The sequence below is a fragment of the Herpailurus yagouaroundi genome, unplaced genomic scaffold, assembly GCF_014898765.1.
Source record: "Herpailurus yagouaroundi ecotype Mexico unplaced genomic scaffold, PumYag 186, whole genome shotgun sequence".
Taxonomy (NCBI): Eukaryota; Metazoa; Chordata; class Mammalia; order Carnivora; family Felidae; genus Herpailurus; species Herpailurus yagouaroundi.
Window position 1 is genome coordinate 32,509,897 of NW_024412417.1, and position 71,502 is coordinate 32,581,398.

At 44.2% G+C, this 71,502-nt stretch overlaps 1 protein-coding gene and 2 long non-coding RNA genes across 6 annotated transcripts; 2 read left to right on the top strand and 1 right to left on the bottom strand.

Annotated features, from left to right (window-relative positions):
- Positions 1 to 5,704: 5,704 nt before the first annotated feature.
- Positions 5,705 to 27,044, top strand: LOC121042946 (uncharacterized). Its single transcript, XR_005796554.1, has 2 exons — positions 5,705 to 7,315; positions 25,954 to 27,044. It is a non-coding gene; the product is annotated as an uncharacterized LOC121042946 (long non-coding RNA).
- ANXA13 (annexin A13) lies at positions 7,568 to 59,814 on the bottom strand. Of its 2 annotated transcripts, XM_040494365.1 has the most exons (12): positions 59,709 to 59,814; positions 58,233 to 58,355; positions 35,849 to 35,924; positions 27,904 to 27,998; positions 23,944 to 24,114; positions 21,604 to 21,637; positions 21,175 to 21,254; positions 20,505 to 20,573; positions 19,748 to 19,849; positions 14,758 to 14,833; positions 11,324 to 11,436; positions 7,568 to 8,154 (listed from the first exon to the last, which is right to left on the bottom strand). In XM_040494365.1, the coding sequence occupies exons 1-12, from the start codon at positions 59,721 to 59,723 to the stop codon at positions 8,035 to 8,037; spliced, it is 1,074 nt and encodes a 357-aa protein (XP_040350299.1). In that variant the 5' UTR covers positions 59,724 to 59,814; the 3' UTR covers positions 7,568 to 8,034. The 2 variants fall into 2 exon arrangements, with proteins under 2 accessions (XP_040350299.1, XP_040350300.1); XM_040494366.1 differs by lacking the exon at positions 58,233 to 58,355 and having other exon boundaries at positions 59,709 to 59,762.
- LOC121042945 (uncharacterized) lies at positions 30,843 to 57,465 on the top strand. Of its 3 annotated transcripts, XR_005796552.1 has the most exons (7): positions 30,843 to 32,606; positions 33,784 to 33,964; positions 34,433 to 34,577; positions 35,474 to 35,607; positions 35,863 to 35,945; positions 55,615 to 55,704; positions 56,787 to 57,465. It is a non-coding gene; the product is annotated as an uncharacterized LOC121042945 (long non-coding RNA). The 3 variants fall into 3 exon arrangements; XR_005796551.1 differs by lacking the exon at positions 34,433 to 34,577 and having other exon boundaries at positions 30,851 to 32,606; XR_005796553.1 differs by lacking the exons at positions 34,433 to 34,577; positions 55,615 to 55,704; positions 56,787 to 57,465 and adding an exon at positions 40,815 to 41,448 and having other exon boundaries at positions 30,855 to 32,606.
- Positions 59,815 to 71,502: the final 11,688 nt, after the last annotated feature.

A 71,502-nucleotide genomic window follows, 5' to 3' on the forward strand; every position in this document is an offset into this window, starting at 1 on the left:
CTGGGGACAGTGTGGGAGAGAGCTATCGTTAGGGAAAGCAGTGCCAGCTGTGGGGTGGGAAATAGCCCGGAGGAGGATGTGATGGGAGGTAGTGGGGGGTGTCTGTCATGTTAGTCCAGGTGGGAAAGGGTGGGAGGCATGAATCTATTTGGCATCCACACCTTGGATTTGCCTCATCGTGCAAGAGACTGCTTCGTGATTCCATTTCAGGGTTGGCTACCCCAGCACAGATGGGGTGACTTGGTTAGACAACCAAACAGCAGGAGTGTAGGGAGCTCTTGGCATGGGTCCATGTCTGTGCTAAGGGCTTCTGATACTTTATTTCATTTAATGTGCACCAAGATCCTATAAGGTGGGTATGGCTCCTCCACTTATTTGTAAATGTAGTTATCATGCTGTTGTTTTTCATAAGCTCAAAATGACTGAATAAGTGACCTCTAAAAACATCTCTTGTTAGCAGGGAGAGCTTCTCTGTTTGTCCTGGAGGTGGTATTGTTCTCATGTATGAAGGCTTTTTTGCTTTTGGTCCTTAAGTGTGGGAGGTTCTGAACTATCACCATGCCCATTTAAAGATGAAGAAGCTGGGTCTCAGGAGAGCAAAGTGGTTTTCCAAAGTGACATGGCCTATGAGTGGAGCTGCCTGAAGCCTCTCCCTGGTCTTTCCTTCTCCTATTAATCACTGTGTGGAGGGTTAGGTATTGGGATATGTGGGAGGTGATGACAGTGACTTAGAGGTCTTTGACCTAAAAAAAAGCCTGTGTGATCATCATAGACAAATCAGTGTTTCAGAAGGAGGAAAAGATGTGTGCACCTTTTGCAAGATGGACCTTCAGAGTTGTCATTGATTCTTTTTATTTTAATCGCAACACACCTTTATTTAGTCTTTCCAAAGCTTTCAATTTAATGTTTATAGAAACAAGAAGTCCTTTTTTTTTTTTTTTACTATCTAATTAAATTATGTAATTACCATAGTGAGAACAATAGATATGAACAAATTTGGGAACAAATACAGGGCACTCTTGCCAAATGCATGATCTACCATAAGACAAAGGACTTCCTACTCAATCCTGTGCCAGCCACCAGCCTTCAGAGTCTCCAGGACATCCACAAAATAAATTCCATAGAGAGCATGGGGCACGTTGGTTAATCTGGCAAATAGGTTAAATGAGATGCAGTTAAAAGAGCTGCAACTGGTAGAAATATATATACAGTGCATATTTTTTTGTGCAGACATGTGAATGAAATACTTTTATGGAAGTGATTATGCTTTTCTTTTATCTTCTGGCTCAACCTTTTGCAAAGTCTGGTTCCAGTTTCAACTGGTCCGGTAGGATTTCAAAAACAATAGCTTTGATTTTGTTTTCAGTTCAATAATAATAAAAAAAAATCAATACTTGGGTTGGGTTCAGAGTTCAGTCAATTCGTGTGTCCATTTTGGTTTGTGAGTCATATTATCCTGGCCCACATTACAGTGAGGAATGATTCAGAATCAGTGCTTTTTGTCTTCTAGCTAAGAGTCTAAAAATGCCTCAGGCCTTTTTTGTCGTAAGACATCCTTGTTCTAAGCAATCCTGAAGTGACACTTATTGGGGACCAAAAATCATTAACAGGAAGAGAATGGCATAAGAACCCGCTATTTCTTTTTTTTTTTTTCAACGTTTATTTATTTTTGGGACAGAGAGAGACAGAGCATGAACGGGGGAGGGGCAGAGAGAGAGGGAGACACAGAATCGGAAACAGGCTCCAGGCTCCGAGCCATCAGCCCAGAGCCTGACGCGGGGCTCGAACTCACGGACCGTGAGATCGTGACCTGGCTGAAGTCGGACGCTCAACCGACTGCGCCACCCAGGCGCCCCAAGAACCCGCTATTTCTTGATTTTGACACTGAAGGTGGTTGTCTTGCTCTCCATTTCCCCTTCATGGTATCAGTATTGGTTGAACACATTTTGGATTCATTGAAAGTTTGTTACCTTAGGAACAGAACACATCGGTATTTCTGACTTAGTCACAAAAGAGTCACGGAGCATTCTCTTCAAAACCTAAGGACAATTCCATGGGTGCCTGGTAGTGGAGGAGGTCAGAGGACCACTCAGCCAAGGTCTACCCTTTCTTCCCAGACCTGGGCCAAACTTGGCCATTCAGAATGGAAATACAACCAGCGGCACATGCAGGGGCACTGTATGGTTTGCTTTGATTCTCCCCATGGATCCTTTCTCTAGGAGCTTCCCTCACACTATCTTGCCTCCTTGTGCTGTTCTTAAGGTGTCAAAATCCCCTTTTTTAGTGTGAACTATATGGTCATGGATGGAAATTGACATAGTATGAACTTGTATGTAATTTAGTATAGATACAGATGGATCTATGTCTGTGTCTAAATCTATATCTATGTCATATGTCTATATATATGGTACAAATATAGATATGTGTGTATACACATTTATATTTCCTAGCTCTGTCCACTGAGCGGGCTTAGAAGTAATGACACCCCAGTAGCAATGAGCACACCTAGTGCTCAGATCTTGGTTTCTAAAACCATTCTCCCATAAACAGAACCAGAGCTCCTTGGAGAAATAGCAGATTCTAGGGCTGGGAAAGGGAATATGCAAGATGAATGTGGAGCACCTAGCAGTGCCAAAAGTTCAAGAAGTACTAAAAAAGCAAAGTGAGGGGGTATGTCAAAGGGACACAGGAACCAACTGAAAGAACTCCCAATAGAAAAAGCTGGAACATTTTGAGTAACAAAATAAACAATATAGTATTGGATTTGTACCCAAAGTACAAAATAAATATTCCTAAGCCTATACTGATATAAATAAATTATTGAATAAATAAATAAAGGGAGAGAACAGACAAACCTCCTGAACAGAAGAATCCCAAATAATTTATGTAGATACTTCTCACTCAAAGAGGTGGAGCATAGTTTCCTACCCCTTAAGTGTGGGCCATCACAGTGACTTTCTTTTAATGAGCACAGTGGAGATACCTGACAAACTGCCTGAGCCAGATGGTCAACGTCAATGTCAACAGTGATAAGTCACGTTGATAGCAGGTACCTTTGATATGATGTGGTAGGAATGGCACTTTCCCTCTGTGATCTTCCTCCCCAAATCCCCAGTCTATTCATGAGAAAAAAAAACCAGACAAACCGAAACTGAGGAACATTCTGCCTGCCCAGTACTCGCCCTAAACTGTCAAGCTCAACAAAAACAAGGGAAGTCTGGGGAACTGTCGCAGTCTAGAGGAGCTTAAGGGGCATGAAGACTAAATGCAATGTGATAGTCTCATGGCAATCTAGTACAGAAAAATGACATTAGGTAAAAACTACAGAAATGTGAATAAAGCTTCATTCAATTATAATGTATCCATGTTAGTTCATCAGTCATGACAAATGTTCCATATTAATGTTAGCACTATGAGACACTGGGTGTGGGGTATATGGGAACTCTGTAATATACTCACACCTTTTTCTGTAAGTCTAAAATGTACAGAAATAAAAATAAAATAAAAAGTTTATTTTGAGAAATCGCCCCAACCCCTGTTGCCACTTCTCTTCTTTCTCCTGACCCTATGTTTCCCAACATATTAGTCTGCATCCTGTGCCTTGGTCATGCAATAAATTGCAGTGACACTAACAGGCAGCCTTCACATATCTCTGAATTCAATGTGGTAGCTCTTGCTTGTTGGCATGAAGAGTTCTGGTTTTCCAGCACCCTTGTTTCTTGGCTTATCTAGTTTCTCGGGGCTTATCTGAGGCATTTTTATTGGCTATAATATGTCTGAGAAATAGTTTGTTTGCAGCTTAGTGGAGACTTGTGCATTGTCTCTTGCTGCTGGAGGAGACAGACTGCATTCCTAGGTCAGGGACACATTGCCCTCCACGTGAGGATGGCAGAATCTTCCAGGGCTGTCACATCTAATTCTGATGACGCTGACATCTTCCTGAAGGCAGCCTGGGTAGCCCTCTTCTGCTTCCTTGTGCTTCTTCACCATCTATCTCCTTGAATGTGATAAAACCTCTGTTTCATCTTCTGGAGCATTATTCCCATCTCCTTTTTCCTCTTAATCTTTGCTTTCAAGTATTCTCCTAAGAATAGATGTGCGACGGGGGCGCCTGGGTGACTCAGTTGGTTGGGTGTCCGACTCAGGTCGTGATCTCACAGTTTGTGGGTTCGAGCCCCGCGTCGGGCTCTGTGCTGACAGCTCAGAGCCTGGAGCCTGCTTCGATTCTGTGTCTCCCTCTCTCTCTGCCCCTCGCCTGCTCACACTCTGTCTCCCTCTCTCTCAAAAATAAACATTAAGAAAATGTTTAAAAATATTAAAAAAAAAGAATAGATTTGCGAGGATTGATTATATGGCTGTATAAGGTACCAAGAGGGGCAGAACTTAAAGTGTTTAGAATTAGAAGCTGATAACAAGGCATTCTGTCTAGGGAAGATCTCTTGAATATCCCCTCTTAGGTAAAAGGGGTTACTTACCGTTCCAGGACCACTCCATATGGTAGCTCTGTGCAAATTAGCAGGAAGTACCCTCTCTAGGCAGCAGCTAGCTACCTCTCTAGTTTCAGCCCTGCAGGCAAAATCTGATGGGGAAATTAGGACTGGATTTCAGGTCCCAAACGTCTCCTCAGCTAGTCAGCCTTGTGCAGTAGACAACATAAACAACTATTCATTATGACCCTGAATGTATGGTAGGTAATAATCCATTGCAGGGAAGAGTGTTCAGGATAACCACTTCTTATGTGAGTACCTGGAATCAGGGTTCAAATTGTCTTGGGAGTCCTCTGGAAGAAAGGGGTTAAGACCCATGCCAAGTGGAGTGCTGGACTTGGCTCTTATTGGTTCATGAGGTTTAATTATTAACTTTTCAGGAGTTTTATGAGTTAGTTATTAAGCCTAGTGATTATTAAAAATTTAAGTATACAAACTTACAATTAAATTATATTGATACAAATGTAGTGAAAACCCAAAATTTATTACTTCCTAATTATTTGCTATATTTTACTATCATCTATGCTCTTGAAGTTATTTACATCTATCGTATCTGTATGGCGGAGATAGTACATACTGGTGTGCTACCGCTCATCTCCTGACTCTGTTCAGTGACATCATGTCAATAGCTTGAAATTGACCGTGGTGGCCACAGAAATAAGCAAATGCTATAAATCAGCTCCCACTCCCCCAGAAAAGGGAAAAGCAGAGAGATGGGCTGGGACCCACAAATGTTAGGGGTGGGCCTACAGGACGAGAACCACTTGGGACTCCCAGAGATCCTGAGAGGAACTGGGAGGCTGGATCTCCCATGTTGGTTGGTCGGGGACTTCCTTTGCTCCTCAAAGGAACATTAGCTTCTGCAGTGGTTCACTCAAGCAAGCGCCCCCAAGGTCTATGTTACCATGTCCGGGTGACTCAGGCTGGGTGAGCAGTGTTATGGAGCCCAATGGGGACTGGAACAGAATTTCATGGGGAAAAGTATGGCAGGTTACCACATGAACCCATGGGACCTGCTCCCTTCTGATGCAGCTCCACAGGTGGTGTTCAGACTCCTCCCCATCTATCCAAATATCTGGGGAGGAGCTGTGGCTCAGGAGAAGGGTGAGGCGTGGGGGACAGTGTCACTCAGTGGGAAGGTGACAAGGTAATGTTGCTCTCACCCTCTCTCTCTTCTAACTTTGTCCTTTCTTTCTCCCCTGAACCCCCTCCACAGGCAAGCCCTGCCTTTTGACAGCTCTGGGAACAGGGGTCTTGGGTAACGGTGAGGTGGGACTTGCGCAGGGCAAGGGTGTGTGGAGAGGAGAAGCAGGAAATTCCTGGTCTGCCATGGGGTGGGGCATTCCTGGGACAGACCAGCTCAGACTTCTCCTGAGGCAGCCCCCAGCCAAGCACACAGAAATGGTCTTCTGCTGTGAACAGTGAGCAGCTTTCAGCAGCTACAGAAAGAGCTACCCAGTGCCTTGCTCAGCAAAATTTTGGAGAGAGCACTTGTGGACCTGAGCTAGTGTGGCAAAGGGCTCAGGCATTAGAGTCAGAAGAACGCAGGTTTGAATTCCGGCATTTCCTGTGCAAGAACTTAAGCAAGTAAATGACATTTCCCCTCAGCCTTGCTCAGCCTGTTTCCTCGCCTGTGAAATACCTTCCTCTCCTCTGCGTGTGAGTGATGGCCTTCAACAATCTCCAACAGTGGCTGTTTTTAATAGATCTCCTTTCACTCTGTTGGTTTGTTTTTCTATCCTTACCGTGAGTTCAGTACCCAAGAACTGGTTGTCTTGTTTCTGTTTTTAAAAGCAGCTTTGGCAACAAATAAGTAAACATGAGTATGTTCTATCACTGAGCTTGGCTCTAGAAAACCTTTTTATGTGTTAAAGCTCATAATGACAACAATGACTGCTAGACTGATAAAGCAGCATGTGGAGGACACAGATGTTATCATGACTTCTTAATGTGTCAGTCCCCATTTTATAGCCACTAGAAAGGCACACCATGATATATACTTTTATACTGAGAGTTTGGGCTATCTGCTATATGTTGATTGCACCAGTCAATGGCTAAGGCCCCAAACTGATCATGTTTCTCACTCCTTAAACATCTCCAGTGACCCCCCCATTGCCCAAAGGACCGGGCCCACGCTTGGCAGGCAAAACCATTGCTAATGTGATCCAAACAAACTTTTCAGCAGCTTCGTGGCCTGCCTCCCCAACCCTCTCCCTCCTTTCACCGCATCTATGCCCAGGAGAATGGATTTCACCACTTCCTGAACATATCCTGCTCCCTCATGCTTCTGAGCCTCTGCTTTTACCCTTCTTATTTTGTTTCTCTGGAGAACATTCTTCCACATTCTTCAACATCCAGCATTAATACATCTCTGTGAATTATTCCCCAATTCCTTCAGGCAGACCTGTGTGTACCGTCTTTTTGCTAATGGGAAGAGAGCTTTACCTGCCTATATTAACTTACAGCATTCTGTTGAATACAGAGGCATCGGTCTACATTACTGGCCTGGGAATGAACTCTCCAGTTTCTTCAACTGATACATGGGAGTAATAGTAACCTTATAGGGCTGTTGAGAGGATTAGACATGAAAGTGTGCTACTGAGCAGTGCCAGACACAAATAATCGCCCAATGAATGATAACTGTAATTATTGGATCAAAGTGTCCATGTTCTCTTGACAGACCCCTCTACATCTAGTAACTCATGGCTGTGAGACAAACATCTTGAACAGAGATTCTATTGGTGTGGAACCAATCCATTTGAGAGTCAGACCATTGACCTTGATCCTGTTGGCACCATGCCCAGCCTAATTGTATTTGAAGATCAGAGGTAAGGCTCAAGTGGGTCAAATGTCTAGAGAAATAAGAAGAACCATTTATACAAGGTAGCCATGAATCTTACCCCTAGTTACATTCCACACGGGCACCTCAATTGTTTCCTTACTGCTAGCCTTGATTGTTATCTTTGGTGGTTATTAATTAAAGTTGTTATATGCCTTTCCCACATATGTTTGAATTTCACAAGTCATATACTTCCAGGACAAGAGCCAAAACGAATCAACCCAGTCTTTGGAAAAGCAGCTGATGGGGGCATAATCCACTTTAATTAACATTGAGCATTTGAGATTGAACGCACAGAAGGAACACTGATGAATTGGTTAATTTTGTCTTCCCTGTACCTTAACCATTCAGTCTTTACCCGCCTCTATTTGATACATACTCTTCTGAATGTTTTGTTACAAGTATAGTGTTTTCATCAACTGCGAATTTCATTTGTGCTCAGAAAGCATTCAGGTTGCCACGCTAAAGGAAAGCTGAGAGGCAGCTCAGATACTTGCTAAGCCAGCATTCAGGGTGACCTGCACAAGTGTCTTGAGGCTGCTGCCCTTCACCTAAACAGCTTGGCCTGGCCACAGTATTCGAGCTGGCAAGAAAATAAGCCAGAACTCTTCAGTACTTTTTGTGCTGGAGTCACATTTGCACATATGGTTTGAAATGGGCTCTTGACAAAGGTGGCTCCTCCCCGTCCTTCCACTGCTCTGGCTTGCTTCAGTGCAAGAGGGCCACCAGCAGTTTCTGGAAGTCCCCAGACGTGTCTGAGCAGACCATGTCAGACAGAGACTTCTGATACTTCTCTTGGAACTTTGCCTTTATCCCCTGAAGGTCCACCTGTAGGAGAAATGACGACAGCAGTGAGGACAAGGACATCTATAGGGTGTTCACTATGAATGCAGGTGGGCACTGTTCTGAATACATTACCCTCACTTGCTCCTGTATGCCTCAACACAACCCTTGGAGGTAGGGGCTATCCCTGTTATGACTATTATTTTATGGATGGGAAAGGAAAGCCGAGTCCAGCTCCGGTTACAGAGGTGAATATATATATATATACATATATATATATATATGTATATATATATATCCCAGTATAAATTTATTTATGGACACAAAAACTTGAGTTTCAGATGATTTTTATGTATTACAAAATATTTTTCCCTTGAGTTTTTTACAGTCATTTAAAAACGAATCATTCGGGGCGCCTGGGTGGCGCAGTCGGTTAAGCGTCCGACTTCAGCTCAGGTCACGATCTCGCAGTCCGGGAGTTCGAGCCCCGCGTCGGGCTCTGGGCTGATGGCTCAGAGCCTGGAGCCTGCTTCCGATTCTGTGTCTCCCTCTCTCTCTCTGCCCCTCCCCCGTTCATGCTCTGTCTCTCTCTGTCCCCAAAATAAATAAACGTTGAAAAAACAAAAAAAAATTAAAAACAAAACAAAACAAAACAAAACAAAAAAAAAAAAACGAATCATTCTTAGGTAGCAAGCCTATATAAAAACAGGCACACCTGCAGGTCACAATTTGCTGACTCTTGGTATAGGGTTAAGAAACGTATCAACACAGAGATTTGAAATGAAGCTTTTTTTTTTTTCCTTCTTGTACCCTGATCAGCAAGGCCATTAATGCCAATCAATACAATTCAAATCGATACCAATTTGTAGGACTTATTTTCGACCTAATTCATTGAAAGCTTGAAAAACCTGGGTGCTGGAAATGGGCAGAGGACTCAGAAGGAAAACAAATAAGAAGACTGTTCCACTCCAGATATTCTTAGAACCTAGTGAGGGAGACAATACTGGCAACAGAAAAGATGTAAGCACAGAGAGAACACAGTGTGTCTCGTAAAAGAAGCAGAGAGCTCTCTTCAACCAGGAGTTGTGTTCTTTTTATAATTTTTAAAACTTTAGACTCTATCGTGCATTCCAGACAGATCCACAACCCGTCATTCAGCCTTCTGGTTCTTTTTCCTCCTGCCCCAGTTGGAGGGATGAACTAAGAAAGAAGATGAGAGCAGAAGGCAGGGGAACGAAGGATTGTGCCAAGCGGATGCTGAGCAGGAGGGAGACTCCGGCAGGATGTTGCCTGTGCCCCCTCCCCGTCCCCCGACTTGTCCGCTACTTGGCTGGGGGAGGGGGCAGGACGGTGTCAGTCAGTGTGGGGGTGGGATGGGGCACACCGGGGTTCTGTTCTAGTATTATGGGGCTTTGGAGAGATGAGGGTATGGCCAATATATCTGGCTGGGCCTGAAGCATTCCAAGGAGATGCTTAGTCTCCTAAACTATCCCAGGACATGTGGCCAATACTAAGATGGGACAGAGCTCTGGTGGGCCCTCCAGAATGTTCCAACCCTCTGGGGTCTTTCAGAACCCCCACCCTGCTCCGTGTTGCGCATGCTTCTATGAGCCTCAGAATCTCTTGAGACTTTGGCAGGAGCATGGGGGGATGGAGATGGTTTGCTAAGAGACAGAGAGACAGAGACCGTGGACATCTGGAGAGACAGTGGAGGAGAGAACTCAGGAGAGTGGCGGAGAGATGGGGAAGGGAAGGAAGGGAGAGCAAGAGAAACAGACAGTAAGCCAGAAGAAAACTATGAACAGTGGAGGGGGAGGAGAAATTCCTGGAACAGAAATAAAAACGAAAGAACGGTCTTGTTGCTAAGTTATATTTAAAAATGGTGTCAGATGTTAAGTATTATTTGTCAAAGCCATGGGCCAGGATTTGGGTTGGGATCTGTCCCCCTTCATTTAACAATTTTTTTTTTTTTTTTTTTTGAGGGAAGATGTCTGTGGTTTTTCAAGTGCTCAGTTACACTTCATTCTCCAAGGCTTCTCCCACTGCGGTCGAGATGCCATTTCCCCTTCACTTGTCTCCTCCTTCCCTCTGTGACCCGTGTGCCAGAGCATTGGTGCTGAATCTCGACAGCTGCTCACAGGCCGTGGGTGCTCATCTCCCTCTTTCTTACAGTCATGCATTCCCAAAGGTGGGCGATATCGCTCCCAACAGGGCAAAAATGCATTCTTAGAGGGTGAAAAGAACCTTAATCTTTTTATGTCAAAACGCGCGCGTGCACACACACACACACACACACACAGGCGCGCACACGCGCGCACATACATACAGAACAGAATCTATAGATGTGTTTACTGAACACAATATATACATACAGAATATGACAGAATATGTGTAAACGGAACATAAACAGATACAAAGTCCCTCTGTGGTGTTCATGTTTTGGGCGAGTGGCAATTAGGAAAAAACTGGGCCCCAAAAGGCTCCTTAGTGGGACGATTACTACTAATAATTTTAAAAAAGGTTGAGGGACGCCTGGGTGGCTCAGTCGGTTAAGCGTCAGACTTCCGCTCAGGTCGTGATGTTGCGATTCGTGAGTTTGAGCCCCGCATCGGGCTCTGTGCTGACAGCTCGGAACCTGAGGCCTGTTTCAGGATCTCTCTCTCTCTCTCTCTCTCTCTCTCTCTCTGCCCCTCCCCTGCTCGTGCTTTGTCTCTCTCTCTCAAAAGTAAATAAACATGAAAAAATTTTTTTAAAAAGGTTGAGAAATACTGTCTTGTACTGATGTGTCTTTTGTGCAAAGCTGTGCTTCTGTGGTGTGTTTAATTAAAGGCCTGGCTGGGGAGCAAGGCAGTCATTTGCTCATTGTCTCTGCTGCTGGGTGACCTCGTCCGTCCCCATCCTTGCAGTGTCTCTGGTCCGTCTTCCTTACAGTGGAGCCGAGTGTGGGCTGCACTCCCCCAGGTCCCCGTGCACAGGCCCCGAGCTCTCTGGAGCCACACATGGCAAAAATAGAAGCAACTATCATTATTGTATTTTTATAAAAAGAAACAGATTGAAGCATGGCACAAGGTCTTCCACAAAGTCTGGGAAGGCGAGGGCTGTCTCTGTTTCACTTTTTCTGTAAATAAACCCTTAAGAAAAACTTTGTTGATGACATCAGCGGTGGCCAAAAGAGAAGTGGTGGCCCACGTGCTGGGAGTGGAGTGTGTCTTACCTCAGCCCTGGTCACGATGATGTGAATTAGTGTCTCCTCATCGGTGCCTGCACCCTTCATGGACTTGTACAGACGGTCAGCAAAATAGCCCTCCTGGTCCCGGGCACACCTCACTGGGCAGGACGAGGGACAAGAGAAGGTGAGGCTTTTACATGTTGTTGAAGAACATGGAGACCCTCCGAAGGAACAGAGCTGCCCCCCCCCCGTATCACCTGGCTGTCCTTGGAGCTGACTCAGTTGTGAGACAGGTGTTTGAAAGGAGCAGACTTCACACTCTAGTGGGATCTGGAAGATTCCCCTGGGTCAGGGCACCTGGGCTCTTCAACCAAGAACTGAGTCAAAACCCCTCTGCTGGTCCCTGAAGACCCTTCAGGGGAGGAGGAACGCTTTCCCTGCCAAATTCATGGTTCTTACCAGCAGGAGTAACTTTTCTTATCTGAATGAAATCTCTGATGCTGGCGTTGGGTTCAGAGGGGAAATACAGATTGGCTGGGGACTCTGCTGTAATAAAACTTCAGAATCTCGAAGACTCACTCAGCTGGACTGCCGCCAGGATGTGCTAAACATCTTTCCCACCCTTTGTTTTTCCTCACTGGGTTTGCTCGGTGAGTTTCATCTTGGAATCTTTTCCAAGTGCCCCACAGTCTGAGCTCTCCATCTGGGATGCGGCCTCATGAAATGTTTGATGCTGTCTACAGGCCACCTTCCTGTGTTCTTGCTAGCTGCTCTTTTCTGGTCCTCCCCTTGCCTGCCAGCTTTGATCTCATCCACAGATTAGTGAAGCACAGTGCCTCTCTACTCCTGGGGAGAAATCATTGTTCCTCTCCCCTCCTCCCATGCTTAGGGGGGCCCATCAGGACAAACACTTTGGGGAAACGAACCATTTACTCTTTAGGTGTTGGCATTTACCTAGAACACTCAACATTTTTGATGTTAGTGATTGATAGCAAGTAATACATTGAGCGTAAGTGTGGGACGTGCATCCTTGATATGTCCTGGGATGGGAACTCTTGTTTTTATGTAATTGCCAATATGATTGATGCTTCTGAGAATTGGAAGGGAACAGGATTAGGGAAGTAGCATCTAGGTGGGGGGTCTGTCTCTTTTATAGGCCATGTGGAAGCCACCAGAGTTTCAGGAGAACAGAAAAGCCCAGCCCCAGGTGTCTGACCTCTGTATCCTGAGAACAATCCAAAAAGCTGCTGGATTAGTGGTGGTTGGTGGGGGGAGCCTGTCAATTTGGGGAGTGGCATACTTGAGACTCACTTAAGACCCCCCTCCCAGGCAGGACACGTTGATGCTGAAATGCCTAATGTCCGTGTGTTCCAACCCTTCATAGGTGTCTTCTCCCCTGGCATTCCTTCTTCCTGATGTTCTGGGAAGAGATTTCTCAGCTTTTCTATTGTATGCAATCTGTGCCTGGTGAATAAGGTCTGTTGTTAGCTGCCGAAGGAATCCCTCAAGAGTCTGGATGGGGCTAGCCAGGGAAAATGTGGGCATATACCCTGTGGTATCTGGAAGGCAGGATAGCCAGCCATCATGAGGAGAAGACAATCCCTTGGGGAGCTTGTAAAAGTGCGGCTTCTGGGCTCCATTCTTGGAGATTCTAATAGGGAGCCTGAGATAGGGCCCAGGAATCTGTATTTTCACACACCTCTCTATAGGTGATTCTGGTGCAGGTGGGCCCTGGAGCCCACTGGAAAAGTGCTGCCCCAGAGCATGCAAGTGGTAGGAGTCATTTGGCCTCAAATTTAACCGTAAACCGGCATCTTTATGAGTCAGGTATGAGTGGGGGTGGGAAGTGTCTCGAAAATACAACCGTAAAGTCATGCTCTACAGCTTGTGTGGTTTATACTTAAGGTCGTTTCTAATCACTTTGAAGTTTCCTACCACCGGAGCATACCTAAGTCCTGCATTTTATGTTCCCCGTCTCCAGGGATGTGGCTTTTCCTTCCTCTGTACCCTCCTCACTCTGGTTGTTTTTGTTTTTATCTTTACTGTAACCTAATCTGCTGATTTGTTTGTTTCCACCATGGACTTGAAACTTCCTAAGAGCAAGAACTGGACCTATTTACCTCTGATCCCTTCACCAAGCGCAACCCCCAGCCCGGGTAGGTGCTAACTAAATGTTAAACAATTGAATGGTTTTGCTACTGTTAATAATATTGATAGTGGTTTATCATCATTGGTATAATCTTCTGACTGAACTCTGGTATTTTCCTGATTCTTTGCACTGCCAGCACAGAAAGGAAGAATTTGGAACCTTTGAGTCAGGCTGTTAGTGGATCTCTCCATTTACTTAAGAGACATCTTTTAAGCCCCAAGGACAGTTGTCCATGTATGTCCAGTTGGGGTCAGGAGTGACACTAGGGATGTTTAGGCCTCTCTACATCATGGTAGAGGTCAAATTAGTAGAGGCCCTGCTAATTTGAATGCAAAATGAGGACGGACTAAAAAAAATCAATTGCTGACATTGTTTAAAAAAATTTTTTAAAGCCCCCACAAAAAGGAAAACAAAAAGTTTGGCAGATAGAGCACATTTTTTAACTTCCAGGACTACTTTTTCAATTCTTCCTCTTCCGGGGACCCGTCTTTCCGTTTCTTGTGCTATTTGAGATGGTGCCCTCGACTCCTCGCCACAGGAGAGTGTGGACAATGGACAATGGCTTCATTCCGGGGCTTGCAGAAAGGAAGAAAGGAGCCTGCCAGACACAGCCCCATGCCCGTCTCTCCACTCTTTCCTGCCTATGGGCAACACCTGGAGAGAAGGTGCTGGTGTGCTCGCTTGGCACAATAAAGATCTGGTCTCCCTCCCCACTCTTTCTCAAGAGACCTCATTCATTCTAAATGTTGAAGGGAATCAAGTGGAAAAGAACACCCTCGAGCCATCAGGCATATGCAAAAACTTGTTCATAGGTTGGAAACCTGGCTGAACCACATATGGCTCCCTGAGACTAGACAATGCTGCAGCCTGTTGACAGATGCTCTTCTCGTCGACCCACGATCTTAATGAGACTGTAGTGGATGCCATGATGCATCGCCCAGAGGCCCTCTTTGGGACCAATGCACTCATTCCATCTGCGGCCTACTGGCTGCTCACAGCTGAGTCCCTCCCCAGGAATGGCCCTCCAAGGCCCTGCCTTACCCACCATTGCAAATGCTCCGGGGTTGCGGCCAGCATCCACCGGTTGCTTGGTGTGTGGTTTAAACACCTTGCCCCCTTGCCTCCTGGCTCCAGGGCTCCATGGGGGACCAGCAAAGCCCCCGCCCCCCGTTAACAGCTGCGTCATGCTTACTCTCTCCCTTACCCAATGCTGCTGAGGTGTGTTGTTCCCGAACTATTCCCTAAAGTCTTCCCACATGCAAACCTCCGACTCTGAGCCTGATTCCAGGGAGCCCACCCTAAGTCAGGGACTCTGCTAGGTTTACTTTACCAAGAGTTAAGTAGGCCTTCTGCACGTCTCCCGACGTTTCTGCTTCAATGGCCTCTTCGATGTCTTTGTTGATGAGCTGGAAGGACAATCAAAGGCCAGCCATTATCACAGGTCTTGCTCTTGGCTTTGGCACTCCTGGGGTCACTTGTCTACAAAAAGCACTAAACTCTTCCAGATTTGGTCATGTGACTTTAAGGAACCTATCCTGCTCCGTGCCTTACATTTGAGTGGGGGCTCTTATGGCTGATGACTTTTGACCCCTAATGGATTTGGTCCCTTCCTTGGATCAGGACAATTCCCTTGGCCTCAGTTTCCTCACCTGTAAAATTGGGAGTGGAAGAACAATGAATATATATTGTAAAATAATTCTTTACATCTCTATAATAGTTTAGTTTCCAATATGTTCTTAAAATTCTTTTCATTTCCAATTCTCTAGGAGGTTGTGGTTATTAATCATCTTACCCACACTTTTCTCATCTCCCATGTCCTGGGACTGGGGACTCAGCCAGTCACAGTTTGGGTGACATAAGTAGTACAGGCTGTGAAGTTCACAGCAAGGACTTGGTCCAACGTTTTTGATAGAATGGGGCTGCGTGGGCTGGAAGCCAGGGGGCTGACCATGTCAAAACGTCACTTTCCTTCACTCTGGGGGTGATTCTAAATGATCCTATATTCACCACCGGCTCACATATCACTCTGCACAGCATTACACGCTGGGTTTCTTTCCAAATATTTACAGAAGCTGAAGTTCAGAGTGTATTGTGACAATGCTTAATGCAAGTACCACCTGGGCCAAACTCAGGGCAGGCAAATAAAAGAAAGGAGAACTCTTTGTTGGGTTTGGGGAAGTGCAGTTAAGCATTAAGAATACAGAAACTTCTTTCTTAGAAGTTATTTTTTGAGGCTATGACACAACGGTGGTTCCATAAATAGTTGGGGCCTTTGAGGACACACCAGCCAGAGTGTATGTAGTTTATTCTGAAAACACTAGTAAACAAAATAGCCTTTGTGATGGACGCAAAATTGATGTGGGGGGGGGGGAGAGAGGTCGAGATGTAATGAGGTTTCTCGGTCTCCTTGTCGTGGTTTGACACCTAGAGGTCTGGTGTGGGTAAGGGACGTAGACGGTGGGGATTGGCTGGGGGCTTTCAGTTCTGTCCCTTCCTTAGTTGCTCCTGGCCTCTCTTGGGTTTGATGTGGGAGCTGGCGTTTCGAAAGGGACTGGTACCACTTTCCCATGAACAGCATTCTTGTTCTGTAGGCTGAGATTGCATTTCAAGAGGACATCTTGTTCACACGGGTCTGCATTTACTAAAAAAATAATCCTCACTTTAAACCGCTTTCTGTTTCTATTGTTAGTGCTGGGACAGCATTGCCAGGTTTCTGCTTTCTTAGTCTTTTTGCCACACAACTCCAGGGGGCACTGTTCACATTGCCCCCTCTTCTCTATCAACCTCCTGCCCACATTCCCCTCCTGGTAGCTACCAAGGCACCTCCCGGGGCTCCAGAGAACACAAATGGAAAACAATCGACTGGCCCAAGTGAATCTCCTTTGCAAATGGCAGGCTTTTCACTTCAGTTCCCGGAACACTTAATTCTTAGGGGGCTCTTTAGACAGACCAGGTTTTCTGATCTTAGTACAAAAAACATCATTGGGGTAGATTCCACACAAGCCTCAAAGGCCTCTCGTTACCAGGTAGCGTTGACCGTAGGGAGATTACTAGAAGAATAGGGGAGACATTTCTTTCTTTCAAAACCTATTCACCCATAGTGACAGCATTCTCATAGCAGAATCCTATGCCCTCTGGGTTTGGCCACGGAAGGTACAGGACTAGAGGCTCTGGAACAAGCTCAGGAACACATAGAGGACAGGAGAGAAGTGGTGACTGACGTGGTGGGGACACAGTGTGCCTGCGCTGTGGGTATGTGTACCTACAATTCATACTAAGCCCTGCGTAGGGAACTTCCTTCAGCTTTATAGCTGCACAAGCCTTTCATGTTTGGTCACCTTTGGGATGGTGATATTCCTGCCTGGTGTAGCAGGGCCGCAAACGCAGTTTCTTGGTGAGGATTTCTGGGAGCGTTAGTAGTTAAGACTCAAGCTTAGAGGGCAAAACCCTAACGTTTTCATGCCAAAAATAAAAATTCATCTCTATGCCAGGGCAAGCTACGCAACGTAATAGACTCCCATGATCTCATGCTAGCGGTTTATTGCTTTTAGCCAGAGACCCTTGTGAAAACTTATGAACTAGGGTCATGAGATCAGGGTGAACTCACAAAAATCAGTGATAAGAATCAAAACAGATGGTGTTCTGGGGAAGTTTTGGGAATAGAGGAACAGGTAGTATTTAGAGCTAGTTTCATGTAAAGAATCACTAAATCAGTAAATTATTTTATTGTCCATTTGGGCTTTGTTGGTTCACATAAGGAGACAACTAACAGTTGCTGGTGTTTACTGGACGCCTATGGCATGCCAGCACTTTATTTTTAGCACTTTATTTCTATTAATTCATTAATCTTTACTAACCCTATGAAGTCAGTACCATCGTTATCCCTGTTTGACAGTTGGGGAAACCGAGGTCCGGAATCCTTAATGACTTGCTCTGGCTCATAGAGCTAGTGGTCTAGAGCAGACCTTTGTGATTTTAACAGGCACCAGAATCAGCGGAAAGACTTGTTGAAACATACACTCTAGGACTCTCTGATTCAGTAGGTCCAGGGTGGGGAGCTGAGCATTCCCTCTCTCTTTTTTTTTAAGTTTATTTATTTTGAGGGAGAGACAGCAGGGGAGGGGCAGAGTGAGAGGCTGAAAGAGAGAATCCCAAACAGACTCTGCACTGTTAGCATGGAGCCTAATGCGGGGGTCGAACCTACCAACCGTGACATCATGACCTGAGCCGAAATCAAGAGTTGGACTCTTAACCAACTGAACCACCCAGGTGCCTCTCTCTCTCTCTCTCTCTCTCTCTCTCTCTCTCTCTCTCTTTAAATAAGAGAATTCTCATTTTTAACATGTTCGCAAGTGATACTGATGCTGCTATTTGGGGATTAATTTTGAGAACAATTGGCCTGGAGAATATCCTTGTAGGTCGTTAGCAGTTCATGTATACACACACACACACACGCACACACGCACACACGCATGCTAACATGTATGTGTGTTTCCACAGTGATCACCAATGGCAGCCATCCCCAGAAACTCCATCCATGGCCCCAGCCACGTGGGAAGAGGGTGTAGGTCATGGAGAAGTCTTCCAGCTTAGAGTCTACCCCGTTCCAGGAGCAGAGGCCAGAGGAACGCAGGGTCAGCTGGCTTTGATCATGACTCTGGGCATGATTTGAAAGCAAAAGGCCCTCCAGGCTTATATACAGTAATGATAAAATTCCCAAGCTTTATTGTCTTTTCATCTGCTGGCAACACATAGGAAATGCTATTTCGAGTGAGGAGTGGCCAGCTCCCGCCGAGGTAGAAGCTCGGGCTGGGGAATCTTGCTGTTCTCATCCACTTTCTGCTACCGGCTTGCTGTGTGGTCCTGATAAGTTACAGATGGCGCCTTACTCATAACAGACTTTCCTTGTCCAGCAGTTGTAGGTAACAATGGCTGCTTAGCCGACATTACCGTTACAGGATTGTTGTGAAATTGGAATGAGATACAGGGCACAGAAGTGCTTTGAATAGTTAAAAGCACTCTACAATTATAAAATAGGAGACCAAAAAAATCTGATACTCCACAAAAGGCTTCTTGCAATGAAAGATTGATTTTCAAGGAAGGACTCACCACTAAATGCTTTGAAGTAACTAATTCATCTTGTTGGCTTAAGATTATCATCAGATAAAAAATAATTGTAAACAGCAATTTATACACATCGTTTCAGGAGTATCTCTGAGGTATATCTCATCTGTCTTGGGAGTGGTAGGCACTCTGTTAACCCAACTATAAACTGGAATAATAGTAAGAGAGAACATTTGTGTGCTTACCACACGCCAGGTACTATTCTGAGCCTTTTACATTTATTATTTAACTTTTTTTTAATGTTTATTTTTGAGAGAAAGACAGAGAGAGACAGAGCATGAGTAGGGGAGGGGTGGAGAGAGAGGGGGAGACACAGAATCCTAAGCAGGCTCCAGTCTCCGAGCTGTCAGCACAGAGCCCGACGCGGGGCCCCGAGCTCATCATGAACAGTGAAATCATGACCTGAGCGCAAGTCAGACGCTTAACCGACTGAGCCATTGGGGCTCCTCTGTATTATTTAACTCTTGAAAGAAGCCCAAGAGGGTGTGACGATGAAGATTATTGTCCCATTTTACAAATGAGGACAGAGAGTCTGCCAGTGATAGGACATGGATTTGAACCTGGATGTTGACTCTAGGGCTTTGCTCTTCACCTTGACACTCCTCTGCTTTCCTAGCCTCTGCTGTTAAGCAGGGGTTCCCAACCTTGGCACTACATTTGGAGCTGGATAAGCCTTTGTTGTGGGGCTGTCCTGTGCATTGTAGGATGTATAATAGCCTTGACCTACTAGGTGCTCTTAGCGTTGCCTCCCCAACACCCAAGGTGACAACCCAAATGTTTCCAGACATTACCAATTATTCCTTGAGGTGGGGAAGAAGCAAAATCATCTCTGATTAAGAGCTGCTGTTGTTGGGGCGCCTGGGTGGCGCAGTCGGTTAAGCGTCCGACCTCAGCCAGGTCACGATCTCGCGGTCCGTGAGTTCGAGCCCCGCGTCGGGCTCTGGGCTGATGGCTCAGAGCCTGGAGCCTGTCTCCGATTCTGTGTCTCCCTCTCTCTCTGCCCCTCCCCCGTTCATGCTCTGTCTCTCTCTGTCCCAAAAATAAATAAACGTTAAAATAAAAAAATAAAATAAAAAAAAAAAAAAAAAGAGCTGCTGTTGTAAAACACCCCCACAGTTCCTTATCCCTGATCTGGACTTCTTTTGGAAATAGTAGTTTTGGTGTGAACTCCATTGCCCTGGTGCTTGTTTACTTACAATCTGGTAGGCTTGAAAGGTGGCCCGTAATTGCTTGTGGCTCCTCTTGGCCAAGACTTCATTGAAGGCAAGCTCATCAGTGCCCCAGCGGTCCTCCCCTGCCTGCAGAACAAATGCAAACATTTTGGAAAAGCCTTTTGCTTAAAAGACTGAATATACTGTTCTATGACCAGGCCTTGCTTACAGGCAGTTCGAAAATATGCACTGAATAGAAGTCAAATTGATCAACTAAGCACTATACCTGAGAGTTTACTTCACACATCTATTTATAATATTTATACCTTCCTTGTTCCAAAATGGACCTGAAGCAGTAAACTCTGAAATGCAAGAATAGGAACAATTCTTTTTTTTTTCTTTAATTTTTATTTATTTTTGAGAGAGAGAGAGGGAGAGAGAGAGAGACAGACTGTGAGCCAGAGAGGGGCAGAGAGAGAGAGGGAGACAGAACCCGGAGCAGGCTCCAGGCTCTGAGTTGTCAGCCCAGAGCCCGATGCGGGGCTCGAACCCACAAACCGTGAGATCATGACCTGAGCCGAAGTCGGACGCTTAACCGACTGAGCCACCCAGGCGCCCCAAGAAAAGGAACAATTCTTACAGGTTCACAAAGACTGTATATATTGAAAATATTTTCAAGATCATACTTCTTTCTCAAGAAACTCCCATTTGCATGAAACAGAGGAATATTTGCTGAAAATAGTGCTAAGAAACTTTAAAAAGGACAAAGAATTGGCAGGGACTGGTGCATCTGTGCACTTACATCATACAGATCCTTGGCATCCCGACCAGCTAGATCTCTGTCCACCTCATCTCCTTCATCACGATTAGCCTAGAAAAATTGACACGTTGTTATTAACTTGAGTTCCCACTTGACCACAGAAAACAAAAAGAGAAAGTCCTGGAAAGCTGGGGGTGATTGCAGAAGGGTGGTCTGGAGGAGATGGAACCTGGCAAAGTGGCAGTGTTGCTCTTTGCTGCCATCTTTAGGCACAACTGATAAGCAGGGTCGCTTCTGAAACAACACTGGAGTTTTTCTCTAGAAATCAGGGTGGCTCACAAACCCCACTGACCTCTAAGCAGGCTGAAAGCAACCTCGTGATGTTCCCTGGAGTGACTCCATTGGAAAGCTAATAGTGATCCTTTCAAAATATCTTACTTCACCTCTCGGGGGTTCCCAGTGCTGAAGAACCCTGAAACTTGGTCATGGAAGGTTCTGAATTCTAACCTGAGCCCTGTGTGGCCAGCAGAATCCTGAGTGGTCCGACCCTTATATGACCCCTTCCCTTGAGTGCGGCTAAGACCTGTGAATATAAGCTGTCACTCCCACGATGTTATGTTAATATAAAAAGGAGATTTTACAGGTGCAATTAAGGTCTGTAATTAGTTGCGTTGATCAAAGGAGATATTCCCCTTGGTGGGCCTGATCTTACCTGTAGCAGGGACACCAGAATTTTCTTTAGGGTTCCACTTGTATCAGCTTTGACATCTGATTCAAGGCTCCTGTCAAACACTTTCGAAGAAGAAAAAGGGAGGAGAGAAAGCAGATGATTTCATTTCCCAGAAGTATTTTGAAAGGAACATTCTTTTTTTTTTTTTTTAATTTTTTTTTTCAACGTTTATTTATTTTTGGGACAGAGAGAGACAGAGCATGAACGGGGGAGGGGCAGAGAGAGAGGGAGACACAGAATCGGAAAGCAGGCTCCAGGCTCCGAGCCATCAGCCCAGAGCCCGACGCGGGGCTCGAACTCACGGACCGCGATATCGTGACCTGGCTGAGGTCGGACGCTTAACCGACTGCGCCACCCAGGCGCCCCGAAAGGAACATTCTTTATCCAAAGTCAGAACAAAAGGTCACTTACACCTTTGGTAGGCTTCTTTAATGGCCACGATCTCCTAGGAAGGGTAATAAAACAAAAATCAATACTCCGAGGTGGGGTTGATCAGTAGGAGACACAGAGATACACAAGGAAATGGCCAGAACCTGTCTCCAGGCACAGGATGCCTCCGTGACTTCCTCCAAAGAGAGCCATCCTATGGCTCAGGGCCTAGGCCTGGGGCAGGTCCCTGGAGGTGTGAAGAAGCCCCTGGGTGCAAACATCTCAAACCACACACCAAACACATGCATACATTCTCCTTAGTTAAAAGCAAAACTACCCCAGCTCAGCTAATGTCTTTGCTGCCTCCTCACTCCGTCTCACGCTCCCATCTCTACTCAGGTGGCTAGTGTCACACAGTGGGTATCTTCCCAAGCATTTGTCCTTGCATTTGTATACAGATAGGTGTGCTACTGAAAACATATAGAATTGTTTTGTGTATGTGTTTCCAAAGTGGAATACTGTATGTGTTGTTCTTGGACTTATTTTTTCACTCAGTAATGTGTCTTGGGGATCCAGCTACGCTTATCCGTAGTCACCTAGTGTTTTTTAGGTGGATACAAAACGTCCCAGCCTACAGCAAGCCACGGTTTATTTAGTGAGCCTCGGATGGATGTACATTCAGGTTGCTTCCAATTTTTTCCCTACTGGACACAAGGCTTCATGCAGTAATCCATGTGCTGCGTGCAGGGCTGCAAGTTTCTCTCTGGGGTGTGTACTGGGAAGATGTGCTTTGTGTTTCAATGACTCAGGCTAAGTGGCCCCGTCAGGAGCTGCCTCAGTTTACATTTAGGCCAGCAGTGTCTAGGAGCAGGTGTTCCCCAGATGTTCACTGGCAAACTGTTTAAGAGTTAGCAGCAGGCCAGGGAAAAGGCAGTGGGGACAGTGGGACGGGGGGAGCCTGGGGGGCCGGAGGATGTAGGAGTTGGTGGGAGCTGATCATTTGTGTCCATGAAGCTCTTTCTTTTCTTCTCCTTCTAACCCACTTCCAGGATGTGCCTGAACCCAAGACCTGCTCTCTCCCTACTTTTCTTTTTATTGTCAGATCGATTTGATTGTGGGGGAGAAAAAGAGCTTGTTTGTTGTTTGAGAGCAGGGCTTGAAAGAAACTAGGCTGAGGGGGAACCACATGTGGTCAAGTGAGATTAGAAAAATAATGATCAGAACCTTCTTGCCAAGGCAGCCTGCCGACTACCCTAATATTGGACGCCTCCTGGCTGGGACTGTGGAGCCTCTGGAAGGTGGGGGACCTCGACCGGGAACACCGTATAACTGCAGGACCGGACTGATACCATCCTCCTTCGCTGACCCTTCCTGAACAAAAACTCCTTGAAATGGAGGGTTTTTATTATCTTGTGGAAAGAAAAGAAGTCCAGGGATGCTGAGGAAAGGGGTTCAGGGGTTTGGAGAAATGTGCTGGACCCCACAGACTGAGCAGAAGGAACCAACCCAAGGTCATCTACATGCAAGGCTTTTAAAGTATTGTTTTAGCATCAGAGATCTGTTGAAGTTTTTCCTTGCTGTTGGCTCCAAACACTGCTTCTGTTTCCTACCTGGAGGCCTCAAGGATGTTGGGGACTTTCTGGCTTTTTCCTTGCTGGACTTCCCCCATTCTACATGATGAGTGGTTGCAGCAGAGAGTTGGGTCTCCAAATAATGATTTGTGGACCCTCTCTACTCGTGACGAATTCCTTGGCCCTCATGGCTTCTGGAACCAAAGATGAAGGAGCTTCGACTAAAGCCTTAACAAAGGCTCTTTTCAGCTCCTGAAATGGCAGCATGTGCCCAGGGACAGGGGGAGAGGTCTGCTGATAGAAGTAGATGGAAACCTCCAGGAAGGTGCTGGCAGCCACGAGAGGTGTTCACGGGGATCCCCTCTGCACCGACTGCTTCCCTGCCTCTTTATGGTCCTTTTTGTACTCTATGCTAGATGACAGCCATGGACAAGGCAGCTGCACAAACACGCTTAGCCCATTTATTGCATTATTTGTGCCGAAGACCTGCAAAGTCAGGCTGGGTGGAGGAAAGCAGAATCTTGCCTCCTGCATATAAAACTATGCATTCCTTTCAGAAATACAAAATCTGCGTTGACACAGCTGTTCTGGAAGGATCTATTCTGTCAAGCCAGAGGCGGAAACACGAAGACTGACAGCTGGAAGATTGGAAGAGGGATCTCTCCTGCACGTGCCAAACAGACATGTTTCTGTCCAGACACTTGGACAATGGAATGTGAGGTGCAGTTTTCCTTCTGGTGCTGCAACCCTCTCTGCTGGGCATCTGGATGCTCCTTCAGGGGCTGGGGCTGAGGGCTTGGCTGGCACTCACCTTATTGGTTCTTGTGCACAGGACCTCGATGATCACTGCCTCATCTGTGCCCAGACCCTTCATGGCCTTTTGCAGCTGGCGGGCATCATACTCGCTGGGGCGGTCCAGGAGGGCCAAGGCTGTCTTCTCAAAGCTTCCACTCAGTTCGCTCTTGAACACCTCCTCCAGGTCCTGGAGGAAGATAGCGGGAGCCCTGACTGGGGAATGGCCCAAAGCAGAGGACAAGCTTCCCGCTGCATGGCCTCAGGGTCAACAGGAAGATTGCCAAGGACACATGGGGAAGGGGAGTGAGCTGGGCAGAGCTCTAGTGACATGAGTGACCTGCTGTGGAGGACAGTCGTCACTGTGACTTCCTCTGGGACTGGCAGAGAGGCAGAGAAGATCCCTTGCTCAGGGTTGGAAACCCCAAAGATGAATCACAATAACAAACAGCATTTGCTGGATAGTTTAGGGTTCAGAGAGCCTTCTCGCTGAACTCCAGAATAGCCCTGGCAGGAGAGGGGAGAGGTATTGGCATCATTTCTATTTACTGACCTCAAAAAAATGAAGGACTCCCCCCCCAAACACTTGCGCGACTAGAAAGGCCTGTAACATGAGTTTGTTGTCTCTGGAGGATCAGATCATTTGTCATCCAAATTTAAATGGTTCTTGTTTTGTTTTAGAGAGAGAGTGAGTGGAGGAGAGGGCAGAAGGAGAATCTCAAGCAGGCTCCACGCTCAGCATGGAGCCCAACGTAGGGCTTGATCCCACACCCTGGGATCATGACCTGAGCCAAAATCAAGAGTGAGACGCTCAACTGACTGAGCCACCCAGGCCCCCCTGAGGTGGTTTTGAGAGTGAATGGGGGAAATAATAAACTAGCAGTAATTACAGCGGCATAACACGAATAAACGAGGGCCACCCTGGGCAAACCAGATGTGTAGTCACTTCGGTTAACTTGTTAAATCTGGACAGGGACACACGTGGGAAAGCACTCAGGTAGGGAGAAGAAATGAAATACATTAAGGAAGAAATGAAGTATATGAAATGCCCACTGGCGTCTGTTTTTAGCAAGTGTCCATCTTCAAGGATGTTTTTTGGGAGGTGCGGTCTTATAGGTGAACTGCCTGCTCCTACCTGTGTATCTCTGACATGATGGGTTAGTGACAAAAGGGACAAAAATTGGTGTTCAGTCTAACTAGTGTCGCCAATGTCCCAACTTCAGTGAAGGACCTTGAAGAGGGAACCTCGTGTCCAGATGTGGGTCAGACTGGGGACTCATGGAGCAGTTAGCAGCTTAGGAACTCAAATTACATCACGGAGTAGGTGTGGCCACTCAGCAGTGTGGCATGATGGGTAATGACATGATCACAGCAGCTGTGTGACCTTGGAAATGTACTTTAACCAATTGTCAGTTTCCTTCTCTGAACAATGGGGGTCTGATGGACTCACCTCTTTTTTTTTTAATGTTTATTTTTTGAGAGAGAGAGAGAGAAAGACAGAGCACGAGCAGGGGAGGGGCAGAGAGGGACGGAGACACAGAATCCAAAGCAGGCTCCAGGCTCTGAGCTGTCAGCACAGAGCCCAACTCTGGGCTTCAACTGACAAACCTTGAGATCATGACCTGAGGGGAAGTCCAACGCTCAACCGACTGAGCCACCCAGGCACCCCAATAGACTCAACTCAGGGTTGTTGGGAGAATTAACTGAGACAATCCATGTAAAGCCCAAGCCTGGAACACTTTAAATGTTCAGTAAGTGGGTATTACTATTATTCCACCCTGAAAGGAACTTTCTAAGAGAAGGCTAATCAACTGTTTCTTTTATGAACCTCTGAGCTCTGAGCCTGGGAAAAAAACCCGGAAGATTTTGCCTAATGAGTGGGGTTTGCAGTCTTATGTGGGGGCCGTGGTATCACTGCCTCTGTCTTCAGGCAGCTGCTCCATCTAACACTGCATCCTCTAAAGGCAGGCCTTTGGTCAGTACTCTACAGTGTGGACCCATCCAAAGACTGGAAATGTTTTTTTTTCAGGTCAGGTGGGCATTGCGTAGAACTTCAGAGAAGAGAAACGCCAGCTGCCTACTCTTACAAGCCACAAGCATGAAAACAGATCCTTGTGTGTTTACATTCTGTTTGGACACAGAAGCCGGCTCAGGATATCTCAGCTCTAATCCCGGTTTTCCGGCTCACCAGCGGTGTCACCTTGGGATTCGAGTTCTCTTTGGAGCTCGGTTGCCATGGGGACTTTGATTTGTCTGTTTCTAACATCTTTGAGCTTCAGATGTGATTCTAGACCACCTCCTTGGCAGTCTCAACTGTCTGAAACAGCCACGAACTGGAAAGTAAGCAAAGATTGGCACGTGTTGGTATTGCAAAGTTTGGTGCTAGAGCATGCCTACTTTATCTTTAGCAGAGCGCCTAAGTCCTCACCTCGAACTCATTTACTCTGCTTTACACTCAAGTTTAAGAAGCCTGTATCTGACTTTCCATGTCAGTAGGGTGGGGGTACACATAGCACTTGAGAGGCTGCTACAGTTAGGCGTGCCGGCAAGCATAAAAGTTCAACGTCATTCAATTCAATTCCATGCAGCTGAGCTGAAGATTCACGGACTTTCATCAATGTCATCAAGGAATGACACTGACAAGCCTGATTCTGAAGAGAGAAGCAGAAAAACTGTAAAAGTGCAGCCATGTGGGCCACTTAGTGTAGAAATAAATAGCTCCTCTCGTGGCAATGAGTTCTTCAGGAGTGGACATTGGCCCTGGAGTCAGAAGACTGGGATGGGAGTGTCAGTTCTTTTTCTTACTAAGTGTGTGTGATTTTGCTTGAGTCATGGAAACAGAGGAGCTCCAGGTTTCTTCTCTATAAAATGGAAACAATCGTACCTAGGATAGCTTCCCTTTACTGATATGTGCTGCCGTTAGCCTGTTCGATTCTCTCAGCAACCTGAGAATTACATTTCATTCTGTATGTGAGGACACCAAGGCCTAAAGAGATTATTGTCTGCCCAACGTCAAATAAGTAAGAAAACCCATCTCTATATCTATTTATACATGGAGGGATTGAAACTGTAAAGGTTTTATAAACATGTATTAGAATACAGCATGATAATTAATATTCATTTTGCACGCTGATAATTCTAATGACAGTAAAAAGTGGTTAAATTGTAGGGGCACCTGGGTGGCTCAGTCGGTTAAGCATCCGACTCTTGATTTCAGCTCAGGTCATGATCTCACGGTTCATGAGTTCAAGCCTCCCATCAGGCTCTGTGCTGACAGTGCGGAGCCTGCTTGGGATCTCTCTCTCCCTCTCTTTCTGCCCCTCCCCTGCTCTCTCTCCCTCTCTCTGTGTCTCAAAAAACAAACAAACAAAAAAAAAAACACAAACCTAAAAAAAAAAGAAAAGGTTAAATTGTGTTCATCTTATATTAATAAAGAAAATAGAAAGCCTACTGCATACTTAAAAAAAATCGATACATAACAACATCAACAACAACAAAACAAATGAAAGAAAAGACACATGAAGAAAGAAAAAAGTGGTCATGCTTAACGAAATGGAGGTTTTTTTCAGTGTTCTATAACAATCACTTATGAAGAACATATCATTCTTGAAGACAGATGGATAAATGAAGAATTCTTATATAAAGACCCACCTGTGAAAACTGATTTTCAAGTTATTGGCCTATCTGTAAGTTAGTATGTAGAATTATCAATGGGAAAATGACAGAGGGATTACTAGGAAAAGGAAGTCAGTTTTCAAAAGGAGTTAAAGAATATTGATTATATAGGCTATGAAGTTAACAAGGCAATTTCAGTTTTTCTGAAATCAATTAAAATTGTAAAGAGTGGTTTACTTTTGTTTGCTCTTGAGCTAACTGATTAAAGCTTTAAAGATATTCTCTGCTGCCTTGGGAAGATAGAGAAAGCAGAGACCTCCAAGGCCAAGGCTGTGTGCCCGTTTTCAGGGACGCTTGGAATCACCTTGCCATACGTTGCCTTGTACTTTTGCTTTATTTGTTGCCTCTCATCCGATGTCCTGCTTGATAAGATTTCAATGATGGCTGCTTCATCGGTTCCTAAAGTGCAGGAGAAAGAGACAAGGCCAAGAGTGAACAAGAAAGAAGATGGAGGTTGATTTTACTCAATTCCAAGGAAGCTGGGGCATTGGTTAGAGGCTTCAGTGGAGCCTAGATGCATCCCTTAGCTTTAATATCTCGTGGAGAAGTGTGTTCTTTTCACTCACTTGACAAATATCCATGGAGGCCTCACATGGCATGAAGCACAGTGCTAGACATTGCAGTGGAAAGAGAAATGAGTATGGCCTTAATTTCACTCCCAGTATTCAAGAGAAATTAAAACAAATGGCCACACAAAACTTGCACACGAATGTTTGTTGCTTCATCATTCATAATAGCTGAAAGGTTTCTAACAACCTGAATGTCCATCAGTGAACAAACAGATGAACAAATGTGGTATATCCATACAACGGAATATTACTTGGCCAGAAAAATGAATGAAGTCCTGATACATGCTACAGTTTGGTGAACCTTGAAACATTATGCTAAGTGAAAGAATCCAGTCACAGAAGAACACATATATATATTATTCCATTCATATGAAAGTCAAGAATAGGGAAATCTATAAAGATAGAAAGGAGATTAGTGTCTGGGGATGGGCTGGGTAGGGAGGTGACAGCTAAAGAGTAGGAGGTTTCTTTTTTGAGGTGATGAAAATGTTCAAAGTTGACTGCAATGATGATTTCACATATCTGTGAGTATATTAAAAACCATTGAATTGTACATTTTAAATGGGTGAATGGTATGGGATGTGAATTTACACCTCAATAAAACTGAAAAATCTGAAAAAAAAAAAAGTATGGTCTGTTCCTTGGCCTCCAGGTACTTAAAGCTGAGTAGAAGAGAATAAAATATAGGCCCACATTGCTACAATATGAAGCCCACCCTTAAACTTGTCAATGTCAAGAGAGAAGTCCAAATTGGGACCATGATGGGTAATTGTCTCTTTAAGCTCCTGACTGTTACATTAAAATTTTTTTTATATTTATTTATTTTTGAGAGAGCATGAACAGGGGTGGGGAGAGAGGGAGAGAGAGAGAGAGAGAGAGAGAGAGAGAGAGAGAGAGAATCTGAAGCAGACTCCACGCCATCAGTACAGAGCCCCATGTAAGACTCGAACCCATGAACCACAAGATCATGACCTGAGCCGAAGTCAGACACTCAACCAACTGAGCCACCCAGGTGCTCCCTGACTCTTACATTTTTAGATTACACTCTTTCTAAAAAGTTTTTTCCTCTGATGTTCCAAAAGTACCACATGCTCATTGTAGGCAATTTGATCAGTATCAAAAAACTATAATGAATAAGAAATAAGGGGAGAATATCCTTTTTAAGAACATGGAGACAGGATTGGAAAGCTGATCCAGGGATTGCAGGTGTGGGAATGAGAAAGTCTATTTAGCCAGCAAACCCTGAATTAGATTCTTCAGGCTGGATTCAAGTAATTCTTCTACCCTTATGGACTATATGGCATTGACTGTATATACCATTGACCCTTGAATAATACAAGGATTGGGGTGCCAAGTCTCATTGAAGTACAATATTCATGTATAACTTTTGAGTCCCCCAGAACTTTAGTACTCAAGTAATAGTCTACTATTAACCAGAAGCCTTAGTGATAACATAAAGTCAATTAACACATCTTTGTATGTTTTGTGTATCATATATTATTATAGTAAACTAGAGAAAAGCAAATGTTACTGAGAAAATCATAAGGAAAATACATTTACAGTACTGTACTGTAAAATTCTGCATATAAGTGGACCTGTGTTGTTCAAGGGTCAAACTTGTTTTGTTCAAAGGTCAACTGTATATAGATATCACTGAGTCATTAAACCCATGATTTTGCTGATACTTTGTAAAGGACAGGGGTTGAATGAGTAGATTAACTCAGTAGTGCTCAGGTTGACAAAAATCATGGAAGGTGGTAGCTGAATGATTGGGGTTTGAAAGCCTGCTACAGAATGTAGACCTTTGGCAACAAAGGCACAGGGAGAGTGCCATGTGAGGACGGAGGACTGGAGAGATGCATCCATAAACCAAGGAACTCCTGAGGCCACCAGAAGCAGGGTAGAAGCCTGGAACAGGTCCTTCCTAGTGCCTTCAGGGGGGAGTATAGCCTACTGACTTCTTGACTTGAGACTCTGGCTTTCAGAACTGGGAGACAATAAATTTCTGCTGTTTTTAGCCACCTGGTATGTGGTACTTCATTATGGCAGCCCTAGGAAACTAATGTACCCATTATCCTCACCAGTGTCTCAAGACTTCAAGAAGGTCTTCACAGCCCGAGTCTGGAGAATCCTGCATTGGCCTTTTCCCAGCCCTACTCCTAAAGGCCGCTCCCTGTGACTAACTAGCATGTGCTTGGTCATTTTTGATTGGAACTGGCCTAGTTGAACTTGCGTGATCGCTCCTGCCCAGCTGAGAGCTCAGAATCCCCAAGAAACAGGAGATGGTAGATGCATTTCATAGAAGAGTTGGGAGGAAGAAAAATCTGGGTCATGGGTGTGGGGAAACTGTGGAAGGGGGACATAACTACAGACAGAGGGACGGGAACAAAGAGACTCCCCTTATTTCTTTGCTGGTGAAGGCTTGAGGTGTTCTACCCCTGCCTCGACCCTGGTATCAGTCCTAACGGCAGTATTTGGGGAGACAGGGATAAGAGAGCTGCGTGCTTGTCCTGGCACAGCCATGAACTTTGTGTCCTCAGACTATTCACTTAGTCTCAGGGATTAGTTCCACCTTTATAATTCTGGGAAGACCTAGCTGTTTGATTCCAAATGGAGAAATAGAAAATTCTAGGATGAGCTCACCTATAAGAACAGCAGTGATTAATTGCCTGCCTCGTTCTGGTTCATTTCCAGCACTGTTATTTATGTTGTTCCTCTTAATTTTTTCCTGCTGTTTCAGCTTTACAAGGGGTATCCAATTACTTCCTCTGTGACTTTTTTTTTTTTTTTTTTTTTAAACTTTTGAGTGCCAGAAATCTCACCTCAGAAGAGGTTTCTTTTTCTGGTAAAAATCTCTTGAATCGGCCCCTTTCTTTCTGTGAGGGCTGCTCCTGCCCAGATCCAGGGCCTCTGCATCTCAGGTCTGGGTTCTTACAGGTGTCATCCCTAAAAGGAGCCTTCCTGCTTCCCAGGTGGCCCATTCGCTATATTGTGCCAGCCAGAATCTGGGGCTCATCCCTGGCTCGCTCTTTCCCCTCACCCCACTCCAATTAGTTACCACTAAGACCTCACTATTCTACTTCCTTGATATCTGTCAGATCCACCCTTTTCTCTCCACCCTCACCTCTGTCACACTGCTCAGCAGAACTACTGATATCCAAATGGGGTTCCTGCATTATACACACCTTTCCAGCCGGCACGCACTGTCCCTAGAATGTGCTTGCTTATGGGCAGCTCACCTGTATCAAAGCTTGTAATAAAGGGCCCTACAAATCCAGAATAGAGTCTCAACTCTTCAGTGGGGCGTATGAGGCCTTTTAGAGTGGCTCCTACTTGCCTCTCAAAGTCATGTCCCTCCCACTCATGCTCTTTTGGGTTCTCCATAAAGCACGTGCAGCTCCTAGAACAGGCAACACTTTTCTTTCCCACCTCTGGCTCTTCCTTCTACTTGGAACACCTTTATCTTTGATCCTCACCTTCACTCCATTCCTCGTTCAGGACTCAACTCACTGGACTTTTCTGGAACGGAGGAGTCACTCCACCTTCTATGTCCCTCACATGGTCTGTCTCCGTCCCATTTCTGCCATGCCACACTGCAAGTCCCATGGGACAGAGGAGGGATTTGCTCACTGCTGTATCCACATGGAAGCCTCTCAAAATTCATCAGATGACTTGTTGAATGAATGGATATTTAAATTCATGCATATAAATGTGAATGATTGAATGAGTGGAGACGTTTGCATAGCATCATGACGGAACCTTGTCTCTGCATTCGTGTAAGCTGTGCTTGCCGCTCAGACCAATAGGAAATCTACTCTGATGCCAGAGTCAACCCACAGCAGGATAATTCAGGAAAATTGAATTAAAATTTTAAAAATAATGTTTTTTAGATTTTCCTTCCTGGAATGCATTAGAAAGTGAGACCGGAGACCAACGCCGTCCTGGGATGGCTTAGCATCACCCTGGAGGTTGGGGGGAGAGCCTGGAAATGACTAGATTTCCCTCAAACTCTTTGAATCTGGTCTCAGGTTTATGCTGGGAGCCTTTCCCACTACCCGACCAAGAAGCGATTTACTGAACAATGACCTCATTTTACATTTCACAATATGTGTGTCATATAAGCAGTCTGTGCTGCTGAATGGTTTCCTGTAAACATTTACAATGGTTTGAGACACTGGGGCCAGTCCCCAGTAGTTCTGGGAAAGACTTTTTAGAAAACAAGAAGGAACCTCTGCCCCAACTGTACATTGGACACTGCAGAGTAATTATACAGTAGAGGTCAGGCCCAGGGTGATAATTAGCCTTGGGGGTGCCAGGGCGCCTCCTCGCTTTTGCTCTCCCAGCAATTTTCTGGGAGGAGACAGAGCTGAGTTTCAGCAGGATGGAGGCCGCTGGGTGTGAAACGCCCTCCGCGTCACACCGGGGGCCCATGTGCCACGTGAGTGATCTGAGCGGTGTGCGGGCGGCGGTGGGGGTCTCTGCTTTCCCCACAGGCCCCTCATGCCAGCCCCAGGGGCCTGGCTGAGCTGCGGAGGGGGGCAGGCTGTGGGCTTCCCAGTCCCTCAGTGTCTCCTTTGAAAATGGGAGTGCAGGGAAGGCAGGGGAAGCAACCCCCCGGCCCCCCCGGCCCCACCCTGCCCGACCGGCCGCGCACTTGTCTACTGTGTTAGTTTCCTGAGGCTCCTACAATAATTACCACAAACCCTGTGACAAAACAGCAATATAGTCCCTCACAATTCGGAGGCCAAACGTGTGAAATCATGTCGGCCACACTCCCACCAGAGGCTCCGGGGTCAAATCTGTGCCTTGCCTGTTCTAACATCCGGAGGCTGCAGACAGTCCTTTGCTCAGCGTCTGGAACATTGCTCTACTCTCTGCTTCTGCTTCACGCGGCCTCTTCCTGAGTGTTTGCTTCTGCCTCTCTTGCTCTCTCTCCTTTTAAAATTTTTATTTATTTATTTAAGTAATCTCTGTACCCTGTGTGGGGCTTGAACTCAGAACCCCGAGATCAAGAGTCTCGGGCTCCACTGACTAAGCCAGCCAGGTGACCCTCTCCTGTCTCCTTTAAGGACATTAGTCAATGGATTTAGGGCCCACCCAGGTAATCCAGCCTCATCCTTTCTCAAGTCCTTAACTTAATTACATCTGCCAAGATCATTTTCTCAGTTAAGGTCACATTCACAGGTTCTGGGTGGATATATCTTTGGGGGGAGCACCATTCACCCTGGTACACTCTCAGTAATAAAGAGCAAAGGCCACTCCGGGGGTGGGGGTGCTCTTTGCTGCCCATACTGATCTAATTGGCTTTGTGGGGATTTTGGATCTGAGCTTATCCTTTAAAAGGAGCAGATTAGCGTATAATGAGGGCCAGAGTCGTGCTGAGACTGTGCTGCCTTCTGCCTCAGCACCTGTCTGCAAGGAGGCATTATTAGCCCATTCTGCAGTTGAAATGGGGCACCAGTAGGTAGCAGAGCAGGGGCTCAAACCCAGGTCCAAAGTTCATTCCCAAGCCTGGTGAGGGGAAAGGGAACTGGGCTCAGGGTTACCAGATCCCAGTTCTAGGTCTGGTTCCACTCCGGTGTGGCTTGAGAAGCATTAACCTCTGTGGCTCTCAGATGGACTAGACCTTGCTCCCAAAGCGTGGTCTCAGGATCTACAGCATCAGCATCACCTGGGAGCTTACTGGAACTGTAGGATCTCAGAAACCACTCGGAGCTACCAGTCAGAATCTGCGTGTTAACATCCTGGCGACTCAAAAGCACGTTACATTTTAGAAAGTCATGAACTAGAACCAAGGTAATCTTCATGGCAACTTTTCCTTCAGAGAGACTGTTTCTGTGCTTCTTTGAGGGAGAATGACAAGCATCCTTTTACATTTCAGAAACGATAATGGGTGTTGGGTCCATACGCTGTCAGGTTTAAGGCATTCTCTTCAGAGAATAACCTCTGAGCTTCAGCATTCTCTCTGTTAAGTTGTTCCAATACAACTTTATAGGGTTGTTGAAAGGGTTACACGAGGTGATGTGTATGCAGTGCCCAGCTTAGCACTTGGCACATAGAAGGTGCTCTACAGCAGTAATCAGCACAACAGTGGTCCCACTTCAAGCCACATCCAAAAGGGAGAAGAAAACACTGGGTGGCTTTGGCACTCAGTAGGTACTCTATGTTGAATGCACTGAGTGGCTGAAAGCACAGGGATGTATCATTAACTGCAGCTGAGTTATTCCCACACCCACTTTGCTCCTGTCTCCAACCCACATCCAGGTGTCAGGACCTCACTTGAGAGGCAGCAGGGAAGCACCTGTGAGGCTGGCTCAGCCACTCAGCAAAACTCAGAACTATAAACATCCTGCCACTTCCAGGCACACATGGCTCCCGGCAGCTGTTGTCCAAATACAACATGAGCCAGGTCAGGATATGAGCAAGAAGCAGCTTCTCTCTGCTGAGCTTTTCTCTGATGCCCCCCCAAACCAAGCAAGCTAGTTGTCATCCTTCATTTCCAGCTCCCTCTCCCTCTGATTTATTCCCAAACACTTACTATATAGAAATCCCTTTTACCACTCTCCTACAGGGTCTTCTCCAGCCCCAGCTCCCTTGGGACTTCTCCAACATTTCTTGGGCAAGACAGACTATTCTATATTCAGATAGTTCCTTATGTTGAAGCGAAATATGTCTTCTTAGAACTTAGTTCTTTCTGTGGAGTCTCAAAGAATTTATGGTCATATTTGTTCTACCACAAGTACCCATTCCTAGGAAAGTAAATCTTCACTGATTTACTTCTAAGTAAAAATCTAGCACTTGTTTTTGCAAAACAATATGCCAAGTGAAAGAAGCCAGACACAAAAGGTCACATACTGCATGATTCCCTTTAGATGAAATGTCCAGAATAGGCAAATCCATAGAGACAGAAAGTAGATTATGATTGCCTGGGCCTGAAGGGAGGGGGGAGTGGGGAGTGGATGCTAATAGAAATAGGGTTTCGTTTGGGGGCAGTGAAAATGTTCTGGAATTAATAATGATTGTTATCGATCCTGTGAATATACTAAAAGCCCAGATTTCTGGGACTAGGAAATTTTTCATCAGTGATCTCCTTGGGTCTCAGAGCCTCTCTTCATGGTCTTATTCCTAGATGCTCTTCCCTTCATCTTACCTTGTTACTGGGGTTACCTTATTCCCGATCTCTTTCTCAGTCTCCTATTCTTGGCTATGCACTTACCTGACGCATTGATGTAAATAGTTTCCCTGGCCTTGACCCTTGATTCTTGACCTCGGCCACTGTTTTATGTTTACTCGATCTACTTCTAGATGCCATTCCAGATCCCTAATCCAGCTTTCATCAGACCTAATTCCCTACCACCTCTCATGAGAGGGACCAGAGAGACTTGGATGACATTAGGATTGCATGACTACACTTCTCATGAAGTTTCTTCCACCTTAAGGTCAGATGCAATGTCACAGTATCCAGTTTTTAACTATCCTATTGGACCTTGAAAAGCATTAGGATCTGATTATAGTTTGGGTATCTTTTACAAAGAGAACCCTAGAGGTAATTAACTTGGGTTAGTTCGGAATGTACAAGATCAGTGGGAGGTCATCTTCCTAAGATCATGGGAAAGTTGGACAAGAGATCAAATATAATCAACTTCAAAAGTAAATTTAAAAACAAAATAGATTCCATACCCATTCCTTTGCAGGCTTCGTTCAGCATTTTGGCATCCTGATCCACATCAAAACCTTGATGACTTCTCGCTTTGGCCTGGAGAAAATAATTGAAAAGGTGAGTGGACAATATGGGCATTCTTGAATTCTCTCTGGCTGATGTTGGCAGCTATTTAGAAGATGAAGAAGTCATCCAAATGAGGGACCAGCTGCCACTTTATACATAGGTACATGCGGAAATCAGCTTGGGAAACTCCGGCCCCAGAGAGACGACTGGTACTCCTTGGAGCCGGCTGGCCTTGGATGACCACTGAGAATGGGCCTCTCTGTTCATAAGGACAATCAGCCTGGCCATCTCTGGGTTGAGACATTTTGACATCAAGCCTACCTTTGTGTGACTGCCTCTGAAACAGAGAATAATACAGTGGGCCAATGTCCTGGAATGCTGGTTCTACCCTCTTGTCATGAGACACAAGTGTGTCTAGGGAGTAAGTGTTGCCAGGCAGAAGCTGAGGGTTCTAAGATTTTATGACAGATCCATCCATTTGGTGACCTGGGCTAAAGCTTTGCCATCCACACAACGAGAGACATAACATTTAGTTTGCCAGAGACCTACCGACCAGAAGTAGCAGGGTTACTGGTTTTTACTGTTCCTCGGGGAGAGAAAGTTCTGTTCGTATACTAAGTTAGGGTTTCTCCTTTTACTTCAGTCATTGGTATAATACATGCACTAATTTGTCCACAGCTACCTAAGTCTATGTTATTATTATCTGCTTACAATTTTTCTTTCAGCTGACTTAGCTGGGTTTTACTTAAAGTTATTTTTAAAAGGAAATTTTCTATTAGGACTAAAATGGAAAAACAATATTGGTTGCCTAAACAAAAGCAACATAAAAATAAATGCATCACTATTAAAAATTTAAAGATGTGAGGTTAATTGCAGTGACACAACTATTAGCTTTGAACCTACCCTGCGTTTTTGCAATTCTTTGCCTTTCCTCACAGAGATTATCTTTGACGACACGTGTCACTTACTTCCCACCCTTCAATGAAGGAGTGATCATGCTGCTGTCTACACCACCTACCCAATTCCCCTCTCCCGCCTTTCGTTTTCCTTGGCCCCCATTGGGAAGGCATAATAAACCACATAAAGCACAGTAGACATATTGCACTTATTTGTCTGGCATTGCTATTCCTTTGGTGGGGGGCTTCCCTTTCCCCCATTTTATGTGTTTTCATGGGGGCTGTCAGTCATGAGGCTTGAGCCCCCTTGTCCCACCCTTGGGTGGGCACAAACCCTGCTACTCTGGCAACTGTGACTGGTTCAGGAGTAGGAGTATAATCCAAGCAGTATCAGAGTCTTGTCTTTGGTTGGTATTGAGATAGAGAAAGAGATGTCTTCTGACTGGGCTTGTTCAGCTGAAAGAGTGAGTCTAGGCCTGCTGGTTGCCATTTTATCCTCTGCATGAAGGGACATGAGTTCAGAGTGAAGCAAGGCAGAGACAAAAAGAGTGGAAATATGGAGAGAGAAAGAGAGGCTGAATACCACTGTATAAATCCTCGGACGCAGCAATGCCTGTTTCCTAGCTCTTCCCATTTTCATTAATAAACTACGACTTTCTCGAAGTTGGTAAGTTGGGTTTCTGCCCTTGCAACCAAAAGTGTTCTGAGTAATATCCACAGAATAGAGGAGGGCTGACTTCTGGGCCTTTCTTAATAGAGATTCATGTAATCCTAGAGCCAAAGGGATCTTCTAGGGCCGCCAGTCATCTCTCTGCCTTATGGGATCCCTCCATTACACAGCCCATCTTGAAGTATCTCTTTCTGAAGCATGCTGGGAAGGGGTTACATCTCTTGAGCACCTGCCACATGCCAGACAATTTCTTCGTTTACAGACCTTTCTTCATTATTAACCCAGAAGAGTAGCCATTAGGAGTCTAAACTTACAGAGAAGGACATCAGGCAGGTTAAGTAAGGAAGGTGTCTGAACACTTGCGGATACAGGCAAGCCCAGCATGGTTTGCCTCCTAAAGCCCATGCTCTCAGTCCCATGCACCATCCTGCCTCGTGCTCTAAGTAGGATGGGGGCCTTTATGTTCAGCATTTTTTTCTTTCCAAATCTCTTGTGTGGTGTGAGAAAGCTATCTGGTGCCGCTGAAGGCTTGCTGGCAGGACCATCGACAGAATTTTCAGGGCTCGATGCAAAATAAAAATGTAGGGGCCTTGTTCCAAATGGATTTAGAAGTTCAAGATGGTGACATCAGAGCGTTAAAGCAAGCTCGAGGCCTTTCTGAGTGCTGGGTCTGTGCACCTGCACAGGCTGACACTATGGAGCCCGTCCTGCCTGTTGATCAAGTTCTCTGGGTGTGGGAGAGTGGCAAATGGCAATCTCAGAAGAGTGAATGGTGTCTTTGCTTTTCATTAGAAGGATTTTGTGGAAGGTTCGGGGAGTGAGGTGCCATTGGACCAGAGCAACACACATCTCCTCTTAATAAGCTGTTCATAAACCGTTCTGATGTCATTTGAGCCTCATCAGGGCAAAGAATCTGGTGGGACACTTATATTTGCCCCACCTCACATAAATTGAAACAGAGGCACAGGGCTCTGTGAATAGCTAGGGAGGTTGTGCCCTGGCTGAGGGGCAGGGGGGCTGGAGTCCAGCTGGGATTACATTTGCTAAGCCAGCAGGGCTGCTTCTCCCCCAGAGAGACACATTTTTTCCTCAGTTGCACAGAGATGCAGCCAGGACTTGCAGAAGCCCTGTGGAGACTTGCTTAAGATCCCCTGGCCAGGTGATGGCTGCGGGGGAGCCAGGGGTAGACTCGTTCTGTCAAGTATGAAGAGACACTTCCGTCCTTCGTCCCCTTACTATTTTAGTGAGGTGGGTCCTTGATACAAAAATAGAGTTAAAGGAGCCAAAAATAAAGGGGGGGGGGAACCCTCTGAACATATCTAGTTTATCCAAGGCCAAAAGATGAAGTGTCATTTAGTCCCCAAATAACAGTGATATCGGGGGGGTGGGGGGTGGGGTGGGGGTGGGGAGGGCAGTAGGAACAAAGATGACGTGGAGACAACTTTTTCTTTTTTGCTTAACTGAACATGCAGTATTGAGCTAGTGAGACCCTGTTGGACTTCCAACCTATAGAACTATAAGGCAATACGTTTATGTCATCTTTAAAAAATTCAGTGTACAAGTCTGCATCCGACACACTTCAATCTGCCATCAAGGCAGGTGGAAGTTAGGAGTTCCCAGGTTCCTTCTAAGGACCACTCTTAGCCATGTTGGTTATCTTTCCTAATCCAAAGAGTCTTGTTCCTCATAACAGCAGGCTATTCGATGTCAGAATAAAGAGATCACATGATGGGACTTATTGAAAGGCAGGGAGGGAGGCAAGAAAATAGGCTGTTAGGAATTTCCCCCTCTGCGTGGCTGGGACTGCCTCCACAAAGGACATATTATTCATCAGTGCCACCCAGTGTTGATGCAAGGGGTGTCCTTGGCTTGTTCTAATGAGCTGGGTAACCATCTTCTCTGGAATGTATACGGAGCGGACATTCCACCGTTCATTGTTCATTGTTAGAGATCCAGGCAGCTGACTTTGGGACCTCAGGCCCATTTGCCCATCAGATTTCATTTTTGAAACCTGAAGCCATGGAGCAGAACTTCCACATAAAGCAGGTCTGCAGGAATATGAGCCAGGCGCAAAGTGGGGGTACAGGGGACTCCAGTATGAGGACAGATAGGACTGTGATGATTTGAGCAAATACACAATGTTCCACTTGCTTTCAACTTTAAGCAAAATAGAGGCAGAACAACATTCCTTTTTTGTTTTCTTTTGATTTGTTGTTTAACAGCATTTACACTGACACTCAAGGGACACATTAAAAAGACAAGATGTCAGATGTTAATAAAAATGATTATAGAAGTCTGGGCTTTGAGCCCACATGAATCCAAGTTTGAATGTGGTTCTATCCCTTAGCAGCCATGTGAACTTGAGCCAATAACCTCTAAGTGATCATTTCCTCACCTGTGAAATGGGGCAATGTCTGCCTTGTAAGATTTGAGGCTTATGCGAGATAACATTTCAAAGGCCAGATAGATAAGGAGCCACAGAACTGCTAATTTTTCCCTCTGCTTCTTTGGGCCATCTCTTGTGGTTTTTTTTGCCTTACAGTGAGGTTAGGTTTTCAATTCTGCATATTTCCACTTGACAAGTTTGAAAGATTTACATCTATCTATCTATCTACCTATCTATCTATCTATCTATCTATATCTGAGAGATGTCTTCCAAACTTGAAATTGTAAGATGTAGATCTATCTCCAGTGCTCCAAACTGTATTTGAATCCCAGAATAATTGCTATTACTCATGTGACCTTCGGCAAGTTTGGGAGCCCCTCTGTGCTGTGGTTTTGTCATGGCAAAATGTGGCCAACAATAGTGTCCACTCATAGGTCTCTTACGAGAATTTAAATGAAGTCATTCATACCAAACATCTAAATGAAGCCTAGCAGAGAGCATGTGCTTAAAAAAATGTAAAGGATTAATAATGGAAGGCAGATCAGCAAAGAACCTTCTAGAATATTTGAAACCGTCTCCTGCTCACAGGGTTTCTACCTTGTAAATGGCACTCTAAGGATCGGTTTTTCATTGATCACCTGCAGTTTGGATCTAAAGCTCCAGACACATATTTCACACCAGGCAGTGAAGTGGTCCACAATTCAGGCTGCACGGAGTCAGGTGACCTGGGATGGCACCCAACACCACATTTTGTTAACTGCCTCATTTGGTTAGTGTGATAATTGGCACCTCATGGAGTGTGAGGATCTCACTGAGATACAGCCCGGGTGGGTCACTTGCCAATGTACCAGTCAGGCTCACAATAGGAGCGAATACCACGAACTCTACAAGAGGCACTGCCTGGTGCAAAAATGAGCTGGGGACTTTCAGTCTTGTTTTTGCTTCCTTCCTTCCTTCCTTCCTTCCAGCATGTCTACATGTCACTTCTCTGTGTCTCCATATTCCTGCATCTTAAACAAGGAAATGAATGATCCGTTTTTCTGGAAGGAGGAGTTATACAAAATGAACTGAGATGCTATGAGCCTGGAAGCAGAATGAATGCCGAAAACACCCACTCTGTGAAATGACTCAGAGACAGGCCAACTTCAGCACATCGAGTGCCTAGGAGGGAGGTTGGCTGTTGTACCAATTCAGATACCACATCCCCTACCCTGCCCCACCAGCCACAAGGGCCCGAGTGGTGACACAGACAGCTGACCAAAGGCTTCTCTCCTGGTCCAGGTCAAGGAAAGCTTAACTCTTGGGATCAAAGGGAACATTTTAAGAAAATCTTCCTCCAGCTTGCAGCAAACTCTGGGGATGGAGTTTGTGAAAATTTAGCTGGGGGATATGATTGGCAGACTGTTGCTATGTATTATGTGGTAACCAGGATGTTCCAGGACCCAGCCTTAAGCGCGCTCCTATTTAAGGCCACTCCCACTCATCAGTCCTGGTGACCTGATGTATTTGGAGAGCATCAAGACTGGGAAATAAGAATATACTTCTCACGAGAGACATGGGAATTAATTAAAAAGCAATACGCCACAGGCAAATTAGAATCTCCTCTGAATGGTTCCTCTTCTCTGCCTGCTTCCTTCTTCTTTCCTCCTCTTTTTTTTCCTCCCTCCCCTTCCTTCAACAGACAAGTAGTGAGGGTCTGCTGTGGGGCCAGCACTGCCCTGGTGAGGGGGACTTGATCAATGAAGCACAGGTCTTGTCCCCAGGGAAGTAAACATGCAAGCAGATCAATGACAATTCCGTTTATAAAAAAATTTTTTTTTTCAACGTTTATTTATTTTTGGGACAGAGAGAGACAGAGCATGAACGGGGGAGGGGCAGAGAGAGAGGGAGACACAGAATCGGAAACAGGCTCCAGGCTCTGAGCCGTCAGCCCAGAGCCCGACGCGGGGCTCGAACTCAGGAACCGCGAGATCGTGACCTGGCTGAAGTCGGACACTTAACCGACTGCGCCACCCAGGCGCCCCGACAATTCCGTTTAAATGGGGCATGGATGTTGGGTGCAAATCGCTGAGAGGAAGAAGGGGAATTTTTCGGGAGAGGTTGACATCTGTGCTCGTTCATGAAATATGAGTTAGGCAAGCATAATACATACGTATGTACATACACACATATATACGTACATCCATACATACGTACACAAATAAGGAGGGGCGACCTGCCGCTGAACTACTGCAGAACGGACATGGTTGATCTAAACAATGCACAACGATGTAATGTGGACTTGGGAGTGGGACCTACAGCGTTCAGTTATGCTTTGCTCCTTACTGGTTGTACGACCCCCGCCCCAGGCAAGCTGACCCATCTCTCTGAGCCTTTGTTGTCTCAGGTTTAAAGTCGAGGTGCACCTGTGCATGGGCAGCGTGAGGTTTGGGTGCAGTCGTGTTGGGGATGTAGTGCCAGGTTACGGTGAGCACTTGGTTGGTGGCACGTAGGAGGTGCTCAGTGACATAAGGATGTAGGGGTCATTTGTAAGCCCTGAAGTATTATCAAAATGTAACGGGAGTGGCATTTTGTTTGCTCTTTCCAGTGCAGTTCCCCAGAAGCCCTGGCTTGCTGCAATTTGCTCGGTAAATATTTGAAAGTGGTTGCTTGGTATCCAGGCTCTGAGACAGGAGGACTCTCAGGAAGCGCTGGAGAGCAGAGGGCTCATTGTTACACTGATCTCAGTGGTGTTGCTTTTGGAGCCAACATGAAATCAGGAGGAGGCTGAGGAGATTAAAAATGAGAGCCAGGATTAGAACCAGGTGGTGGCCTGGGCATTTTAAACAGGAGCAAGGTGGAGGCAGGCAAGGGTTGTGCCGGGGAGAGCCTCAGACATGCCTGAATTCTCCCCAACATAAGCAGTGACCGTTGCCCCTGCTAGTTAATGGTACCTTGAGCCAGTGCTGGTGATTTGGGCTAAACCTGCATAGATTTTAGTCGGTAGAGAGTTAGGGAAACTGAGGTCCAGTTCGGGAAAGAGACTTCTTCGTGGTCACGTTGGTATCCATCCCCCCAAAGATGTCTACCCTTGAACCTGGCATGATGCTATTTTTCTCTCCTTACCCTTTCTAAGCGTCTCTTTTCCATCTGAAAGATAACAAGGTCTTGGGGGTTGTTACAAGGATATGCATCAAACATACTTGGCAGGAAGCTGGGCACATGGTGAGTGTTCAGTGTTATTTTTATTACTTCCTTCCATCTTGACCTGATTCCTATGGAGTGTTGAATGAGCCCCTGACATGTTGCTTTGTGTGGCACCTTTAAAATAACTGATTACATAATTTTGTCCTAAATCAGAAACCATTTTGTACTTAACAGATAAGTAGTAAGCTGGGCCAAGCGTTGAAGAGAAATTTAAGGGATTAACACTTAAAATTGAGAATGACAGCAAAATACAAAGCACTTACTATGTGCCAGGCACTGGCCCAAACAACTTAATCCTCACAAAAACCCTATGAGGTAAGTATTATTACCTCCTATTTTGCGGTTGAGAAAAACAAGAAACAGAAAGGTTAATAAGTTATCTGAATCACACAGTTACTAACTGATGGAATTCAAACCTACACAATCTGGATCCAGAAATTCCACCATTGGCTTCTCATTAACTAATTTTTTTGTCTCTTTCAAAATTATTATTTTTAAATTTAATGGTAGAAAATCTCAGTCCAACCCTCAGAATGCTAGTATTTTATAGATACACCAGCTAAGACCTGTGATTTGTCCACTGATCAGGGAAGCCAAGGACCCCTTGCATAGCTGTGAGATCAGGAAATGTTCTTGATGAGACAATAGGAAGTGGAGTGGAAAATGCAGGCCAGCTACCACTATTTGCAAGGCAAAATGGATAGCCTCTCCCTGTGAGCAGAGCATATGTGCAGGAAAGGCACTGTTGTCAAATTCTGCTCTCAGTATCTTTTTGAGTCAAATGGAATCATGTGTTCTGCTTTTCATCTGTGAACTAAGACTAATACCTATGTAGCAAAATCTTGGGAAGATGAAATAAGACAATGTGATTCATTACAGCATTATTCACAATAGCCGATACAGGGAAATAACCTAAGTGTCCATCAACAGATGAATGGATAAAGAAGACGTGGTGCGCACACACACACACACACACACACACACACACACACACTTACACACAAAATGAATATCAAGCCAACTTACAGAAACAGAGACTAGAATGGGGGTGGGGGAGAGGGGAGATGTTGATCAAAGTGTACAAATTTCCAGTTATAAAATGAATACATTCTGGGAGCCTAATGTACAGCCTAGTGATTATAGTAATAATACTGTACTATATACTTGAAAATTACTAAGAGAGTAGATCTTAAATGTTCTTACCACAAAAAGATGGTAGTTATGCATAATGGTATGCACAAAAATGGTAGTTATGCATAATGCAGGCGTTAGCTAAGGTTATAGTGGTAATCATTTTGCAATATATAAGTGTCTCTCGTCAACACACTGTTTACCTTATATTTATGTGATGTTGTATGTCAACTATATCTCAACAAAGCCATATGAAAAGATACTGTGAGGGTTCTGGGCAGGGAGATTTCATTATGATGATCCAGAGCTGGCAGGGGAGAAATTGGCTTTTCTGCCCTTCTCTAGCAGGCTGTCAGGACACCTCCTCCTTTTCCGCCTCCTTCCCCATCTTACCTCAAACCTTCCTGTTCCCTGTTTACCAAAACATCTTGCCCTTTGAGTAGTGGAGAGATCATAGCTAAGGGACTGTGGTGTGCCAAGGGGTTGAAATTTAGCAGAGGCAGTCTGAAGACAGAAAAGCATGAGGCCAGAAGGATGATCAAGGTTTCCAGCATGTTTATTCTTAGGGGTGACTGCTTTCCAGCCCGATAAACTGTCACATGTTTTCATAGGTAAAATTTCATTTCTCCCTACCGGCCGGAATCTGGGCAAACTGACTGCAGATTTACCTTATTAGGAAGGGTCCATGAATGTTCAGTGGGGGAGGAAGAGGAGGGGTACTGCAAGCAGGCTCCTCACTGTAACTTCCCGAGTCCTCAGAGGGCCAAGGGGTTTGGGGGTTGACAGCACGGGCCTCGTGCTCCTCCATTTCTTAAACACCTGGTTGCCCACTGTCGAGTCCACTGGCAACGGTGGAGAATGTATCTACTTAAGGGAATTTGCTGAACCTATATCTCCTCTCTGAAACCACTTATGACCCTCTTGGGAAGGATTGAGGACTTTCCGCCAGTTGGCCCCAAGGTGGCCAACTGATTGCCCAAGACTCAGGGTTTCCTAGGATGTGAGATTTTCAGTGCTAAGACTGTGATGTTTCCAGGGTAATCAGGATGGTTGGTCACCCAAGCTGGAGCTGACTTTGCAAGCTTCCAAGAGACAATTGTGTGCATCTCTTCCCAACTCTGTGTTCAGTGAGGCCATGTTGGTAACTTGAAATCAGCTGTGATTTCATATTTATACTATGGAAATTGGCTCATGGCACAAATTGGGTTTTTGTCCTCCCCCGCCCCAAGAGCTGGTTGTGAAACATTTTCTGGCACGCCAGTGTCTTTTTTGTGCTTATACTCCATTCTAGAGACTTCTATCAGATCTTCTTAAGATACATTATTATATTTATTCACTAATTTATCTCCCTCCCTAGATTGTAAACCTCTTGGAACCAAGAACCATGTCATATTCCTTGTCATATCCAGCACCTATCATAATGCCTGGCACATGATAGGCACTTGGTAAATGTTTACATATTGATGGAAGCTCATTTGAATTCTCTGCAGCTATAGGGTATTTCTCTTCCCTTCTAGAGGCGGAAGAATCTTCTTCCCTTGTATGTTACAGAATATGCCACATCTCTTTTCCTTTGCATCCTGGCCTTACTCTAGTTTGTATCAATGTCAGGGGTCAGTGGCAAGAGTGGAGACAGAAGAGGGGGAGAGTGGAGTTATCCAGTTAGACATCTTGAACTGATAATGATGTCAAGCCTCCTAGGGTAATGAAGCAGAGAGAATGATAAAAGGAACAGTAAACTTAATCAGGACACCTGGGAGAGCTCAACTGGACCTCACTTGGAGGCTTAACAAGAAACACAAATGAAAGTGAATGCCTAACGCTTTTAGGTCTGGAATAGTTTGAGCTAAATAGAATTTGATGCTCTTAGACTTAAGACCTATGGAGGAAATAGTGGACTCTGAGGAAGATGTCCTGAACACAGATGGATAGCTTTTCAACCCTGGATACACATCAGAATCATTTGAGATAGTTTTTTTTTTTTTTTAAATTATTTGAGAGAGAGAGAAAGCAGGGGAGGGGGCAGAGAGAGAGAGAGAAAGAGAGAGAGAGAGAGAGAGAGAGAGAGAGAGAGAGAGAGAGAGAATCTTAAGCAGGTTCCATGTTCAGTGTGGAACCTGATGTGGGGTTCAATTCCATGACCCTAGGATCATAACCTGAGCTGAAATCAAGAGTCAGACACTCAACAGACTGAGCTACCCAGGCGCCCTGAGATGTTTTAAAATAGACAAATGACTGAGTCCCAACCTGATCCTATTAAATCAGAATCTCTGATATAAGTATTTGCAAAACTTACCAGATAATTCCAACGTGAAGCCAGGGTTAAGATCCACTGGTCTGACAGAAATTAGAAACTTTCCCATTGACATCCCAATGAATCAGAAAGACAACTTAAAAATGTGCTGAGGCTTTACACAAATAAGAAATCCTAGCCTTTATTAAAGGAGCAAAAGATAAAGGGAAGAGGTTTATCATAGATTCTGAGGGTAGAAATTCAACCCAGGGTTTTCAAAATGGGTGACATGGAACACTGAATGTATTAAAGCCTGTCGGACTTTCAACTGAAAAAGGAATTCTTTTTAAAATTCTCTCTCAGTTCATCATATTGAGTCATTCTTTGCCTCGTGATAGTATGTCTTTCACACTCTTTCAACCCAGAGATTGGCAAACTATGGGCTACGGTCAAATTCTGGCCCATCATCTGTTTTTATAAATAAAGTTTTACTGGAACATAGCCAACCTACTCATATACATTTAGTCAAAGGCTGCTTTCACACTTCAGTGGCAGAGTTGAATAGTTGTGACAGAGGTTGTGTGGCACACAAAGGCTGAGATAATTATTTTCCCAACCCCTTCTCTTCTTTATGCAAATAGATTTTTTTAATCAGAAAACAGATGACAGAATCTGAGCCTTCAGCTGGCAGTAGTATTTAGTTAGAATTTAATATAGTCTTTTTGCCTTCATTTAGTTATCCACATTTATATCAACTGATAATTGATTTTCCATTTCTGATACTAACATAAAGTTTCTTCTTAATATTAATTTTTATGTCAAAAAATGAGTGAATTTAAAGAAAAGAGATAAGAAAGCTATTAGCAGCATAGACAGCATATGTGTTTGGCAACATTCATGAAAGTCATATTTATTTATTTATTTATTTATTAAAAATTTTTTTTTCAACGTTTATTTATTTTTGGGACAGAGAGAGACAGAGCATGAACGGGGGAGGGGCAGAGAGAGAGGGAGACACAGAATCGGAGACAGGCTCCAGGCTCCGAGCCATCCGCCCAGAGCCCGACGCGGGGCTCGAACTCCCGGACCGCGAGATTGTGACCTGGCTGAAGTCGGCCACTTAACCGACTGTGCCACCCAGGCGCCCCTATGAAAGTCATATTTAAATCTGAAGTTTGGGAAACATTGAATGTATCCAGGTAAACTCATTTTACAGGTAAACTGAGGCCTAATTGTTGAGTCATCTGCACAGGGTCACTTACTTGCTTATGGAAAAATCTGGAGCCCTCCCTCTCAGGACAATGTTCTTTTACCTCTCACAGGTTACTCATTTGTGCTTTGAAACTAATTAGCATGAATGCAAAGTATTGTACTATTCATGAATTCAGAAACAGAAAGATTCTGGCAACATTTCCACGGGCATGTTTAGTAGACATTGATGGGCGATTTGAAACACAACAGAGGGGCCATTCACATCTTTAAACATGAATCTTGGGTGATAGTGGCATACTGTTTCATTAAGTTGATTGTTTCCTAGGCATGGTTTCCTTGGAACAATACATTTGACTTTTTTTTTTTAAGTCTTGCTTTTTTTGTTGTTGTTGTTTTAAATCAAAATCTACTTAAATGCTTATAGAGCAAAAAGGAGACTACTAATTAGAAAAAATATATATATTGCATTGTACTCTGTGGGGTCTATTTAAACACAGTTTCAATCGTGTAAGAGTATTTGGTATTTCACCATGTACTTATTGTTCTATTAGCATTCTCCATGGTCATAGCAAAGCTGATTCCTCCATTCTTAGATCGTCTGCCCACTTGGACCCTTTCAGAGATCTGTTAATCAAGGAGGTCGACAGGATAGCCAGTCAGTGTGTAGGAAGCCTGAGAGTTCTAGCTAACCTTAAAAGGTGATAAAAACACATAGAACTGTTACACTATTGATCTATCCTTTCAGAGATGCAATTTTAAAGTGACACATACGAGGGGCACCTTGGTGGCTCAGTCGGTTAAGCGTCTGACTTTGACTCAGGTCATAATCTCATAGTTTGTGGGTTCAAGCCCCACATCAGGGCTGTGTTGACAGCTCAGCGCCTGGAGCCTGGTTTGGATTTCGTGTGTCTCTCTATCCCTCCTCTGTTCACGCTTTCTGTCTTTCTCTCAAAATAAATAAACATTTAAAAAATTTAAAAAAAAGTGACATGTATGAAATATGTGTTTGGCCATCATTCTAAATGGATAGGAATATTTGCATCATTTGGCAAATAAGTCTGAAAATAGAAAAAACATCCACTTGAATCAGATCTTGATATGATTTACATATGTATGCTGACTGTGTATTCTTGAAAAATGAGTGAAACTTTTCAGGTTAAAATAAATGACCTGTCTTCTAAACGTGGGATTATCTATATGTTGGCATTTTGAGAACACTTTTAATGAAGATTGATATTGTTAGATCATTTTCCAGAAAGACAAACTTTCTCAGGCTATGCTTTCTGCGTTATACATTGAGTTGGTGTGAGTTGAATTGGCATTATGCATTGAGTTGGTGTGATACATTGAGTTGGTCACCTGTCAAAAGGCGACTAGAAGGTGGGGACCTGACCTTAAGGAGATCTGACCTTAAGACTCTCCAACATCTAGCGCCCTAAGGTGGTGGGCACCACCATTTCTGAAGGTACTGACAATATATTCAGAAGTACAAACAATGTGACTGGCCCACCATGCACTGAGCTCTGATATAGGGAGACTATATAGGGCAGTCCTTTCAGGGGCTACACTCAGAGGAGAGGTGAACAAATGGACTCATGATTGTTTCAATCAGTGACTTTCCATCGAGCACTGCTCATCTGGGCAGGAAAACTTAGCTCAGCTCAACGGCCTCAGTGCTGGATATTTCTGTAGAGAAGCCTTTCTCACTCTGGCCATCAGAGTTACTTATGGATTAACAGTCTTTTGGGGGGAAACCGCTGCCTCTCGCCTGCTGTTGTCACTATCAGGAGGACAAGGGTCAATCGTGAAGATGGATTGGCTCTACCCTGTGATAAGAACGGCAATCAGTGTGAGGGAATATCTAGGCCAGAGGGGCAGGAATACATGGTTGCTGGTAGAAGTTCAGTCGGATAAAGACATGATGGGGTCATCTCCTGCCCTATTGCCTTGCTTTCCCTAAGGTCTGTGTCTCAGAAGCAATTCTGTCTCTCTGGGGACATTTGGCAGTATCTAGAGACATTTTTTGTAGTCATAAGTAAGGGAGTGCTACTTATCTCTAATCCTAGAGATCAGCGATTCCTCTAAACCACCATATAAGGCACAGAACATCCCCTCACAGAAGAATTTTCTGGTTCCAATATCAATAGTGCCAAGATCTAACATGATGAGTGTCTACCACCCTGGCCTAATGACTGCAACAATGCTATCAACATGTTTCTTTAAAAGGTCTTGAGAAGGCTGGGCTTCTGGTGCAAATGGCACATAGGTACTGACAAAGGCAAGGTCCCCAGTGACAAAGAGCAAATTGCTGTGGTTACATAAAAGGGAGGATTAGAAGTGGACCATGATGTCTTTCTTCCTTTAATTTTATTTCAAAGAAACTAGATGACAAATGTGAAAGGTAACTAGGTAACTAGGAGGAAGAATCTGACTTAAAGTTGGTCATCATCCTGTCATCATCCTCTGTTCTTTGTCTGCATCACAGTTGTAGGCTTCACAGCCTCAGCTGGCAGGGACCTCATCAGGCAGCCTCAGCTGACTCATTCTTAGGGGCCCTTTAGTATTTGTGGTGGGCTGGACAGCTCAGAGTTTCTACTAGAGGTGGAATTACATGCCCTGTATGGAAACAAGATCGCATCCTGGGGGAAAGTGACTGCTTTGAGGTTGTCCACAGATTGTTTTGGGAGTCAGAGACCTCTAAAGAGTGTTAAAACTCCAGATATCCAATTACTGCTGTATTGCATCAATGAAAATGAACTTGGAGGATAAGGTGATTGTGGGGAGATGATGGCCATTCCTCAACCATGAAAGGAACCATGCCTTCAAGAGTTATGAAAAATGAAGCACTTTTCTCATTAGAAAAGAACTATCCATTTCCTTCTTCTATTGCCAAAGGCCGTTTTTCTGCCAATTCAATGAGAGTATAAACTTGGGATTCATTGCTTGCAGGAAAAAAAGAAGCAAGTGTACTCTGGGGTCCTCAAGAGTCAATGATAAGTGGGTAGACGGAATTGGAAAGAGAAAATACTGGGGGCTGAGCTGGGTCATTACAGCATTGAATGGTGCTGTGTAAAAGGCATAGCCAACAGTATGTGGACAAGTTTTGATTTGCTAAAAAGGAAACAAGGTAAAATAGCTAAATTTGCTTTGAGCAAATTTCTGTCTCCATCAGAATCAAAACAATGAATGTTATTCTTTCACCTGGTAAGAGTTTAAATATGCATTGGATCCAATCCTATTAATTACTTCTTTAAAATTCTTTTAAACATTTTAATCTTCCTTTTCATTTCCACCACAACCATCCAAACCCCCATTACAGGAAGGGTGAATTATTTGACTGCCTTTCTATCTTATCTTTGAGTCACCATTCCCTATTTCAGTCCATCCAATACGGCAGCAGACACAGCAGTAGTCATATTAATAAAAATCATAGTTATAAGAAAGCAGTATGATAAAGCAATATCCCCAAGCCCCAAGGATTGGTAAAGCCAACCTCTGCCACAGTGACAGTTCAAGGATTAGGTACATGACCCAAGTCAATCAGAATTTTTCCCTGACATGTGATAGAAACTTAGGGGGGAAAAAAACCTCTTTTCCTTGATGTTGTTAACGTGGAGCTACGTGAGGCCATGGCCCTCTCTGTGGTGCCCAAACTATCTGTGGCCATGCCTCCCTCTCACCAACAACTTTTGCCTCCCACACCACTGGGGAAAAAGAAAAGGTTCATTTTCAGTGGGAGAGAATGAGCCCAACATGTAGAAAGAAGGAGAGAGAGCGAGAGAGTGAGATTGAGGAAGAATGTGCTAGTTGACAAGATGATATCTCCAGCCCCAGGGATGAATCACGATTCATGGCTGTCCTCTTCCCCTCGGCCAGTGATTGGTCTAGGGACAGGCTTTTGACCAACTCTGACTAATGAGATGGGATGTGATGCCTGCTTGGGGGCTTTCCAAAAAGATTATTCTCAGTGATAGGGGAGTGGTAAGAAGAAACGTACTTTTTTCTCTGTCCCCTTCCCTCTTACTTGTGATCCTATCACGTGTGATCATGAACTTAAACACAGACCACTATCTTGTACCCAATGGGGGGAGCTGCTGCGAACACATCAAGGGTGGCAGAATGGAAAGGTAGACGTGGCGTGGGTCCTTAATGATGTGACTGAACCACTCGACCAACACTGGAATCCCCTCCTTTCAGACTTCGTGTGAAGGCTAATAATTGAATGTCTTTGTTACTTACGCCACTCTTAGTCTTGTAGTCTACTGCTTGTACTCACATACTGACTTGAAAACAAAACAACTATGAAATTGTACTCCTCAAATTACCTCAAGTGCAGCCTTCCCTCTTGAGTTTCAGATCCAGCTACCTGCTAGGTGTTAAACCCAGGTGTCCCACGGATATCTCAAACTCAGCAGATCCCAAAGCCAAATTCATCCTCGCATTGAGCAAACTTCCAGTTTGTTCTATCCCCAGGATGCACCCCATTCACCTGGGTACATAAGCCAGGTACCCGAATCACTCAGTAGTCCTCCTTGTCCCTCACCTACCTGTCCACTTAGCCAGTTACATCTATTTGACCTTCCCATCAGTCTTCTTCTCTCTGATCCCACTGCCACTGTTTAAGTTGGGAACACAGGCTCATCATCTTTCTCCAGGGCCACTGCCTCCTAAGTGTTTTATTTGCCTTTGGTCAGGAATCTCTCCAAAACTTTCTCTACTAGCTTCTAGCATGGTCCATCCAAAGTGCATCTCTGACCTTGTCATTCCCTTGTCTGAGATTAGTTATGGCTCCTCTATTGCCTAAGATACTAGTTCTCAAAGTGTAGCCCCTGGACCAGCAGCATTAGCATCATCAGGTAACTTGTGAGAAATGTAAAATTTGGGGCCCTGCTCTACTGAATCAGACACTCTGCAGATAGGACCCAGCTCTCTGTTTAAAGAAACCTTCCAAAGGAATCTGATGTACGTCGTTTAGAAAACACTACTGGCCTAAAGCAAAAGAAACCCAATTTCCTTGGTGTAGTAGGTTGAATAGTATGCTCCCTGAATGCATGTCTACTTGGAACCTCAGAACGTGACCTTACTTGGAAATAGAGTTTTTGCTGAGGTAATTAGTTAAGAATCATGGGTGAGATCATCCTGGATTTAGAATGGGTCCTAAATCCAGTGATTGGGGTCCTTAGAAGAAGAGAAATAGAGGGGAGGGCCATGGGAACATGGGAACATGAGATTGGGACTCTCCTGCCCTGAGCCAAGGACTGCAATGCCTGGGGCCACCAGAGGCTGAAAGAGGCAAGAAAGAATTCTTCCCTACAGTCTTCAGAGGAAACGGTGGCCCTGCTAACACCTTGATTTTAAATCCCTAGACACCAGAACATTGAAAGAATACATTTCCATTGCTTTCAGCCACCCAGTTTGTGGTCCTTTGCATATTAGCCCTAGGATACCAATACACTTTGCATAGCAAACAAGGGCCTTTAGGACACCCCTGTGCATCCGGAGTCGCTGCTCCCTGATCAGCGATCTATCAAAAATATGCGTGGTGCGCCTGTTATGTGTCAAGCCCCAGTGATGGAGCCGTGATGAGCGGTGGCAGTGCGGGCCCTGCAGAAGCTCCCGGCCAGGGGGAGGGGCTAGCAGCTGCACAGGCAGGTGATGTTTGACGGATTCAGTGCTCTGCAGGGCAAGAGCCTTCTTGTACCTCTCTGCACGTACTCTGGCACCATAAAGATTGCCCTTCTGCACCTTAGGAAGCCTCTCCCACTCCTTCCTCCCACACAGAATCACTCTCTCCCCTAAGTTTTGGACGTGTTTCTATTAGTGCATTCGTTGCACATCGTTGTAATTGTTTACTTGTTTGCCTCCCTTGCTAGACTGTGAGCCATTCAGAGGGCATGGACTGTGCTCTTTTATTCCTCTTTTTATCAGTGGTGCCTCAAACAGCACCTGGCTCATGGGAGTTTCTTTTAAAAAAATGTGTTGAACTGATAACGAGGATGAAGAGTGATTTCCTTCCTCGGTTGGCAGAGGGACTCGAGCTTACTTTTCTCCATGCAGCGCTAGGATGAGTTGTGGGAGAGACTGCAGCCTGGGGTCAGTGGAAGGGGCAGAATGGGGCAGTTCCCTGGACTGCTTTTGGTGTCAAAGGCCCTGGAGGAGGGTGTGGGACTAAGTAGGCTTTAAAAGCCATCATCCGGGCATCTCTGCAGGCTGAGTGATGGGAATGGTTCAGTCAAAGCTGGGCACAGCTCCAGCCTATGCCTGTGAGAGGCTTTTGCTTCAAAGTTGATTTTCTTTCTTTCTTTTTTTCCCCAAAGTTTATGTATTTATTTTGAGAAGGAGCGAGGAGCAGGGTAGGGGCAAAGAGAGAGAGAGAGAGAGAGAGAGAGAGAGAGAGAGAGACCCAAGCAGGCCCCACACTATCAGCACAGAGCCCAATGTGGGGCTCGATCTCATGAGCTGTGAGATATGACCTGAGCCAAAATCAAGAGTCAGATGCTTAACTGATTGAGCCACCCAGGTGCCCCTCAACACTGATTTTCAAACTTGAGTGTACATCAGAATCACCCGGAAGGCTTGTTCAGGTGCATTTGCTGGGCCTTCACCCCAGAGGTTCTGATTCCATAGATCTGGAGTGGGGCCCAATAATTTGCATTCCTAACGGATCCTAGGTTATTCCAGTGATGGCCTGGGGTCCACATTTGGGCACATCCCTGCACTAGAGGAACACATGACATAAGACCCATCGTTCTCAACTTTGGGTACATTAGAAATCAGTTGTGGAGTTTTTAAAAAGTACAGATACAGGAGAACCTTACTCACACATTGGTCGGGGCGGGGGGTGTAACTGGTCATAGGGATTTGGGCTCCAAATGAGTAAAACATTGGTTTGAGTAAGCCTTTCCCATAAAACATAATGAACTGATGAGTTGATCACACGTTTATTGAGCATTTGCTATGTGCCAGGGTTTGTGTCAGTAATGGGGATACAGAGATGAACAAGACACCATCCTAGCCCCAGTGAGCCATCAGTCCAGTCTGGGGAAGATGTGTGAACAGCTAGTTCTAAAATCCTGTGGGAGGGGAGTGATGACATTGTACACAGAGTAGCATGGAAACACTAAAGAGGAGCATCAGATCTAGGGGAAGAGGAGGAAGCTCAGGATCGGGGGTAAAGAGGAGATAATGTTCCACTTCAACAGATTTAGAAATCCCAGTAGGTTAGCATCTAGTTGGTATAATGTGAAGAATTTCTACCTAAATCCAAATGCATGCTTCACCTCTCCTTGGTCAAATTACCTCATCTCTCCGTGCTTCACTTTCCCCAGATTGCAAAGGGGATAATAATCCTGTCTCCCTCACAGAGTTGTGTGGACCAAAGGACCAAAAGGACACATGTACGTGGGGGACTTGGTAGAGTGAAGGGCTCAGAGTTCATGCACACAGCCCGGGCCCCCAGAGCAGCTCACAGTCTAGCAAGCACTTGAGAAATGTCAGTTATCCTCATCATCCTTCCAGAAGGCCCCCTTGAAGCCTCCAGTTATGCCCACCATCACTGGGAATTTGAGTTCTGGCTGCTGTACAGCAGGGCAAGCATCTGCCAGATTCCATCCCCTACACCAAGTGGCCAACCGCCCCGCCCAGGCTCCTACAGCGTTAAAGCTCTTGTGTCAGTTTTTCAGTTTGCACGTTCTTCCTTCCATTGGTATATTTGTCCTTGGCAAACTTTCCCCCCACGTTTAAATGACTTTAAAATGGGGGTGCCTGGGTGGCTCAGTCGGTTAAGCGTCCGACTTCGGCTCAGGTCATGATCTTAGAGTTCGTGAGTTCGAGCCCCGCGTTGGGCTCTGTGCTGACAGCTCAGAGCCTGGAGCCTGTTTCAGATTCTGTGTCTCCCTCTCTCTCTGCCCCTCCCCCATTCATGCTCTGTCTCTCTCTGTCTCAAAAATAAATAAACGTTAAAAAAAATTTAAATGACTTTCAAATGACTGCTTTTTATCTTCCAGAGACAAGAAACCCCTAAAGCCAACATTGTGCGTGATTGTGTCTCAAATGCAGCCAACTTTGAGTGGGAGGCTTGTTTTCAAAGGAAGAAGGTATGCTTTAGTGCATGTCCTGTTTTGACATCAGAGGCCCTTTTTGTTTCCTTCTATACCCACGGTGGTGTTCAGGACTAATTTGGGGGGATAAATGATTTCCTGATAGGAGAGGTAGGACTATGTGGTCTCAGTTTCTTTCGTGGTTTCTTTAGGGTTTGAGAATCACACTTCAATGCACACTCTCGGTTAAAGCCATACTTACTTTATCCCAAACTCCCAGTCACATTTTTACTTCCCTCCAGGGCCTACCTTCTTTCCCCAGGCATCTGGACCTATTCCCACCTTGTGTGTGGCTCCTGGGTGTTCCTAATCCACCTGCCTCGGAGCTTGCCTATTCATCTGCTCCAAGTCCCAAACTGTTTTCCATTTTAGACAATATTTACATTGGCTAAATATTGGCACAAGCAAGTCATAAAATGTGGCATGCTCACAAACACCGTGGCAGATCGCTGAGCAGATGTTCTAACATTTACAAGTTGGTTTTCACTTATGGACATTTATAATGACACCTGCTTTCATTGGCGGTATGCTGATCTGTTCTTGTAAGAATAGTGTTATGCTCCAGTTCCGCGTTTCTCAAACACAGCTGCACATTTGGAACCACCTGGGGAGCATTTGCAAATCCCAGTGCCCAGACCAACCACCAGACCAAGTAATTCAGACTCTCTGGGGGTAGAACTCAGGATTCAGTGTTTTTTAAAACTCCCCCGGTGATTCCAATGTGCGGCCAACTGTGAGCACTCATTCCCCAGTTTAGTGCTTCTCAGACTGTACTGTGCATAAGAATCACTTGACGATCTTGCTAAAACGCAGATCTGATTTGGTAGGTCTTCAGGAGCTTTGGGTTCTGCATTTCTAACAAGCACCCAGGCCATGTAGATGCTACTACTAGTCCAGAGACCACACTTGGAGTAGCAAGGCAAGTCGTGCCTAGTGCCTTGAAAATAATTTTCCAGAAATCATTTGTCCTCTTGAGTTTGGTCCATGGCTCCCTCCCTATTGCTCTGCCCATACGCCACAGCCACACTCCAATGGCGAAGGGATTTCACTATTGATTTCAATTTTCTATTTTCCTCCAGATAACGATTCTTCTGAAAACAACCCACACAAGAGAAGAGTCATCTGGCTAAATCTGAGCAGATTTTCCTGTGGATCTTATTTTTCTGTCTATGCACAAAGCTCACTGAGCACAAGGTCATGTCCTCTAGGCTAAGCAAACTCTTTGAATATTGCTTGATTAGCAAATGATAGTAATCGCGATTATTACTGCTCCAAATAGGTTAGTCACAAACACGATGTCTTCAGTTGAAAAGAATCATTAATGATGGCAAAGGGATTGGGGGGAAGCGCAAGACAAAAAAGTAAATTTTCAATTCTCAGAATTGGCTAGGAAGCCCTCTGTATCACAGCACCTTGGAAAATGTAATTTCCTGGCCAATATCCTACTGGCTTTGGAGTATTGTTTGTCAAGCATCTGTCTGTGCATCCTGGTCTGTGGATATATCCTTGGGACTTTGTAACTTTCCTAGTAGGCTTTTAAAATATGTATTTACTGCTGGTAATAACTTAAAAACTAAATATAAAGCATACTGAGTCATTAGGATGACCAAGGCTAGCACATGATTTCAACGCCTGCATTTGTGTTTCTATTTATGAATGTGTATATGCCGAATAGCCATATTTTAATTGTTGCAAGCGAATGATAAAAGAACAGAGAACAGAGGGAGGTTTAATACAAAAATCACACATTTTAGCCAAGAGAAGGCCCGATTGTTTTATAGGGAGTCTTACAAACAAAAGTTGCTCAGTTTTGGATAGAGAAACATAATAGTAGAACTAAGAAATCGTGCACCACATCATATTTTAGACATGCTGCAACACAGAAGAAACCACATTATAGCCATCAGGACCATTTTAATATTGAGTGTAGTCATTTAATCCCGGCAAAATAACATGGTCTATTATGCTAAATCAATAACATGCATTTATTTGCACATTAGCAACTTGTATTTTACTAGTATTTAATTTTATATATTTGTTTTGGTTTTGTAACTGCTTCAAAACCACCAGCATTGTAGTTTGAAGCTTGTACATGTTCAAGTAACTTTCTAATACGAGTAATTCAAGTCATTACCAGGACAGTTTTCCGTCCAAAAAGGTTTTGCATTTACTTATTTTGAAACACAGTCTTAGAACATATTCATTCCTTGTGCAATGTTTAATTCCATTAGTATTTTCTAAAATGTCCTACTGGCCATGCTCTCCATTGTAAGGCACTGTTAAGGGGACACCGATGGGAATGGAAACTGAGCTCCTAGATTACATTTTTACATTAGCTACAAACATTGAAACAGACGTTTGTTTGTGTGGGGAAAGATTTCTTTGCTTGGAAGTAATGCCTGATGATGACATTTTCAGGCCAGAGGATTGTGGAGGACCCACTGTGACAAGTCATTGGTGAATAATACTGGGCCCACGAGAGAGCCCAGTCATACCTATGATTTGGAGGGAAAATCAGTGCTTACAGGCTGTTGGGCCTCTGGCTCTCCATTCCCTGGTGCGTGGCTGAGAGGCTTCACGGCTGCCGAGGGTTGGATGTCCCCTTTGGGCAAATGTTGACTACCTTCTGAGAGGGAGTAAGACTGGCTCTGAAGATTCAAAAAAGAGATACATAAAAATGCTAGACCACTCACACAAGCCAGAGGCCCCATGGGGTTGACATTCAAAAGATGAAAATGTCCTCCTGAACTGCTATGGCAGGGACCACTTATTCCTGAGGCCCTCAGCAATATCTTAAAAGTAGGCTTCAGGGGCAGCTGCGTAGCTCAGTTGGTTAAGCGCCCGACTCTCAGTTTCAGCTTAGGCCACCATCTCACGGTTTCACGAGTTTGAGCCCTGCATTGGGCTCCTGCTGACAGTGCAGAGCCTGCTTGGGATTCTGTCTCCCTCTCTCTGCCTCTCTCCCACTCATGCTGTCTTTGCCTCTCTCAAAATAAATAAATAAACTTAAAAAAAAAGTAGGCTTCAGTTTCTCTGAAAGATATACTGAATGTAAGGCTCATAATCTTGACCGGCAAGAAAATGTTATCTACAGAAGATTTTAAATATAACACCTCCCCAAAGAAGATATTTGTAGGCTTGCAACCATTGAGTGCAAATTTAGTTTATAGCAAAGGGAAAAAAACCTTCATAAACAAAGCAATAGTTTACAGAACATTTTTGAATTTTTTTGTCTTTGCTTCTAGTTTATATACAATAAGTCATTTCTTGCCAGGGGAAGCTACAGTTGGTGCAGTAAAACCTTATTAAAATTTTTATTGCAACAGTTTTAGATGTACATTTTTCAATGTAAAAAAAAATCACAATTTAACTCAGACCTGCCTTGTGTGTCGTTGGTTTCAAATCTTTAGTCATTAATAGTTTATAGACACAGTATTCACATGAGCGTAGACATTTCAGAATAAAAACCTAAATGTTAAGTCCATTCCTTGGATATCTGCAAATATCTGATTATTTGATGCTGCTTAGAACTAATACTGCTTAGAAATAATATTTTCACTTTTCAGTCCAAGTTATATGGCCTTGGCCTCATAGGAGTACTTTTGCCTTGGTTTACGGATATTTGTAACATGAACCTGTCTTCCCCACAAAACTCTTATGGGCAGAGCCTACCAGATTTTATGCAACTTTGCTATAACTAACAGCTTTAATCATACATTCCACAAACACGTATTAACCATTTGCTCTCTGTGGGGCACTGTTTACTATCTTGTTTTAAATACTTCTCTTTAGCCTCTCCTAAGAGATTTTTGACCAATGGAGAAAAAAATATATTCCAAATGCATTTTAAAAGCATGGTATGCTGTTGTGAAAACCAACAGTAAGGAGTAATCACAATGGTATAGTGCAAACTTATTAATCATGATTTCATAGTTTAAATTTCTCCACATGCTAACTAAAATGAAAACTTTGTTTGATTCCCAAAGGCAATAAATACTTACATGACGATTGCCCATTTTCGTTTTTCTAAGATAGTTGTTCTGTATTTCATTAAGAGAGCAGGTCTCCTTCAGGCCAAGTTTATAATAGTTTTCCCAGGGCGTAATATCTCTTGTGTTTAATAAGTAACTTTTGGCATTGAATTTGAATACATTATTGGGGATGGGTAGGGTAGGGAGTGGTGAGAGCTACAAATGAGCTTAAGCTTCCCAAGCTACTTTGTAGACCATCTTTTTAAAATAAAATATTTATTAATACATCAAGTATGGGCTTTTTAAGTTGAATAGAGAGCTGCTTTTCGACTAAAGGGCTAAACCTGTCTCACTTCTGGATTATTGAAAGGGTCATAATTTGTTTATTTTGGGTGTTTATTTAAAATTTTATAGCTTGTAATAATAAAAGCATTAACCGAACAAGACTGAAAAATCTTACCGTTTTACTAATATCACCATTATTATTACACAGAATCTCTTTTACACAGAATCTTTTTGAGGGCAACATTGAGTTATGTTAACATCATCTTTATAATCTAGCTGGGTTTTGAATTAAAAAGTAATATGTGCAGATGGTAGTATTTTTTCTAATAGTGTGAAAAGGTACTGTGAAAAGTAAACCTACTGACTTCCCAGGCCCTCCTCCCGGTGGCTTCTTGTGAGTCCTTCCAGAAATTGTTTGCATACACAGCCATGTCTGCCTGTCTATTTACCTTTCTTTCTTGTTCTTTCTTTCTTTCTTTCTTTCTTTCTTTCTTTCGGCTGTGTTTTTTTGTTTGGTTTTGTTTTGCTTCGTTGTCAACACATGGGTTTATACAATGCATTCTTTTCCATGCCTTGTATGCTTCATATACTAAAGACATAATATGACACGGACACATTTCTTTTTCAGTGACCACATAGTAGTTTACTATGAATATGAACCAAACCTTACATCATCAGTCCACTCTTCAAAGTCATTTTGGGTTTTTTGTGTATTTTCATTTATACATCTTTGCCTGTGTGTGTGTGTTTATCTATAGAATAAAATCTAAAGATGTAATTGCTGGACAAAGAGTAAATGCATTTTCTGACGGATCTTGCCCAGCTGTCCTCTGCACAGGTATTGAAACATTGAACTACTCTCAAAGTCCAGCTAACCCATGAGCCTGACTTCATTTTTTAAAATTAATTAATTATTTTGTGCGACTGACTTTTTTATTTTTATTTTTTTTAAATGGTTATTTATTTTTGAGAGAGACAGACACAGAATGCGAATGGGTTAGGGGCAGAGAGAGAGGGAGACACAGAACCCGAAGCAGGCTCCAGGCTCCGAGCTGTCAGCACAGAGCCCAACGCTGGGCTCGAACTCACCAGCTGTGAGATCATGACCTGAACCGAAGTCAGACGCTCAACAGACTGAGCCACCCAGGCACCCCAGAGACTGACTTTCTAAAGACAAAATGTATATCCCCCTAAAATAATATGCCAGTGTCCATATTTTTCTACATACTGGCCACACTAAATATTATGAGAGTTTTTCATTTCTTCCAATTTCAAAGGTGAAAAATGGTTATCTCAGTGTTTAATGTACATTCCTTTCTTTTGATATTCTTTTTGTTTCTATATAGCATCATTTTAATTTTTTTTTCTGTAAATTTTTACTTAAATTCTAGTTAGCTAGCATATAGTGTAATACTGTTTTCAGGAGCAGAATTTAGTCATTGATCATTTACATTCTTTTGATATTCTTGATATTATATATCACTTCCCTTAAAAGTCATTTGCATGAATTTTTCTGTGGTCTCCTTATGTCCTTTATTTTTATTTTGAGTTATAAGTCTTTTCGTTATTTATTTATAACAACATTTTATAATAAGATCTAGGCCTTTGTCAAATGTAACAATTATTTCCCCCCAATTTTTTGTTCGTCTTTTGTTTCTGTTTGAGTGTGTTTTGTGCATATATGTGTGAGTGCAAAAAGCGTTAGTTTTTATGGATGTATTGACTTGCTTAGAAAAACATCTCTACATTGAGATGATCAAAATTTCTTGTACATTTTCTTCAAGTTTTTTAATGGCTTCTTTTTTTAAGGCTTACATCTTTGATCCATTGTAATTGACTTGATGTAGAATAAGGAAAGAATGGATTCAGATTTAGTTTTGGTTATTCAATAAAGCCTAGATAGTTATTAAATAATTCATCGTTCTTCATCTAGCCCAAGATTCCATCTTTATTTATTTTTTTCAAGATTCCATTTTTTTATGCTAAATTCCCATATAATATAGTGTTAAAAATTCTGGTAGGTTTATTAAATTGTGATTGTATATATTTATACTTTTGTTCTTTCACCTTTATCTATTGAGTGCCTTGGATGTGCTAATTGGTAGAACTATAACGGGGAGCAAGATAGATTTGAATTTTCTCTTCCTAGAATATAGTCCAATGGAGGAGCTATTCAAAAAACAAACCATTACAACATATTGTACAGCCTGTGAAGAAAATCAACAGGATGCTATGATAGAGGATAGTGTGTGTGTGTGTGTGTGTGTGTGTGTGTGTGTGTGTGTAATTTACTTTAAAAAGAGGTAAAGCTCTTTAAGGAGATAACATTTAAGCTGTGAACAAAAGGATGAGAAGGAACCCATCATTTGAAAAGAGAGTGTTCTAAATCAGATGCTCGTAGTTTACGCTGAGGATCAGAAATAAGAAAGAGCTTTGCTAATTGCAGGAAAAGAAAGATGGTGAGTGAGGCTGGATTCTACAATGCGCCAGGTGGAGGGACAGGTGCAGGAGGCAAACAAGACAAAACCCTCCTCCAGGAATTTGCGGTGAATGTGGGGGGAGGGGAATGACAAGAAGACATGAATTAGCAACTTAGACTTTGACCATTCTCTATGATTTTGGCCTTGAAGTGTCTAATTTGGGCTCTGTAGCCCAAATTGGGACTCCCAGCCCCAGACTTTGCAGGGACAAGTTGTCTAGCTCCATGTCTCTCTGCTGGTTTGGAACCACCCTCTGCGTCACTAACCCTTCCTAGAGTGCTTGATCAGTGAAGTCTCCCTCCCTCCCTTCCTCCCTTCCCCCAGGCTGTCAAAGCTCAAAGTTCAGGAGGAACAGGGCAATTTCATGTGCAATGATCGAAGTGGAGATAAGTTCTGTTTAGGGCTCACAGGAACTGGTACAGTAGAGATATAGTTTATGGCCCCAGGGAGGTGAGATAGAAAGCTTAGAAGCCAAGTGAGAAGTTGACAGACCCCTTTTATTTTTCTAGAATGCCACCACTATAGCCACCTCTTGATAATTTCACTTTGCCCATGCTCAAGTTTGGATCTGACTGGAACAGAGCTGTTCTAGTGTCACCTTCTTTCTGCTTCCCCAGCTGGATGGGCCCGCAGGAAGGTGGCTGGAATAATTCCCAGCAAGAGCAGCAGGAGGAAGGAAAGGGAATTCCCTGTGACCCCAGGTCATTTCTGGGAGGTCGTCATGGTTGGGGGCCCAGTGGGAAAACCAGAGAATCTGCCTGGGAAAGAAGAGTAAGCAGACATTTTAGGAGAGAGGGCACAGAACAGTGAGGGAAGGGTTTTTGTTTGTTTGTTTTACTATCATCTTACAGATTTAGTGATTCCAAATTATTACAGGTGCCTCATATTTTTCTCTACTAGACGTCTACTAGGTCTGTTCATTTACATCTCTTGAACTTCAGTGGTTTTCTTTTTTTTTTTAATGTTTATTTATTTTTGAGACAGAGAGAGACACAGCAGGAGCAGGGAAGGGGCAGAGAGAGAGGGAGACACGGAATGTGAAGCAGGCTCCAGGCTCTGAGCTGTCAGCACAGAGCCCGACGCGGGGCTTGAACTCACGAACTGTGAGATCATGACCTGAGCCGAAGTCGGACGCTTAACCCACTGAGCCACCCAGGCGCCCCGAACTTTGGTGGTTTTCAAAGTGGTGATGTCAGCCAAAGTTCTAATCTCCTTCTAACCTTATGGGTCTCCATAGCAAGTCATAGATCAGTCTTGTCAAAGAAAGTCTCTCCTTCTGTATCACCCACCAAGGTTAAGCTTCTAACACTTCTTAGCAATGTCATTTATGGGACACCTGGCTGGTTCAGTCGGTTGAGTGTCTGACTCGTGATTTCAGCTCAGGTCATGATCTCACAGTTCATGAGATCGAGCCCCGTGTGAGGCTCCATGCTGACAGCATGGATGGAGCCTGCTTGGGATTCTCTGTCTCTCCCTCTCTCTCTGCCCTCCCCCCTCAAAATAAATAAATGAACATTTTTTTAAAAAAGGTCATTTATAGGGGCACCTGGGTGGCTCTGTCATTTAAGCATCTGACTTCGGCTCACATCATGATCTCGCGGTTTGTGGGTTCGAGCCCTGTGTGGGGCTCTGTGCTGACAGCTCAGAGCCTGGGGCCTACTTCAGATTCTGTGTCCTCTCTCTACCCTCCCTTCTCTCTACCCCTCCCCTGCTCATGCTCTGTGTCTCTCTGTCTCTCAATTAATAAATGTTAAAAAAAAAAAAAAAAAGAGGAACGCACCACGTGAAGACACAGACACACAGGGAGAAGGCCATGTGATGATGGAGGCAGAGGTTGGCGGGATTCAGGGTGTAAGGTGAGGGACGCCAAGGAACGCCAGCCACCATCAGGAGCCAGGAAGAGGCAGGGAAGTATTCTTCTCTACAGGTTTCAGAGGGAGCACGGCCCTACCAGCCCCTTGATTTTGGACTTCTAACCTCCAGAACTGTGAGACAGTAAGTTTCTGTTATCTTAAGCCACCCGATTTGTGGTACTTCGTTATAGTAGACTTGGGAAACTAATAAAACCTCTAAAAGAACAAAAACAAAACCCAAACTCACCAGCTGCCGCGATTACCGCAACACGTTGTGCTGTAGAATTTGTATTTTATAAAATTTCCGTTTCGAAAGACTTTGGGAGAATTTCATATTATGTAATCAAAAGACCATAAGTATTTCAGATTATTTTGTAGGCTTACCGTGCTCATTAAAGTAACAAAAGCACATAGATGCTACTTTTCTAAAGATAGCAGTCAAGTCGCACATTTCTACAGGGATAATTAGCAGTATTTTATGGACGTCTGGTCACTTAGAGAGAACCCAAACATTACTGTTGATTTTTGGACTGATATTTTCCTCTACGTAAAAAAGCCAAAAAATGTTTGTCTTTTTGGCATGTTTGTCTGTAGTTGTTTTTCCCTCCACATTAGTTCATACATTTTCAAGTGCAGAGACAGGCCTGTTGCTTGACGAGTCTTTGCATTGTCTGTGTAGAATGGCTACTTGACTGAGACAAAAACACTGGCATCTGCAGGCAGTGATTACAGCTGCTGACAACAGCTGTATTTCCACACTCTTCTACTTTTCTGGTATTAAAGACCCTGCAGGGCGCCTGGGTGGCTCCATCGGTTAAGCATCTGACTTGGGCTCAGGTCATGATCTCACAGTTGGTGAGTTTGAGCCCCACATGGGGCTCTGTGCTGACAGCTCAGAGCCTGGAGCCTGCTTGGGATTCTGTGCCTCCCTCTCTCTCTCTCTGTCCCTCCCCTACTCATGCTCTCTCTCTGTCTCTTAAAAAATAAATAAATGTTAAAAAAAAAAAAAACTTAAAAAAAAAAGACCCTGAAAGTAACACATTGTCCGGCAAGCATAAAAACAAACATCTCAAGGTATAAAAAGTCTTCTTAACTCAGTGACTGGCTAACCTGTACTTGCGTATTTGCCACGGGCAGGATACCGTGCTAAGCTAAGGACATGTGGACAATGTAGGACATAGGTCTTATGTTCTAGTAGGGGAAATAAAACATCCATGGAAGAAAAAATGCCTCGATTTGATAGAGCATTTTGTGGCAGAAGCACCATGGCACTGGGAGAGCAAAGACCTGGGTCTAGGGTGGTCTCTGTTACAACTTAGGAGTGTGCTCATATTAGAGTCATGCTCTCTCCGGTTCTTCGGTTACTGTTATATAAATGTAAGGATTGAACTCATCTCTACATTTACTGCCAAACCTAAAATACTACGAACAATTAGGAAGACCTATTGGGACTCTTTGGGTTACAAGTGACTCAAAACTTGGCTCATAATAACTTAACAAACAAGGAATTTATTGGCTCACACAACTGGAAAAGTTAGTTAGCTTCAGGTGTAGCAGGATCCAGCTACTCAATATATATCCCCAGGATCTATGGTCTCTCTTCACTTCTCAGTTCTGCTTGCTTCCCTCTCAGAGGGATCCCCCTTCTCAAGGGCAAGAGGGCCATCGGTGGGTCCACATTTTCTTCCTCACAATTCCAAATCCAGTGAAAAGAAAATGAGAACTTTCCTTTCCTCCAAATTCAAATACACATCCTGATCTGAATCCCTGGTGCCAATTAGTACTCATACTCTCTCTGAGCTGGCCACCGTAGCTGGGGGGGACGTAGTGAGGACTGGATTTCACGTCACCTCTAGAGCTGAGAGAGGAGTCAACCCCACCTAAACCATGTGGTCTGAGAGTGGAAGAAGGGGTGGGCACCCAGAGAAAACTTGTGTGCTCTTAATGAAAGAAGGGTGAATGGATGGTAGACTGCTCAAAGCAAGAGATGTCCATTGCAGAGGGCCAACAGAGCAGCATCAGGGAAGTAAGAGGAGACAATGAAAGGGAAACAGGAGAGATCCTGAGGATGGGAAGAGAGGTGGAAACAGTAGCCTGGAGTATTTTGAACCCAGTGAGAGGCTGAGATGCGACACCGGAGCCTCCAAAAGAGGAACAAAGTGCACTTCCCTTGGAGCTGTCACTTCTGGTACAATTTTTATGCATCCTCTTGGGCAGCCTGCCTGTGGTTGGCCACTGCTAGGGACATGCTCAACAGCTGCCCGTGCACCCGTGCAATGCCCCCTCTCTAATGGCTCCATCCTTCCTGTGGGTTTTGTCCTGTGAGCTTTGCTTCAGTGCTGGCTGATAGACAGGGCTCCACTGTTCGTCATTCCGTGAAGATGAGCCACCACGTTTGGCCTACACTGCAGAATTTCAGAACTCCACTTTCATTCATTAGCACACGTATCATTTGCTACATTGGGAGAATTATAACGCTGTGCTAAGCTCCATGGGGCAGAAGAAAGGAAGGTAGAAAACAAGGTGCTTTCCCTCCAAAAACTTAACATTACCTTTCTGTAGGGAATAAGATATAAAAAAATAGTAGGAGACCAGGATGTCATTGATGTACGAAATGACTACTACAGACTATATTATAGACTCTTATAGACGAATACAGACTAATACAGGCCAGTCTGTAACTAGTAGGTTACAGGAGTTGGGGAAGAAGAAATGGCAACCCAAAGGAATGAGGGAGGCTTTCATGGGGTCATGGGCCTCACTCTAGGAACGTGGAGTGGCCAGGGCTGGAAGGGCCTCGAGGGGAAGGGCATGGAGGGGATGGCATTGGAAGTGGTGAATGAGTAGGGAATGAGCAGGAGGTGGCCAGAGTAGGCTGTGTTGAGGGGCAAGGGCAAACTGAGGAGCTTGGGAAGTTAATCTAGAAGGGAATGCCTGCCCTTGAATTCCCTGCAAAGGGGAAGCTATGGAAGAAAATCCAAGATTTCAAGTGCGAGTTGCCGGTGTTCAGTGCTGCCATCTTTAGTTATGGAACTGTGTAGGATGGAGCTGCTCTAGGAGGCAATGTGGGCACCCAGGTACCAGACAGCCTGCAGAGAGAAGAGTTTCGAGGGCAGGAGGAGGAAGAGCGCTGGATTTGGCTGAGAAGTCAGGGATGGAGCCGTTTGATCCATCCACACAGAGGGATGGTAGTGTCTTGAGATGTGTGTGGGCAAAGGAAGCAGAAAGAGGATAGAAAGCTGAGGTCAGGTCTTGGGAAGCACATTTGGAGGGTGGTGAGAAGACGTCAGAAGGTTCATCAGAGGAACAGAGACAGAAGGAGCAGAGACTACGAGCAGAGCAAAGTTGGAAGACTGTGATGTCTCAAAAGGCAAGAATGTTTCAAGAGGGCAAGTAGTTAACGATGCTAAACGCACCTGAGAGAAATATGAAGCAAACAAAGTGTCTAAAATACGTTTTAATTGTACAAATTCACCTTACAGGTTTTCAGGAATATGCCTGTCACCTGACTGGAAGCCATCTTTCCTCAGTGTTAGTTTTTAATGGCTAATTAATAATAAATAGATTCTTATTGAATTAATTTAATTAAAAAAATTTTTTTTCAACGTTTATTTATTTTTGGGACAGAGAGAGACAGAGCATGAACGGGGGAGGGGCAGAGAGAGAGGGAGACACAGAATCGGAAACAGGCTCCAGGCTCTGAGCTGTCAGCCCAGAGCCCGACGCGGGGCTCGAACTGACGGACCGCGAGATCGTGACCTGGCTGAAGTCGGACGCTTAACCGACTGCGCCACCCAGGCGCCCCTAATTTTTAAAGATTAGTAAATTTATTTTAATTTGTGTAAAGAGATTTGATTACAGTCAGAGTCGGTCTAACTGGGTTCAAGTAGAGCAGATAATGTCTCACAAGATCATGGAAGGACATATAGTTGTCCCCGGCCACCTCACCCTCAAGGCACTCTGCACCATGTCGCTTCTCTGGAATAAGCTTTTGTCTTTATGGCCTTTTGTGTTTATAACTGTAAAGCAAGGGGGTTAGACCAGTACCTTGTAAGGTTCCTTCTATCTTACAATCAAAGACTACTTTGATTATAAGATTTCAGGTAGGACAATTTATTTAGTCCTTTCTTACTGAAATGTACTAGCATCAATGAAAAACTTTTGTTGGTGTTGTTCCAAAGATTTGCTAATCTGTTAGCGTTGCCTGCGTTAATGTGCAAAAGAATATTTTTATTTCTGACTTTTCATTTCGTGATTCTGGGCCAAGCAGTGGCCTATTAGGAGCAGACTCCTGTTACTTTCATGCCATCTTTTAAAGGCTGTTCCATGTTAGAAATCAAATTTTGCTTTATAAGGTACACAGTGACTAAGATACCTGAGATAAGATGTCTTTGCTCCCTCCACCCACCCACATTTTGGCTCTGTTTTCCTGGCTGACTTCAAGACCTGAACTTTTTATAAAGAAGGTACATATTGAAAGTTATTTGTTCCGAGGCCCTTTGCTCTTTCAAGGACCACAACATGTGTGGGCTCCCCTCAGGAGCTTTATAAACTTTATTTGATGATGTACACATGGCAAAAGGTAGACTACTGCAGTGCCATAAAAATTGTTTTCAGCCTGCATTTCAGATCTCTCGAATATTCCAGATCTATCTTTAAATAAAGCCTATAGAACATTGTGATATTAGTTATGCATAGTAATAGCAGATAAATAATTAATAGAACAGGAAGCTAATAAATCACCTGCTGACCAATATGCCATAGAAAACATAGTTGCCAAGGGTGAAGTGATAAAGGTTACACATCACTTTTTAATGGATAACTAAGTCTTTCTAACCTTTCCTGAGAGTCAAGACTACTTACAGAGATGGAATTCTCAGAGTAACAATGGAATCAAGTGTTACGGGGAATTTAATTAGTAATTAGGTACAACGATGTATTTTATTTTCCACAATTTCATTTTTAAAACTCCCCCTTTTCATTCCACTCACATTTATCAGCCACCCCACCCCCCACTCCGCCCCGCCCCGAGAAGAGCAAGTTGAAATTTTGTGTTTCATTTCTGGGGTGCATGGTAAGTGGCTAAAAAACATGAAACCTTTTAAATTAGCAGTGAGGGAAGATACCTAGCCAGATGCTAATCACCCAGGGATGTTTAAGAGCTAGCTGAGAAAACCAACACATGGACAAAGTGATTATGTGCTAAGTAGATGCACAAAATGAATGGTGGTAAGAATTGAAAAAGACACTCGCCGCACCCGCCCCCCCCCCGCCCCCCGCCGTGCTAGCAAATATAAAAATCCCATACGGATTTTTTCTAATCCTTTTCTATGTAATAATATTCATTTGTTGTTGATTCAGTGTCATCAGGAGAATTCTGGTGGTTGGAGGGAGCCCTACTGAGGCAAGTGCTTAAAACTAATTACCACAATAAAGACTATTAAAAGGAACATTTTTATTTGGCTGAAAAGAGAACACAAAAACCTTGTAGAAAAATCAACTGCATTGTATAGACATGTGGACATCACTCAAGGTCAACAATAGTGAAACCCCAGGTGGCTAATTATAGATATTGTATATGTTGCAGATTTTTTTTTTAATTTCGTAGAATTTTGTCCACAGCAACCACCCCAGGTAAGATTATACTGTGGTAGCTGAAGAGAATCTAGGTGCCTGCGAGGCCAGAGAGGACTGGAATGGAGAGGAAAGCCAGAAGTCAGTGTTCTTTGGGTTGGAAAGTATGCTGGTTAAATTATGTTTTAACTTGACTGGGCTAAGGGAAGCCTAGATGGCTAGCAAAACATTATTTCTGGGTGGGTCTGGAAGGGGGTTTCCCGAAGAGATTAGCATTTGACTCAGTAGACTTGAGTAAAGATCTGCCCTCATTGAGGTGAGTACCAGCATCATCCCATCAGTTGAGTGCTCCCCCTCCTCCCCGCCAACCACATAGAAAAGGCAAAGGAAGGGCCGATTTCTACTCTTTTTTTCTTGAGCTGGGATGTCCATCTTCCACCCTTGGACAGTGGTGCTCCCCGTTCACAGGCCTTTGGATTTGCCCTGAATTACACCACTGGCTTCCTAAGTCTTCGCTTGCAGAGAGCAACTTGTGGGACATGTTGGGCTCCATAACTGTGTGAGCCAATTAATATAATATAATATAATATAACATAACATAATATAATATAATATAATATAATATAATAGTGTGTATGTGTGTATAGGTCAGTGATATGTATATTTTCTATTGATTCTGTTTTTCTGGAGAACTCTCAATAAAAGTTTTGTTTTGGTTTCTGGAGAACTCTTACAGAGAGTTTTGTTAAAGCACACAGTACTGAGTTGACTCATGGTTTTGGTAATTAGAGGTATTATCACCCACCCCTAGGCTTCATTCAACTTGACAACACAAGATGTTTTATAAATGTCTGCCAAACCCAACTCTCTCCCTACTATATGCTGAGCACTGTGCAAATGCTAAAAGATATAAGTGATAAAGACGTTACTGGTGTCACTGCACAATTGCTGAAGAGACACGTAAGCATCATTTTACACGATGTGGAAAGTGCTACGTGGAGGCTGTCCTGCTGTGAGGCCTGTGTACATCTGGACATTATTCTTGTTTTGTTTTGTTTTGTTTTGAGGGGTGACACCGAGTTTATTGAATTAGATTTTTCTTTGTTTTAATCTTTTTTTTTTTATTTGAGAGAGAGAGAGAGCACGAGTGGGAGAGAGGGGCAGAAGGAAAGAGAAAGAGAATCTTAAGCAGGCTCCACGCTCAGCACAGAGAGACATGGGGCTCAATCCTGCAACCTAGGATCATGACCTGATCTGACATCAAAAGTTGTCCGGACGGACGTTCAACCGACTGAGCCACGCAGGTGCCCCAAATTAGAATTTTCTATTCACAACTGAGCTAATATCTACATTGCTTGTCTACATGGGTACGTTAATCCTAATGAGTTTAGACTTACTATGAATGGGCTCAATCATACAAAAACACACACTCACTCACTAATTATCTTAAAACAGTAGTACATAGATTACATACTCCTCTAAGGCCAGCTTTGATGAAAAACCTCTAGTTTCAAAGATTAGTCTGGTTTTGAAGATGAACCAAGATACACATTGTATGATTCTAAAATCTATTTCAGCCATTTTTTCCAGTTGCTATCTTTTTGGACTACAGTATATGTTTTTTTTTTTTTT

Coding starts and splice junctions, on each gene's coding strand:
- ANXA13 (XM_040494365.1), bottom strand. Junction 21,638..23,943: donor TGTGCACAAGAACCAATAAG/GTGAGTGCCAGC, acceptor TACCCTTCCTAG/GAGATCGTGGCCATTAAAGA. Junction 14,834..19,747: donor CCTTTCAAGCCTACCAGATT/GTAAGTAAACAA, acceptor TTGTCCTTCCAG/CTCATCAACAAAGACATCGA.